General features: G+C 36.2%; 2 protein-coding genes across 3 annotated transcripts; both read right to left on the reverse strand.

Moving 5' to 3' along the window:
- Positions 1-2,255: 2,255 nt before the first annotated feature.
- LOC110791948 (pentatricopeptide repeat-containing protein At3g58590) lies at positions 2,256-24,768 on the reverse strand. Of its 2 annotated transcripts, none has more exons than XM_021996716.2 (8): positions 24,426-24,768; positions 20,767-23,505; positions 20,372-20,450; positions 15,522-15,783; positions 14,458-14,511; positions 14,288-14,348; positions 5,832-5,901; positions 2,256-3,141 (listed from the first exon to the last, which is right to left on the reverse strand). In XM_021996716.2, the coding sequence occupies exon 2, from the start codon at positions 23,493-23,495 to the stop codon at positions 21,147-21,149; it is 2,349 nt and encodes a 782-aa protein (XP_021852408.2). In that variant the 5' UTR covers positions 23,496-23,505; positions 24,426-24,768; the 3' UTR covers positions 2,256-3,141; positions 5,832-5,901; positions 14,288-14,348; positions 14,458-14,511; positions 15,522-15,783; positions 20,372-20,450; positions 20,767-21,146. The 2 variants fall into 2 exon arrangements, with proteins under 2 accessions (XP_021852408.2, XP_021852407.2); XM_021996715.2 differs by having other exon boundaries at positions 20,767-23,502; positions 24,426-24,766.
- Positions 13,872-20,878, reverse strand: LOC110791950 (pyruvate dehydrogenase E1 component subunit alpha-1, mitochondrial-like). Its single transcript, XM_021996722.1, has 10 exons — positions 20,801-20,878; positions 20,654-20,688; positions 20,372-20,450; positions 15,922-15,954; positions 15,538-15,783; positions 14,908-14,946; positions 14,680-14,733; positions 14,458-14,511; positions 14,288-14,365; positions 13,872-13,955 (listed from the first exon to the last, which is right to left on the reverse strand). The coding sequence occupies exons 1-10, from the start codon at positions 20,876-20,878 to the stop codon at positions 13,872-13,874; spliced, it is 780 nt and encodes a 259-aa protein (XP_021852414.1).
- Positions 24,769-72,089: the final 47,321 nt, after the last annotated feature.

Consider the following 72,089-nt stretch of genomic DNA (forward strand, 5'->3'; position numbering starts at 1 on the left):
GCGGCTTATTTATAGTGTTTGAGTAATAAATGTGCCCATAGGTCATTTATTATTATTTGGGTCTTGGGCCTTGTCGGTGGCTGACAAGCCATGGGAGTTGATGGTGGGTTTGATGTTGTTGTGTGGAGCCAGTGGGCTTTGGACTTAATGGCCCAATTGATGTCCAATTGGGAGCCCAAACAACCCTTATTCTTGTACAAGGGGATGATAGTACTCTTCCTCCACTCTAATGGCATCCTATTACTTCCCTTATTCTGTATTTGTTGTGTGTTTTTATGATATTGTGTGTTGGTGATACAAGGGGATTATAATGAGTATTTATACTACAGGAGATAGTCTTGCCCTTAGAGCCCAAGTATTATAACTTTGGAGGCCAAGGGTCTTCAAACCTTGGAGATCAAGTATCATAACCTTATAGGCCAAGGATCTTCAAGCCTTGGAGACCAAGTAAATAATTAAATAAGGAAAGATTACTTGTAGTAAATTTGTGACATATACCCAACATTCTCCACCTTGGCACAAATTCCATAAGTGTGTCTCGTCCTAGGAACCCTGGAGGGTATTAGGCAGATATGTCACGCGCTAAACCCGAATGATCTTCGGATTTGGGAGTAGAAAGTGACATGCATAAACACGTTTGATGTGGACGCCAACCCCAAATTGGAGCTTGGTATGATAAAGCAGGGATTAAGGACCCTGAACTACATAGAGATTTCTATGATTAATGACCTTCATAATGTCATGAGCACCTTTGGAGACTTTGAGAACTCCACCTTGAGCTGAAACTGTGCACAATGACTCAAGTTTCAACCATAAACTTGCCGTTGACGTTTCGTGAATAGCGGACCTTAATCCCTTTGATGTTGTTTGTTGGGCAAAATTTCACATTCCTTTTAGCCTCTTTTCTTTTTCACTAGTCCTCTAGAGTGATTCCCCGCACCCCCTTAAGTATTTCCACTATCATTCCCCACTCCATTATTCCTTCACTTTCTCATAACCCTTGAACTCCAAGTGTCGGTGTGTGGCAACAACGCGTCTCCTGTGAGACCAGTCACACCATCAACTTGATGGTGTGACGAGCGCGAAACCAATAGCGTACCTCCTCTAAAATTATATAAAAAAAAAGTAACATATCTAAACTATAGAAGTAACATACCTAAACTAAAAAAGTACCTCCTCTAAAATTATAAAAAAAAAAAAAAAAAAAAAAAAAAAAAAAAAAAAAGTAACATGTCTAAACTATAGAAGTAACATACCTAAACTAAAAATGTACCTCCCCTAAAACTATTCCGTATAAAAAAAAAGTAACATGTCTAAACTATAGAAGTAACATATCTAAACTAAAAAAGTACCTCATCTGAAATTATAAAAAAAAAGTAACATGTCTAAACTATAGAAGTAACATACCTAAACTAAAAAAAATATCTCTTCTAAAATTATTAAAAAAAAAGTAACATGTCTAAACTATAGAAGTAACATACCTAAATTAAAAAGGCATCTCCCCTAAAACTACTCCGTATAAAAAAAGTAACATGTATAAACTATAGAAATAACATACCTAAACTAAAAAAAGTACTTCCTCTAAAATTATATATAAAAAAAAGTAACATGTATAAACTATAGAAGTAACATACCTAAACTAAAAAAAGTACCTCCTCTAAAATTATAAAAAAAAGTAACATGTCTAAACTATAGAAGTAACATACCTAAATTTGCAAGTGTGAACTGGTCTCACCATCAGTTAATGGTGAGGAAAGTCTCATATAAGAATTTGGGGTGTGGCAATAGCCACCAGCCTCCAACCATTTGCGATCGTCTTACAGCACATCACCACCTCCGACCACCGAAATTCTTCCTCGACCACCCAAGACTATCTTTGACCGCCAAATTGAAAGCCTTCTTCATCCTTTTCTACCGTCCTTGTTTCTATTTGTCTTTGGCTGAAAATTAAATTTTGATCTTCTCTTCATAATTTTCTTTATTTATTTGCTCTGTTCATTTTCTTCTATTGTTACCGCTCATTCAGTAAATCCGATGTAAACCTTATGATTTGTTTTCCGTTAATTTATTCGATTACAATCCTCTATTTCCAAAAAAATTGACTACCATTTTTTTTTCCTTTTTGACCTTCATTACCAGATATAAATTTTTATTTCTAAGAAATGTACAAAATTTTCTCTTCGCTATTTTAATTTTCTGTTAATTATCATTATAAAGTTTCTTTTCTTGTCTACATAAACACCACAAATCAGTAATTCATCGTGAAGGAAAACTATTAGAACATTAAAAAAGAAGTTTGATTCCCTAATTTGAACCAAACAATTACAAAGGGAAATAACAGTTCATAGTGTTTCATGGACAAACCCAAACAAGGTGGAAGATTTATGGTCATTCCTTTCCTTTCTGAGTTCCATCAAGTTTCCCCTGTTCTTACCAAACACACCCTTGGTAGATATCCATAGACAAACTCCCCTCTTTCCTTGTAAAACCAATTAGGAGGGTAACACAATCTAATCTGAATTACTACATTAACAAAACATCGGCAAAAAGACAACGGAACCATTAGCATAGATAGAGGAGTTCCTTATCCCAGTACTAGGGCGAAGGTGGCGAATGGCATAACTGCTTCTTTCTCTTTTTACGGGTAGAATCCGCTATTTTTTTTTAATAAGCCCAGAGTGAGGGAGTTTTTTCCGGAGAAAGCTTCTCTTCTGCCTACCAAAGACAGAGGGTCAGGTGCTGTCTGATCTTCTTTGTGATATCTCTTCTTTTGGCTGCAGCTACAGCTAGTAGGAAGAGTCAAAGCTCTTAGTAATCTTAGTTTGCTTCCTTTCTTCCGTCCCTTGGGACCGCAATATCATGAATTAACATGGTTACAATACATTACCTAAGCCAACTAAATAGTAGAGTAACAAAGTAACCAAATTTAACTACTACGTTGACAAAACCTTGGCAAAATACCATGAGCAACATAATTACAATGCATATTACCTTAGGTAAGCAGAATTAGTATTTCCTTTACAAAAAAATTAAGGGGCATTTGCTAGGAACACTTCCTCATCCTTTCTCATCGACCACCTTTACCTTGATCTTGGAGGCAAGCTAATCCACGTACATAGGTTCAAGGTTCAACTTTCAAAGCTTCAAAACATGGACGTTAAAAAGTAATCATGAACAAACATATAATAGTGAAACTGTAGAACAAAAATTGTTTGTCTTAGCATGATAGTAAGGTTAGTCATTAAGATGTTTTTGTGTGGCTGGATATTGGATCAACTGAATGTTAATATTATTGTTAATATGTATGCTTATATAGCTACTTACACAAGTATCCATTTAATTATATTCCGTGTAAATTAACGTCTATTTACAACACATTAAGATCTGAGGGGTGAAATTAGAGTCTGTCAAGGCTTCTTATAATTAGTGTATATCTAGGCATCTTCAAACACAAAGCAACTTTAATTCATTGTTAGATAATTAGTGTTCGTCTAGGTTTTGTATGGTTTCAACTTTGAGTAAGACTATATATACATGCCCTTATTATCGTTCGTATATTTATATAAACAATCATATTATGTCCCTACCGTTCAGCCTCTACCTCCCTCTTCTCTACAAAAACTTATCTCTCTCCATTAATAACATATTTATCGTTTTTCTCCGCAATTCGAAAATAAAACCCAAACAATCAACAAATTTTACAAGGCATTAGTATCCATAACCTCTAAGTTACAAATTACAATAAGCAAATAAGACTAAACCATGTAAATATATAAATAAATAACATGATACTTCCTCCATTCTTTTTTAAATGACACAATTGTACTTTTGGCACTATTCATATAATATACTTTGACCATCAATTGTGATTTATACTTAACAAAAAATATAGTCATGTGGGATCTTGTTATAATCGTCTCATCCTATAGTTTTATAATATCAAACTTTTATAATTTTTAACCATTGATAATAAAAGGTATTAATGGTTGAAATATTGCATTGACAAACGTGACAAAAAAATTGTGTCATTTAATAAAGAATGGAGGAAGTATTAAACTAAAACACTAAATAACTACTTCCTCTGTTTCAAAAAAATTGCAACACTTTGACTAACACGTTTGCCAAGATACAACTTTGACCATAATTATCTCTAATTATCTTGTTCTAAATAAATATTTAGGTTTAATATTATGAAAGTATATAATGAGATCCATTCAACAACATTTTATTTGATAACATTTGCTTTTAATAGATTAGTAAAATACATGGTCAAATTTGGTATATGAATAGTGGCAAAACTAAAAGTGTTGCAATTTTTTTGAAACGGAGGAAGTATTAAAAAAATTAAATTGTAAAATCAAAATCAACTGCTAAAGAAAATGTATAATCACTCCGTTTTTTAAAAAGAAATGCACTTTCCTTAAATGGTCGTATTTTAAAAAGATATACACTTTCCTTTTTTGACATGTTTTGGTCCCCCTTCCAATTATATTAATATTTCTCTCTCTTGTGGTCCCACACTTACTCACATCATCTTTTTACTTTAATAAATAATTCACTTTCATCTTATTTTAATAAATTCAACTCAATCTCCTAAAACTATGTGCCGGTCAAAGTGTATCTCTTTTTAAAATACGGAGGGAGTAACACCTAATTTAAGTATAATTTACACAACACAATTTCTCTCCTCTTCTCTCCACTCTTGCTCCCTCTTCCTTTCTGCTTGTCTTTTATGGTTTAGTAAGTCTACTTATTATTATGTGTTTACTCTCCTTCCTTTCGCTTGTTTTCTTTTCCTCTCTCATACTCTCACTCATCAATTATGAATTATGCAATCATGGTTCTGCAGAAATTTTCAGAAAGTATGTTCTTAATTGGTTTCATGAAACAAACTAATGTTTATTCAGGCATTATAACTAGTTAACTGTCCACCTCTTCTTTTATCACTCATTTTTATGGGTGTGCGAAATTGAGAAAGTCTTTTAAAAGTGTTCTCAGCTAACTCTTCATGAATTACACCCTAAATATGATCTCTTAAAATTCTCTCTCCTTCCCCTCCCTCCTCTCTCTCCCCTCATCTCTTCCTCTCCCCATGTCACTATCACTTGTGTTATATGTCTCGATAAGATAGTCCACTTGCACCTCGTTCTCGCATATTATTTTAATTTACTTAAGTAACGGAAGCTCATAGCTAAATTGAGAGCTATATACTACCACAAAAATGGTGATATTAAGTATGTTCACATGTAACAATTTACACTATACCGAACAACTCATAGTTTTGGAAATCCGATAAGCGAATCACAAAACGAACACAAATCCTATAAACAAATCACAACCAACCTTGAACAAATTCTACAGTCTTTGAGGGGCTTGTGAGAACTTCCAATAAAATGTTGACGGTGTTGATTTATATCAGTAGATTGGCTTGTTGCCTTGTTGCACTCATCTTTTTTTTTTTCATTGCATGAATTTCATTATTCATATAAACTTTCTTTTAAATGTTCAGCCAAATATTAAAATCTTACGGAGTGCTACATTTCTTTTTACATGGAAATCACTTACTCATTCATTTTCAATGGACTCTCTATGAAAACCATATCAAGTAACTACAGAATTCCATCTACATGTTCAGTTGGGTACCAAAAATCACCCTAAAAAATCATTTAAAACTACATCAGCCATAGAAATGAGATCATGGCAATGTGAGTTTGATAGGGGGGGGGGGGGGGGGAATCGGAAAGGTTGGATAATCTGTTGAGTAAACTGTTTCTTAATCAAAAGCAATGATGAGAGACAGAGGAATGAGATCATGGAATTTAGGAACTCACTTTCTTAAAGCTGCACAAGCCTCAAACTCTTTCAATAGGATAGGCAGTGGAGTAGAAAGCAATAAGACAGCTGCATAAGAAAATACATCAGTGATAGAATAAGATAAAAGGAATAAGTTCATAACAGTGGTGCTATAGATGCTAGAGATAGTGTGATTAGTAAAACTAGTATTGTAAGTTACAAACAAAGATATATTTGAGAATGAAAAGGCCATATATGAACGAATAGCAATTGCTATTCAGGCATTATGTGTAGTTAACTGTCCACCTCTTCACATTATCTGAAAATAAAGAGATGTCTAACGTTCAAACTGTGTCTCCTTTTCAAACCTATTATCCCCAAGGAAACTACCATTTGATTACGATAAAGAAGTGGGGAATTCCCAGTCCCCCAAAACTCAATTATAGGTAGGCCTGTGCAAAATTTGGTCCGGACCGAAAAATTAGGCCGGACCGGACCGGACCGAACCGGACCGATTTTTTTCGGTCGGGTCTTCCGAAATGAAAAATCGGTCTTCCGTCCGGTCCGGTCCAAACCCGAAAAAAATACGGACCGGACCGAAGACCGATTTTTAAAATAATTTTTTTTTGAAAAAGATAATTACACTGCCTTGTTGCCTGTATAATGCGGATTTGTGGATTTGCGGTTATGAAAAAGATTTTAAGCGTTTAAAAAACTGCAAGCACTTCATCATAAGTTCATAACCCTAACTCTCCACGCTATTCATCTTCTTCTCTGCCTCTTTGCTTCTCTACCGGTTGGTATTTACAGATGCTTGTCAATTTGTTTATGAATTTCATCTCAATTCCTTAAAAGTGGTAAGCATTACTTAATTTTTCTCTATTCCTTCATGTTCCTTCAATTTCTTGCCTTTCTGTTTTTTTCTTAATGGTCTAGTTTGCTGTTTTGCTGTTTCGATTTCCTGCCTTCTACGTTGTAAATCAAATGTACTAACATATAAAGAGTACGAGTATTATTTATGGACGAAAGGAGGCCAAATCCTGTTGTTTATACTTCAGAATGGTGACTACTGCATGAATCCTGCAAGCTCCACCAGACTTGAACGGTTTTAATGGTAGTTTGTCACTTTCTTGTTTTAATGAATGTAATTATGTAAATAATTAATTGCCAATTGTGATAAGTTCTGGATTTTGACTCTTTGAATTATGAGTAATTGAGTACTCCGTATTCAGTTTGAGTTCTTTTACTTTGAGTTTGACTGAAAATAGTGACTTAGTGATATGATATCCGACTTGTTACTGCCTTATTGGCTTGTGAGTTTTGGCTTTTAGGATTTATGTAATTGTCTCTTCCCAATTTAATATGGCTTAAATTTTTATCTCAAATTCTGATATACTTTCCACACATGATCTCTAATTTCGTATATAATATTTGATCCAATGTCTTATCTTCTAGTTTTTTTTGTTTAATATGTAAACGAGCCGGAAGTCAATTGGAAGTGGAGTACTAAATTGAAATGTAAGAGATACAACATACAACAGGTGGAAAAATTAGAGACAATGTATAGGCAATCTATACACAATAGCAGACTAAACCATGAATGCATATGTATATTCTTGTTAGATTCATTTAATATTTTAATTACTATTTAAAATTTTCAACGTAACATCCCTTTGATATAAGTAGTAGGAATTAAATCTGTTGCCTTAGCCCTTAGGTACTCAATATAGTTTTCTAATATATTAATAATATTCTAATATTCCTTTATTTATATTCTTCTCTTACAGATGGCAGGTCCTACAAAAAGAAGTAAAAGATCATTTTTCGAGTCCGAAACTCAAGAATCAATTGCAGAAGTATGTAATGAACCCAATTAAATGAGGCCCAGAAAAGAGCAGCCACAACAGCAAACTGCTACAACACCAAAGCAGACAACAACACCAAACCGTTGCCACCACAAGAAGACAAGGAACATCAATTAATGCATTGTACTAGCAGTAGGCTTCACAGCATAAATAGAAGAGAAGAGGAGAGAGAAAAGCATGTTGAGAATTTGGTAAAGTTTAGGCTTTGGAGAGTGGTGACCTCAAGTCACTTAACCTAGAGATTGGTGGCCTCAAGTCACTACTTTTATCCCCTTTTGTGTTCTTCATCCATCAAGCTAATTAAATATATTTCTGTCATTAATTTTCTGCTCAAAATGCTCAAAATTATCAGTTCATCACACTTGGTATCAGAGCAGACGATTCTAGGAGGAGTTTCTGATTTTTCAAAGTTCATCAGAACTTCTGATTTTTTTATTTAAAAAAAAAAATCAAAAAAATGGAGTTTCAATTTCCAGAATTTAACGGAAAGAATTTTGAAGGTTGGATTCTGCAATTAGAGGATATCTTCCATTTTTCAGGTTGGATGAAGAGGCAAAGTTAAAGGCCGCCATAATATCACTTGATGGCGAAGCAAAGCGTGGTTTGAACGGGAACACCAACGTTGGCCGTTCTATAGGTGGTTGGAATTGAAGAATCGGGTGAGGCGCTGCTTTGGTTCTTCACCAGCGTTTTCGTTTTCATGGCAGACACAACCAACCACACCATTGTTAGATGACAAAGAGGAGCTCCAACACTCATCCTCGAGTCACGGTTACAGGGGACTGACTCAAATTGCTGGTAATGTTAGCCCACGCAGTGGAAGCGCGGTGGTGCCAAATATAGGAATCATTAATGGATCTACAGTCCTCTCACCACACCTCTCACCACAACCGGAGCAAGATTTTAAAGGAAAATTGGAGGAGGAAATTAAGAAGTTTAAAGAAGATGTAAAGAAGATAATTGGCAAAGAATTTTCTCCAAAATTGAAGCAGACTCAAGAGGAGCTTGATGAACAAGAAAATCAAGGGGCGAATTTCACGGAGCCAGAGATTTCGGAGGTTGAGCAAGAAAAAAGATCTGGTATGTTACCAAATATTGATGGTAGTATTCCTTGTGTTTTCAGTGTTGGTTGTAGAAATAGCATCTCCGACAACGATCACGGTGGACGATATTTTACGAGAGGTGGTGCTGGAGGAAGCGGATCGGGTGGAGGTCTAGGCTGGTTTGGAGATGGTAGATCGAGTGATGGTTCTGGAAATTTCGAAAGTGAAGAAGCCATTGGCGAATTAATTGAGACAGGCGGTGTTGGAGGTTACGGTTCCGGTAGAGCTCCTGGATTCTTCTTGGTTGAGGAAGGTAATTTTTGTGATGGAGTCGCCTCTTATGGTGGCTTGGACAGGGAAAGGGGTGAATTTATGAAGAGTGAATCAGGAGCTAGTGGTTCCGGTGGTGGGCCAGGCAGATTCGCTGGTGGGAATTGTGGTGCGGGAGCATATAACTTGCAGGAGATGTTTCAGAAAAACAAGGTGTATGTGAGAAGCTTCAACGAGTCACATGTTGGCTTGAAGAAGAAGGAATATTCCAGTAAAGGCATTCAAGTAAAAAGCATGAAAAGTAACATCACATATAGAGACAAAGGGCTGGACTTACAAGGAATTAAAAAAAGAGAGAAATAGCTAGGGCTTGGGCCCAAACATTTACAGCCCACCTGTTCTTCATTTGGTGAGGACAACCTTTTAGTTGGGCTTATTAACTGTAAGGCCACTACTTCAACCTCTGTTTTAAAACTCAAACTCTCTGCCCAATGCCCAATACCATTTTTCTGCCCTTGAACCACAGATAAAGTATCTTATTGCAAACACACGTTGCAGACCTCTCCACCCACGATTAAACCCAAACCCAAATCTCCTGTTCATTTTCCCCAACTCATTTTCCCCAACTCACAGCCTTCCAACTCCAAGTCAAAGACCCTAACCATATTTCCACCTTGTAACAACCTCACAGACCACCTCTTCTCAGCTGCACCACCAGGGGAAGTACAAGAACTCACTAGTGACGAACTTCACCGCCAATGGAAACCGGGCATCAGTTTTCAGAATGGCACACAGAGTCGCCATCGCCGGGAATCAAGTACTGATTACTATCCACCTTGAGGACAAGGTGGAAGTTTAGGGGGGCGGTATTGTAATGAACCCAATTAAATGAGGCCCAGAAAAGAGCAGCCACAACCGCAAACAGCTACAACAGACTGTTGCACCAAAGCAGACAACAACACCAAACCGTTGCCACCACAAGAAGACAAGGAACATCAATTAATGCATTGTACTAGCAGTAGGCTTCACAGCATAAATAGAAGAGAAGAGGAGAGAGAAAAGCATGTTGAGAATTTGGTAAAGCTTAGGCTTTGGAGAGTGGTGACCTCAAGTCACTGAACCTAGAGATTGGTGGCCTCAAGTCACTACTTTTATCCCCTTTTGTGTTCTTCATCCATCAAGCTAATTAAATATATTTCTGTCATTAATTTTCTGCTCAAAATTATCAGTTTATCACAAAGTACAAGATGATAATAGTAGTGAGTCTCAAGATGATGACCTTGTAGAGATAAAGGACCAAACAGTGAAAGCTTTGTTACCACCAAGACAAAAAATGGTGGGAAAAGAATACATTGAGGGCTCAAAAGGGAGGAGAGCTGAATATTGGGTGCATTTTTGAGAGTACATGGAGAAAGGTAAAAATAGAGCTGAGTGCAAGTATTGTGAAAATGTAACTTTTGCTTGTGATGTTCGTTCTAATGGCTCTAAAAATGTGAAATATCATTTGGAAAGATGTCCTGCTAATCCTACAAATAAGTCTAAAATGAAAGGTAGACAAACTGAATTGGTGTTTGACATTGACAGTGAAGGAGGAGAAGCAAAAGTTAAAAATTGGGTTTTGAATGTCAAAGATGTTAGAGATGCAATTTCTTACATGATCATAGTAGATGAATTACCTTTTCGTCATGTGGAGAAACCTGGATTCAGGCATCTTATGGCAACTTGTTGTCCTAAATTTCATATACCATCACGTTTTACTATTGCTCGTGATTGTTTGCAGCTTTATGGGAAAGAAAAGACAAATTTAAAGGAGTTTTTACGAATGAAATGTCAAAGAGTTTCTGTTACAACTGATACATGGACAAGTATTCAGAAAATCAATTACATGTGTCTCACTGCTCATTTTATTGATGATGAATGGAAGTTGCATAAAAAGATTTTGAATTTTTGTCCTATTTTTAGCCACAAAGGTAAGGCCATTGCTAAAGATGTAGAGGAATGTTTGGTTGATTGGGGTTTAGATGATAAACTATTCACTGTGACTGTGATAATGCAAGTTTTAATGATGTTGCATGTCTAGAATTGAAAAAAATGATGCAAAGAAAATCAACATGCATTGGTAACGGGGATTACTTGCATATGAGGTGTGTTGCGCATATCATTAACCTTATAGTGTGGGATGGGAATGTTGAGGAATGTTTGGTTGATTGGGGTTAATGATATGCGCAACACACCTCATATGCAAGTAATCCCCGTTACCAATGCATGTTGATTTTCTTTGCATCATTTTTTTCAATTCTAGACATGCAACATCATTAAAACTTGCATTATCACAGTCACAGTGAATAGTTTATCATCTAAACCCCAATCAAATCTTGAATCCAATCTTGAGTACATATTTATGAAGATGGTAGAAGTTCTTACTTGTACTCAAGATTGGATTCGCCCTAAGAAAGAGAACGATGAGAGGTTGAATGTGGAGGGAAAGTTGGAAGATTTAGAGCAACTTGAGAAGGGTATGTTCCTTCTTTACTAATACTCCCTCTGTATTTATTTAAGAGATACACTTGCCTTTTCCGGCCGTATTTATTTAAGAGATACACTTGCCATTTTTAGTAACTTATCAACCTCACCATCTAATTAAATAATAGAGTTTTTTGCCAAAAAGGACCTTTTATAAACGTTTTTTTGCGAGAAAGGACCTTTTATGACGAAATTGGTGAAATGGGACCTAAAACATAATTTTTTTTGTTGATTGGGACCTTCTACCGGTTTCTTGGAGTTGACCCAAGATTCCGGCAACGTCTTTGACACGTGGCAACCGGAGAAGGCCACGTGTCCATTTAATGATTAAAAAAAAGAAAAAAGTTTGCCCCAAAAAAAAAAAAAAAAAATTATCGATTTTTTTTTATAAATTTTTTTTTGCCCCAAATCGATTTTTTTTTTTGCCCCAAATCGAAATTGATTTTTTTGCCCCAAATCGATATTTTTTTTTTGCCCCAAATCGATATTTTTTTTGCCCCAAATCGATTTTTTTTTTTGCCCCAAATCGATTTTTTTTTTGCTCCAATTCTCCCTCCAAAATCCCAATTGCCTTAAAGTTCGTCACTAAAATTGTCTGCCACGAATTGTTATTCATAGTCACACGAATGAGGTTTGCTACTTTTTCCCCTCAAATTCCTCCTCAATTGTTCTAATTTTGCGTCGAAAAAGTTAGGGTTCTTCGCAAAATTGGGGCAAAAAAAAAAAAAATCGATTTGGGGCAAAAAAAAAATCGATAATTTTTTTTTTTTGGGCAAAATATATATATATATATATTTTTTTGGGCAATTTTATTTTTCTTTTTATTTTTTAATCATTAAATGGACACGTGGCACTCTCCGGTTGCCACGTGTCAAAGTCGTTGCCGGAATCTTGGGTCAACTCCAAAAAACCGGTAAAAGTTCCCAATCAACAAAAATTTTTATGTTTTAGGTCCCATTTCACCAATTTTGTCATAAAAGGTCCTTTCTCGCAAAATACCGTTTATAAAAGGCCCTTTTTGGCAAAAAATCCTAAATAATATATCTACACCCCACCCCACCCCTTACTCCCTAAAATGACATGGTCCCCACATATTTTTCTTATTAAAATATCTATTCAACTCCACTTGTTTTATTACTTTATTTCATTCAATTCTTTTTCTTAATACCCGTGCCCGGCCAAGTGTATCTCTTAAATAAATACGGAGGGAGTATATTTTTGTATAAATACTGACTCATTTTTTATTCTTAAATTGTTAGAATTTGAGAACTCTTCGTTAAACAGTGACAAATGATGAACATTTTAGTTATTTTTATTATAATTGAGGTAAGAAAATGTCAAGGTTTTATATTTGTAAAGTATAATTGACTATTATGTTTTATGTTTATGGATTGCGTAATTTTTTTATTATGATAATACTAATGCTACTTTTTTTTAATCATGCAGATTAATAATGTGGGATAATTTTATATTCAAAGAAGTTGGTTCATCCCTGGAGGCTTAATTCAATTAGTTTTAGCTTTCGTTTTACAATGATATGAGTTTTAGCGTGTATTACATATTTTTTATTTGGTTACATGTTTCACACTTTTGTACTTTTTGTACGTTTGATTGTTTGAATGGTTGATTACATTAGAGATTTTGAGAAGAACAATCATTTATGTAATAATAAATGGCTAAATGCCTTTTTATTTGCATTTGCATTTGCATATGCTGATATGCATAAACATATATGCTGATATGCATAAACATATAAACAACTAAACAAGCATAGTAGTAGGATGTAGGATCCTTAAATCCTACGAGCCATGCTCGCATCAGTGGTATGCATGCAAATTGAGTTCTAAATTTTTTTATGGTCCATACATATAAGACCTGTAGATATATCTACATTATATGTATATTGTATGGGTTTTTTTTTAAAAAAAAAGTTGTTTTTAAACCGGTCCAATCGGTCCGGTCCGGTCTTTGGGTCGCAAATATTATTTTTTCGGTCAACGGTCTGGTCCGGGTTTGGACCGATGAACAGGCCTAATTATAGGTGTTATGATAACAAAGCCTCTTTTTCCAAGCAAATAGGCAATATTTAATAATAAATAACTCTCATGACCATATATTCAAAGTTCACAGCTTGTTAAAAAAAACGTAATCACAAGGCACTGATGAAAGAAGTGATGATTCTTAAAGGTCTACAATACTTCAATACTAATTTGGGAGTTGGCAAAGCTCGGTTTACACCGTGACACTAACTTCCCAGGTCCAAATCTCGTATTTATCACCACAGGAACTCACAACTCAATTTTTGGATCACAACTAATAATGAAATTATCACTTGTCATTGTGAACCCATTCTAAGCATGCACTCCTATCTGAAAGCCTAAGATTCTGATAAACTGAAAAAACCAACCAAACCCATTTCTTCTTCTCTTGGGACTTGCACTTTGTCCATTTCCGTTGGAGCCTAAGATTCATTTGTTCTTTAGGTTGTGGGATGTAATGGACTAAATCAAAATGGCTTTTAAAACCTCTTCGCTTCCTTTCCATGAAGTAGAAGATGGTCGTCCCATTGTCGTCCCGTTATCGCTTTTGGGTCAATTGGAAACAACCTCTCTGCAATTGCAGGGGTAAGGCTGCGTACGTCGGACCCCCCCTTACCCCCGCTTCTTGCGGGAGCCTCTTTGAGGCAATGGGGTAATGATAATATTGGGACTTGCACTTATAGTGCCAAAACAATATGATAAAACATGAAAAATAAATAAAAGTTGGTTCATGGAAATGAGTGTTGACACTTACCTCTACCCCATAACCTTTCACGTAGATATTTGTAAAAAGATCAGAATTATCAGGGACTCTCCTGGAATCACAAATTAGCTACAAGTTAGAAAACAATGGATGTTGAGAAAAAAAAACAAATAGAAAGATTAGATAACGAACACGTAAAATACAACATAGAAATAAATTACCTTAGCCTTTGCAATAGCTTCATCTACTTCTTTCCTGACCTCCTTTTCAACATCCTGCATCAAGGCATGAAAAGAGAACAGATTAGATAACAAAATTTTAACTCACAAAATGTAATCTTGAAAGAACTTGACGTGGCCAGGTAATAGTCAGGCGTCGTACTCATAACAATTTCACACAAACACTATACTACAAGACAAAATTAGCTTTAGGTAATTTTTTACAGAAATATCATGGACCAATAGCAGCTTTTTAACTCTCTCAATTAGATCACGTTCCTGTGAAGAAATGAATAATGTTGTATAAAATCTTAAACTGAATAACTAGTTCCTGGAAAACTGTCATGTCATGTCAGTGATGCCACTATTTGCAATGGTAAAACTGCAGGGTTCTGTTTAAGAACCTAGACCTAAAACAGCTGATAGACAACAAATTTGCTCCTATTTATATACATCAACACCACTTTCAAGGAAAACAGAACGCCCAGCACCCTGAACAAATTCAAACCATCAATATTAAACTTTCACCAGTTTGCAGAATGCAGACTCTATCATCTTGAAAACTGCACGAGGAGATTAAACTACCAGGAAGAACTCTTTAAATGTCCAACATAGAGATTATTTTAGTTTTTTAAGACAAAATAAGACCATGCAAGCATGAAAATGGCTGAGTTCGAGAAAAAAGAAGAAAGAAAGCAGATTTCTGTTCTACTGGTTCATCTGTATAAAGGAATGTATATTATTGATACGAAAAAGAATTTACCTAATAACCACTAAGCTCAGTATGCCCATTTATTGTTACGAAAAGCTTCGCAAGGTAAGGGACTACTAACTACTAAGAGCCTCCTTTTAAGCTGTCAGAAGTAGCTTTTCTTATAGGGATAGATTTTGGGGCCAATATAACAAGCAAACACCACCATGCTGGATTATGGGGCCAATATGACAAGCAAACACCAAGAGCAGACTCCGTGTAAGCTCAAAGACAACATAAACATCTCTGAAATCTCTTCGTAGACACAAACAGGTAAAAAAGAGATATCAAGGAAAGAAGAGATGAAAAAGGTTACCTTCAATGGGAATCACAGGTGCTGCTGGTGCACTTTGATCAACATCAAAGAATGACTCGGTGAAGTTCCTTCTCACATTGTCCTTTCCGGTCAAATGTCTTGTGTCTAAGACGATCACCCCATTCATATAAGAAGCTTGTGTATCGGCCGTTAATATCTCTGCTACGATCACCCCATTCATATAAGAAGCTTGTGTATCGGCCGTTAATATCTCTGCTTTGTAATCTTCACAATCTAAGGAGAGCATAAGATCCTTAATTCCCTGGAACATAAATTGCATTACCTCATATTGCATTATTGTCAGTTACAACCTTGAGAATCAACTCTCTCTTCCAAGAAAAAAAAAACAACAAATTATAATATATTGGATCCATAATCAAGACACAACAGAACTATTAACCGTATGCTGAACACGGAAAACTCTGGAAAATAACTGCAAAAACAACAGAGCACAAAAAAGTAAAAAACGATTTTGGCTCAATACATAAGTGCTTATTTGACGTTATACTTTCCTCTGATGTTATACTTTAGTGACTTAATACCAAATGATTGAACTAAAGTACAACTTTCCTTTAAATTATACTGAGCATGATAAACATGATAACCCGAAATGGGGATTGGATAAGTAGCAACCAACAAATAAGCACTTCATCTTAAACTTTAGCAGTCAACATTTCTTTCTCAATATAGCAAAAAGCAGCATCACAAACTGTTCCACAACCAAAATAAACCCCCATAGAGAAATTAACACAAACTCCTAAACCAATTGATCGAACCCACAACCCCCCACCCCGCTAAACGGATGGTGTATTTGTTCGGACACTTCAGAGTCACTTAAACATCAACCCATCATTTCAGTGCTTTCTTAGGGTATATCACTCACTAATCCAGAGCTAGACTCCTACTAATCCAGATTCGAGCTCGGTTCTCATGGCTCGAACCAGACATCCTCATCTATGGCGAGGGTATTAAAGAATCAGATTTCTCAGAAGTATGCAGAACAAGGTTTTCAGGATCGGGATCCCACTTTGGATCGGTGAGGGGGTGTAGGATCGGATCGGTAGAATCGGATCGTAGGATCGTAAGATCCTACGTATTTGATTAGATGAGCAATTTAAATGATATAGCATGACTATATACACTTATTTCAAGTAAAATAAATGCTAAAATACATCATTTTTTGCAAGTAAGAGTTATTTTACGAAGTTTAGTAAGGAGTAACTAAATTTTCTTTACTTCATATGCTACTAAGTAATTAGTGTGATCTACGAAGTATTATTCTTTTAAACATTTTGTTTTAAAATAATCTCAACAAATTTATCTTGGTTCGGTGACTTTTATGTAAATAATGCAATACAAATAAATAAATAAATGGAAAAGGTCTCTTAGTGTCCTAAGGTAACATGGGCATGCTATTTTCCTATAAGACAAAACAAACATTACTGCTGGTCTATTGCAACTTTTATTTTTACTTAAGTTTAGTTTTGATAAGTATCCATACAGCCGTATAGATTTATAGCTAGCTCTAATTTACTTTTTCAGTTTTTGAAATAGAGATAAAGAGTAGTACTTCTTCACCATACCCGATAAGCTTAATACTTGAGATAAAGCTAAGTGCTTCTATTTAAAAAGGAAAGCATTGTTCCGCTCCATGCCTCCACATCTCCTTCCAACTTACCCTTCTTTCTCTCTCATCTCACTCATTCGTTCTTCTTCACTATACGAGCATACTACTGTTCTTCTTCACCATATTGACAATTCAATATGAAGCAATGCTATGACGAACATATCAAGAAAATATATGGAAGAATGAACGCCGACCACCACCAGGGATGATATTACCGACTACGGAGATCGGGTAATTTATGTCACAAATAATGTGACCCGCAAGGCCGCAACATCCAATTTTCTCTCACTCGGAAATTAGGGTTTGTACAAAAATTGGGGGTTTTTGATTTACAGTATAATTTGAAGCGATTTTGTGTAATTATTGATGGAATTTGGTCGAATTAACATATTAAGTAAGGTAAGATATTAATTTGAACAAATATTGATTTAATTTGAGATTATTATTCAGATCTTTTTAACTTTGAAAGCTGGTTGAAGTTTAAAGCACGGATCGTTAGAATCGGGCATAGGATCGCGATCCTACCGATCCCATCCGATCCCACCGATTCTAAGCGATCCCACTCCGATCCCACTACAATTTCGATCCTGACCACGATCCGAATCATTTTGAAAATTCCGGATCGTAGGATCGTGCGATCCTACGATCCGGATCGCAATTCTAACAACCTTGATGCAGAACACTTACTCTACCATACACATAATAACATCACACCAAAATGATTACTTCAATCAAAGCAAGCAAACAACAGATGCCCCAAGATCGTTTTTTACGAACGTGCCTGCCCGACATCGTGGGTGTTCATGCTGCCATGCTGGCCTGACTCAGTGACTCCTGAGCCATGACTTGGGGTCCTGTTAATCCCTTATACTACAAACGGGGGTGGGTTAAATATGAGCCGATCCACAAACTGACCACTCAATTCGAGCAAAAATGGGACAGTATTCAGTAGGAAAGAAGTGACGAAATAAGCGTAGTGGTTGGGTCAGCCAGGCCCAGTTGGCAATTTATTCTGCAGTAGGCCAAAATACTTTTCTGTTCCTGTCATCTCGAGTTTTTTTTTTTTTTTTGGAAAATTGATCTACAAAAACAAAACCGTGCATCACCCCAATCCAGGCACCCATCAAACTTGGCGAAAACCCTAATCATCTCTGATCAGCAGCCATGGGTGAGTCTCTCTCTCTCATCCATTTTTCTAAAACCTCCCTTATTTCCCATACATTCTTCTAATTAATAATCTACATTTTCCATAGATTTATCTGATATATCACAAAATTTCTGCAAATGGGGGAAATGGTGGATAAACAGGGGCGTACAATTACGTATCAGAGCTATGAAGGAAGAATCAATTTGTTGTCATGACTCATGAGATTCTCTCTCATGGTCAGATGTTGGGCTTTGGGAATATCGTCAGCTCCCTTCCATTGTTCGACTCACTCACCCAACTTGCCGTGACAAGGCTTGCTGCAGGTTTTTTTTCTTCTTCTTTTGGGGTTGTATCATTTCCCCTATGATAAATTGTTACTTTGTTTTGTTGATTTTTATGATTTGACGTGTTAAACATTAGCGTTTCATGGTCATATATTTTGGGTGCAATTTTATGACCGTATTTTAATTTTTCTTGATTATTACATTCTCGGTTCATTAAAACTAAATGAATGGGGTTCCAGATACCATTTTCAAACCCCCAATTGTGTTGCTGATCTCCGGTGGCATTACCCAAACAAAAGCAATCCCATATAAAATTTACATGGAGAAGCAAGTCAATTTCAGGTCTCAAAGCATCAATTAATTAAAATGACATTCAAACTAAATTCCCTTACTCAACAAACAAAAATTCTTATTACAGCGCCACACCATAATACAGTCAACAGGTAAATGTGTAAACACAAAAAATTGCACAAATTCTCTGAAACAGCACCATAATTCTTCAAAATTTTCAGAAATTAAACATACCCAGAAAAAATTAAGCTGAAAAAGACAGAAATTAAACAAAATATTAATTATTATGTAGCTTCTATTTTTGCAGAAATGAACTTGAATTTGAGGAAAAGATACAAAAGAGAAGCTAAAACCTCCACCCACAATGACGCTTTTTATACACATCTCAAGGCTTGTTAATCATATCAGAAATGCAAAGACATACGCCACATAACGCCATAAGCAAGCCCAACCCTATGCCTATAACCCTTATGGAGACTTTTGATACAAGATCAAGGAAGCTCCATCTTTATAATAATGCTTAATTCAACCATAAGATATGTTTTAGTAACCATGAAATCATCATACTGGGTAGATTATCAAAGAGTTTTATGGAATACAAACATTCCTACAGCTTGTTTCACGAAAGCTACAAAAGAACGGCCAAATGCTATAGCCATGTTGACTGATTCTCAAATATAAAAGCAGCATTCCAGTGTTCCCAGAAATGAATCATACATTCAAGTTCAAATGAAGGCTAAAAAAATTCAAATATGGGGTTCAGGTGAAATGAATTAAGCATGAAACCTCAATGTTCGTCTAACCCTCATCCAGAAAAATGAGGGTTACTGACTATGTACCTGGAGTCACTTAGGTAAGCACTAAGCTCCTAATTCCTAAAAGTTTCTACAGTAGTACAAATAGAAAGTCACAAAAGATGCATCCTTTACAAGGGCGTTCAACGCGAAATGTCAAGCAACACTCAACAACAAACCATCCCACCATACTGAAATCTCGGGAGTCAGCAACAATGATTCTTATTTATAGCATGACTAATCAATGATCCAATTCACCTTCATCTACTGCCCATAACACAAGCTTCCTATAAAGTAAAACAAATAAACGCAAATTACCTTTCCCAAATCCCCATATTAATCCTAATTCTGCCTTTATTTTACTAATCACATGTGCACCATCATCCATCCACCATAGTTTCGTTGATCGGATATAATTATTACATTAACAAATACACGATTAACCAGCATAATAAACCACAATTTTTTGTTTAAAAACCTAACGAACGACATACAAACCCCACAAATTTCTCACAATATTAGACCATTTTAATCAATTCCCGTATAAATGGGATTAAAATAACTGATAATTTCACATTGAGCAACCACATCAAACTCAATTTCACATTAAAAAATCAACCAAAAAGTCAAGAAATTTCCAGAAACATGCAAAGAATTGACAAACCCAGAAAAAAGAAACAAAATGCATTGGAAAAAGAAAAACACACCTTGGATTTCGAAAGGGTATCGCCATGATCGTACAGCTCTTTGACTGGTTTAAACTTGAGATGTTTCTTCTTCATCACACTGAAAAAGAAGAGCAAACAAAAAATAAAAAATAAGAAAGACTGACCTAAAGCTCAAAAAGCCTAGCACCAAACAAAGGAAAATCCCCGATTCCACCATTGTTAACCAAATAAAAAAGAAACAAAAAAAAAACAGAAAAATTGAAATAAATCGTGATTTCTCGAACCTAAACTAAACCCTCCACCCGCATTCCCTAATCTCACCATCTTAGTGCAAAAGTACCACCAACAAGACCCCACTAAAATTCAAATCATAAAAACCCTAAAGATGCAACAGAAATTAACCCTAGAAATGAAAGAGGAGACAGAAAATTTACATCTTGGAGAGATTGTTAGGGCACCGCTGGTAACCTTAGCAATACAAGGTCGGAGACGGAGCTCAGCCTTGAGATCCTTGAGCTGATTGGGCTTGGTGCTTTGCTGTGCCATCGCCAAAAGTCCGAGCGATGAGAGAGTAAGTGATGAATGATAAATGAGAGAGAAGAAAGTGACAGAAATAGAAGAAAAACGAAAGACATAGAAGAGAAGAAAGAGGAGGAAAGAAGGAAGAAGATCCTCTTCAGGGAACGAAGATGGATGAAGAGAGAGGAGAGACAAATGAAGACAGAGGCAAAGAAAGAAAGAAAGGGAAAAAAAGGGGAAGTTACTGCCCACGCTGGATCCCACAACCCCAAGCAGACCTAAGGATTTACTGTTCTTAAGCACGGTAAATCGTTAAGTCCCTGCTCTTTAAAGGGTATAGATTAGTAATCCTTCTTCTCTTACAGCCCTCTAGAAAACTACGCCATATGAGAGCATTTGGTGGGAATGGCATGCTAGAGATCACTTGCTCTGCTTCCTTTAGATTCCCATGTCTGGCCAACAGGTCCACCACACCATGATAATGATCCATCTTTGGTTCAAGACCATACAACCTTTGCATTCGTGAAAAGAGTTCCATCCCTTCCTGAACTAAGCCTCCGTGTCTGCATGCTGAAAGCATAGCCACAAATGATACAGCATCCGGCTTAATTCCCAGGTGCTCCATTTCCTTAAACCTTTCCAGGGCCTGAAAAACAAAGCCATGATGCCCAAGAGCAGAAATTAAAGTTGTCCATGTAATAAGGTTCTTATCTTCTGTAGCATTAAAGATCTTCACCGAATCTTCAACACATCCACATTTTGAGTACAGGTCAATTAAGATGTTGCAGACAAATGTGTCACAACGTTCAAAATTGGATTTGATTAGGAGACCATGGATTGAACAACCAAAAGCGAGGCAGCGCAGACTGGTGCAACTACTCAGGACACTCACAAATGTATAATTGTCAGGATAAATTTGAACTTCCAACATGTGCTTAAAAACTTCAAATGCTTCAGTATGATAACCGTTATGAGAACAAGTGGACGCTAGAATGTTCCAAGAAATAGTATCAGGTTCATTCAGATTAGAAAGGATCTCTAGAGATTTATCAGACTCCCCATTTCTACTATAAGCAGCAGCTATGACATTGGAGGAAGCCACTGAAATTAATGTGTCTGCAGAGTTGGCAATCAGCAATGCGTCAAATATTAGTCCACTTCTGGCGTATGAGGTAATCAGCGATCTAAACACATACTCATACTGAAGGTAGCCCATTCTGATAATTAAACAATGGAGCTGCTTCAGCTCAAGGACGGATGATGCTTTCAACACTGCAGAAAATGTGAACTCATTAGGACAATAACCCAGCTGCAGCATCTCTTGGAATAAAGCTACAGAACTGCTCTGACTTTTAGAAGTGACAGCTGCAATCAAGCTGTTCCATGAAACCACATTTCTATCACATATTTCATCAAAACAGCGTTGAGCAGAAACTAACATATTGCACTTCCCATAGAAGTCAACCAAAGCACTACCCACAAAAACATCAATTTCCATCGAGTTTTTTGTAACCTTTGAATGAATATACTCTCCAAACAGTTGTATTTTCAGATTGGCAGAACAATTAATAACACCGACATACGTGGTTTTGTTAGGCAAAATACCTTCACTAAGCATGTGTAAGAGAAGCTCTAATCCCCTGCCTGGCCTCTCACTTCTTGCCAGCGGCCCAATCAAGATATTATAAGTCACAACATCACGAAATGGCATCTCCTCAAACATTCTTTCAGCCAAAGAAAAGTCCATACATTTCGCACACATATTGAGAAGGGAATTTGAAGTTGAAACTTCATGAGTTAAACCATTTTTAATAACAAGACAATGCACTTGTTGTCCTAATTCTTGCGCGTTCTTCCCCACAAATCCAGACAACAAAACTACTAAAGTACCATCAGAAAGCTTATAATTTGCCCTCATTAACTCGGAAAATAGAACCATAGATTCTTCAATAAACCCGTGATATCCTAACAAAGATATAACTGAATTCCAAGTGACCAGACTCTTATGAGGCATATCTTCAAAAACTCGAACGGCCTCATCAACACACCCATGTCTGCCAAACATACCAATTAAAGCAGTTCCAGCATGAGGTTCAGCAAAAAGCAATCCATTCTTCAACATTAACCCATGAATAACATATCCCCTCCTCAAATCCAAAGCGGGGCAAGAAAGAAGACCACCAAATGTGAATTGGGTCGGTCTAAAACCACAAACCCACATATCGGAAAAAATTCCCCAAGCATCTTCCACCTCCTCATTGCGACTATACGCACTCATTAAGCCATTGTAGGAGACCAAGTTCTTTTGAGGTATTTCTTCAAATACCTTGTGCGCACTCTGTAACTCATGAAAAGAAGCGTACAACGAGATAACGTTGTTAGCAAAGTAGGTTGGTTGCCTTGCATATGGACCCAGGATGATGGTAAGAGCATGGAAGGACTGTACTGCTTTGAGGGATTGAGCTTTAGTGCATTTATGCAAGAAATAGTGAAGCTGTCCATCTTGGTATCCATTAAAAGGTTGTTGGAGTGTACTGAAAAGTTTATTAAGCCTTAAAATATAGGTGGAAAAACAGGGCAATTTCAGGAGCACAAAGCACAAAGATTTTGGGAGGTTTGCGCTTCTTATGTAGGAGGTGTTCATGTACAGCCTGCTAAGGGGAAAAAAATGTAAGTCGAGAAGCCCAAAGTTCAAAGGGTAAAGGCATCTCCAAACTCAACTTAACCCCAAAAAAAAGAAGTGGTACGTTACACATATCAGCAGACAAGAGTTTTAAGAAAACGTGCTAAACACATTAAGAACACCATTAACAATATGAATCCTCGATTTTAATAGTATCATCTGGTGCTCCTCGACCACCCACAAAACACAACGAGTCAACATTGCAATGATATATATCCTCAATTGTCCAACAGAGGTATTATGAATAAGAGAAAAGTAGGTCAATGACACATTATGCAATCAAATTAAGAAACAATCCATCAGCAACGACATATATCATGTTTTCATAAGACCGAAACAATATAAAGTTATCGACAATAGATTACCTGAAGATAAATACCTAACTAAATTTTCAAATTGAATTTAAGAAAAGTAGGTTAATAACATTGACACATTATATGTAGTCGAATTGAGAACCAGGCCATCAACAATGACATAAATCCATGTTTAATAAGACAGACACCGGTATAATTTCATAGAACAACATATCACTCTAAAATACAATTAATAAGGACAAATTATGCAGTTGAATTAAGAACCAAGCCATCAGAAAAAGACATAAATCACACATTAATACGATCGACAACAGTATAATTTAATAGAAGAGATTACTCTTCAAATTGAGAACACCAAAAACAAACCCAGCATAATACATTTAACAATTTGAAACCAATATCAGAAAAAGCGAAACATATAAAAAAAAAGTGTAATACGAATTTCAACACCAAAACAAAGATAACAAAAAAACCCAACAGGATATATTTAACAATTTAGAAAATTATATCTTTGAATCAATAAAGATACAATTGAAATTATCAGAAAAATCGATACAAAATACTGGTAGATAATTACCTAGAATAGCAGCAGCAGAGATGGAGAGATGGTTGGCAGAGGCGGCGCCGACTAGATGTACAACTACACTACAAGATGCTGATTTTGTTAATGTGGGAGGAGGGAGATCATGACTGGACTATGTCAGCGTGAGAAATTTCATTTTAGGGGGTAAAGTGCTGTTTAATGGGGGAAAATTTTTCACCCTTTCCCCATTGTTATACTCCTCAGCGCGTAAAATACCGTCCAAATTTCACCTAAAAGAAATCCCGTCCAAATTTTTCAACCTATTCTTAAAAAAAAAATGAAGAAGAATTCAATTCGAGTTTTCTGGAAGGAGGTAATTGTTCTTGAAACTCTATTTTATTTCTAATGCCTTACCACTATGATATATTTCTTAAAAAAACAAGAATTCAATTCGATTCATGTGTATGTCTATACTATCATTTGTGTTATGCTTTATGATATAATGTATTCTCGATTATTTTTATTTAGATTTTATCAGATTTTCGGTTTTTCCTCTAAATCTGGTTTAATGCGTTTGATTTGTAAGGGCGGAGAAAACAATGTGCCTGTTAGTATGTGCAGCATTTAATTATTTTAATAATTATTGTATGGTATATAATAATATTTAATATAATGTGTATGTATGTTTAATACTCAATAATATTTACAGTATATTGTTATAAATTAAAGTACCGATGATTTAATTAACGGTTTTTTCATGAAATGCCCCTGAGGTTTGCAATAATGCACCAAATACCCCTGCGCGTTTCAAAATTCATAAAATACCCCTATAATTCTGTACTGTTCATTAAATGCACCTGGATTTAACGGACGTTAGCTTGCCGTTAGTTGTGTTTTACCAATTTGCCCTTAATTCTTATTTGGTGCGATTTAAGCAACAAATGTGACAGAAATTTCAAAAAAAAAACCCCAACTTATCCTCTTTCTCTCTCCTCTCCCCTGTTCTTCAACCTCGTCACCGGCAATAGAACCACCGGAATGTCCACTTTGCTTACAATCCTACGACGGCGACTCTGCAATTCCACGCGTACTCGGGTACGGACATTCTAGCAACTTATGTCTTTCTCTCTCCTCGTGTCAATTGGCAATCCATCCTCTTGATCTAAGCAAGCATAATTGTTTCTGTCAAATGGATTACCATTCCCCTCTATTCAATTTCAAGTAAATTAGAAACCCATAATCATTTTGCTCAATTAAACTGAGGTGGATTCGATCAGATTCTTTGCATCTATGGAGTAGATACGGAGTACAGAGGTGGTCGTCGCTTGTGAGGGTTGAGGCGATGGTTACGACTTACGAAGGTGGTGTTCGTGAAGGCAGTTGGGGCGGTGAGTCAGTGACCAGTGGTCGGAGGAGAGAGAAAATGAAATTTGAGGATTGATAATTGATTTTGGTTGAGATGAAAGAGTGAATCGAGCTCCAATGGCAGCCAAGAAAGAGAAAGGAAAGGGTTGGTTTGTGTGGAGGAGAGAGAAAAAAAAGTAAGCAATGAATGAATTTCAAATACCAACATTTCAATATGGATTTCAAATTCCACATACTGGGCTTATTTTTTCAAGGTCTTGGATTTGGCCACGAATATGGTCCGAGGAGCTTTATGCTGCTTGGAAGGACTGGATGGTGCAGTTTCGACGGAGGATGGATTGGGTACTACTACTGGTAGGATTAGAATTGGTTCAACTTTTATGGATATGAGTGTTGTTAGTTGGATGAATGTTGATAAAAGAAACGAAATAAGTTCCCTCCTGAGACTGTAAACGTTATGTTGGAGCTGTCACTGGCTAGTGATTATTCATCAGTACACGAAGTTTTGCTCAAATGCTTGGCCTTTGATCCAAGTACTAGACCACTTGTAATGGATGTCTGGAAGTGTATCAAAGGATTGAAATTGTACCATTCTATTAATCATGTCGTTAGCGTTAACAGTCAATCCATGACGGAGAATGCTGGCCAATGCTTGGTTTTGGGAGAGTTGTGCAATATGTCAAATGATGTAAGAAATGAATCAAGACTCTCTAAAAAAGCAGTTTTTATTAGGAACTTTTACGTATGATAAATTTGGGGTGGAAGAGGATTCGACTTTTATTAGAACTCATGGCTATTTAGGAAATGGAGGGCTAAACATGCAGCAAGGCAAGTGAACACTAGCGTTACTTATAAGCAGCAAGAACATAACGGCTATATTGTAATAAATCTAGCCGTTGGATTCAAATTTTGCTGTTTAAAAGAAGTTCGTGTATTTGGTGCAAAAAACTTTATAAATAGGTGTATACTATGCAAAAACTTTATATGTAGGTGTATTTAATGAATTATAAACATGACTTAACGGAGGACTAACGGAAAATCATAATAGGGGTATTTGGTGAACAGTAGGGAAAAAATAGGGGTATTCTATGAATTTTGAAACGCGCAGGGGTATTTGGTGCATTATTGCAAACCTCAGGGGCATTTCATGAAAAAACCGTTTAATTAAATTTGTATTAATTATTAAAGTATGTTAAATTATCTTAAAGTTGTATTAATTAATTATGTATTCTACAGTGCAACGGTTAGTATAGACCTTAATGGTGAACCAGAGGCCGAAGACGGTACTGTTGTGAATTTTACTACGTCACACCCCCTACAGAAGGAATGCGTTTTGATTCCGGATTTGAATTTAGTGAATTTTGTCACCGTTATGCTTATAATGAAGGTTTTGAGATGTTTGTGAGTAGTAATGAGTTAAAGAAAGAGTATAAGGATAAGGGTGTTAGTAAAGTAGGTATTGGAGAACTTGAGGCTAGGCCGCATATGATGGAACAAATAAGATTAAAATGTAAGAAGGGAGGTGCTAAAAAAGTGAGGGGTCTAATGTTACCGGTTGCAAAATGTTTGTTTATGGTTCATTGAAAATTGGAGAGTTTATAGTAGTTAAGTGTTATTTGAAGCATAATCACCCTCTTAGCCCTGAATGTAGTCGAATGATGGTTAACTACAGGAGCATTGATGGAGCTACCTTTGATAGGATAATGATAAATGAAAGGGGGGTGTGAGTATCAGTAGAAACTTTGGCACTCAACTGATTGAAAAAGGTGGTTTTGATAATATTACGTTCAACAAAAGGGATGTTAGGAACGCCATAACTGAAGGAAATAATGCCCTTGGTCCAAGTATGCATTCAATGTTAAGTCTAATAAATGCGGTTCAGTATTAATTAACAAGTTAATAATTCAGTGAGATCAAGTGAGTTGAATGCCTAGCTAGAGGCCGCTTCAGTTCAAGTGGAATTAATGATATTAATCCACAGCTTACTCTTGACTGAACCCGTAGGGTCACACAAATAGTACGTAAACGGATCAAGTATTTAATGGCATTAAATACTCCATCTATGGATATTCGGAATCGACGGATCTTGGTTTCAGTGGGAGCTGAGATCGTCACAGGCAAGAAATGAATACTCCGGAAACGATGATATTGCCGGAAACGAAAATATGGATCGTATCGGAAATATAAATATTATCCAAGTCGTAGATGTTGCCGGAAACGGAAACATGGTACGTATCGGAAAATACTATCGGAAATGGAAATATTGCCAGAATCGGAAATATTGCCGGAAACGGAAATATTGTCAGAATCGGAATATTATCGGAATCGGAAAATAATTCCGGAAACGGAAATATTAAATATTTGTTCGAAACGGAAATTGATTCCGGAATCGGAAATATTAAATATTGTTCGTATCGGAAATGAATTCCGGAATCGGGAATTTAATCGGAAGCGTATCGTACGAATTAGCATCGGACGAGGCCCGCTAGACGAAGGCCCAGCACGAAGCCAGGCCGTCGCCCAGCGAGCCAACGCACACCAGCGCACGCCAAGCCTCGACCAGGCCCAGCGCAAGGCCAGGCCCAGCCAAGGCCTTGGGCGCGCGCGCGCGGAGCGCAGCAATGGGCCGAGCGTTGTGCTCCTAGCGTGGGCCGCAAGGCTTGCGCGGGTGTACGGTGCTCGTACATTGCGTGTGCAGGAATCCTGAAGTAATCAGAATTCGAAGTGTGATTAAATCCTAAAACTATTAGATAATGATTATTTAATTAGAGTCCTAGTAGGGTTATAATTAAATAAATTAGTATCCTAATAGGATTCCAAAACCCTTTCCATAACTCTATAAATACGTGCCTAGGGTCACATATTTTAAGAGATTAATTCAAGTATTCAAAGTGAGTTTTGAGAGAAAAATTCAGCCACATTCCTTGCTCAAAAGTGCCGAAAATTCTAGTACCTTAAGGGCGATTCTAGTTGGTCAATCTTAAGGCGGATCCGGACGTGCTGTGGACTATCTACGGAGGGACGACACTTGGAGTCCTAAAGACTTGTTCTTGTTCGGTTCGGGCGCAGCTAGGGAAGGCACGCAACAAAGAGTATGCATCTAAACTATGCTATATGATTATGTGTAAATAATATGTATTCCTGGCTAAATGGTTTTTCCGCATGATTTATGAATTGTCATATGTATCATAACCTAACAGTGGTATCACGAGCCTCTTATTATTTTCATAATCTAAATTGCATTAACATGGTTAAATATTACAAATTTGCAAGAATTAAAAGGGGTGATTAATTTTCGTAATTGTTAATTAATTGCAAATTGCGTTTATTTAATTATACGTACGCAGTTTTTCGGCAGTTTCTTCATTACTCATCCAAATCGAGTGATTTTTGTGTCAATTCCGCATGTAAAAGGCATTCTAAAATTTTGACAAAATAGTAATTTTCGGCCGAACCCAGAATTCTCAAATTCGAAGCCTAACTATGACTTTTCGAAGGTTTTAGTTTTTCGAATGCAAAATTTCGTAAATTTAAGATGTTAAATTAAATATTTGCGATTCTTGTTGATAAATCTTGAATTTTTGATTGACCTACTGTATATGTTTAACAAGTTTGAATGCCTAGCCTTGTTAATTATGCAATCTAATTTGTAATTATGATTAATTTGTTGAAAATTAGAATAATTTAGAATTAATTTGATTTTCATAATTAATTATAATTTAATTAGAAACCTATGATTAAAAACCACCATAAAAATTGTAAATTTATGATAAATTTTAAATTTTTTTTGACCTAGGCTTGAATCCATAATAATCGGAAATCAATTGAATAATAAATTTTCGATTTTTCGCCCTAAAATTATGAAATTAATATTATTTATTAATTTGTCATTAATTTTAAATATAAATTTTAAATTTTTTATGCGATTCGTTCATATAACTTGCACGCACAAAGCAATGGACGCTTCGTGTTACCCTTAAGGGGTGTTGTATAGTGCGGGCATGCGACGACGAGCAAGGGAGCTCGTCGCCCGTGCGGCACGAATGCAATGAGCAGGGGCATGGTGCACGAGCACAAGGCAGTAGCCCTGCCTTGTGTCGTGGGCCACGAGCTATGGACGAATGGGCATGGGCGAAGGCAAGGCACGACAGTCGCGTGTGGGCAGCAAGCGAGCTGCGCCACAACGCGCACTGCCTCGCGCAAGAGCGCGCAGCCTCGCGCGCAGCGAGCGCAAGCTCGCGTGCCACGAGCGCTGCGCCCAGCGTCGATCGCGCGCAGCGAGCAATTACTCGCGCACAGCGAGCGATGGCTCGCGTGCATCGAGCGCTGGCGCGCGCGCAGCGAGCACCACTTGTGCGATGGCTTGCGATGGAAGATGCAGCAGCTATGCAACGAGCGCATGGGCTGCGCGCACATGGCCAGCGATGGCTGTGTGCGTGTGGCCCATGGGCGTGCGATGCGTAGGGTGTTTGCGTTGCGATTAGATCGTTTTGAATGTTTAATTTGAAAATTTTCAGTTTACGTAATTTTAATTAATTTTAAAATTAATAATTTAAATTATTTTCTTGGATTTTAATTTTGAATATTGTAATTATAATAAATTTTATTTATTCTAATTATTTTACTAAAATTAAAATCATGAATTAATTTAAATACGACTGAAATTAAATTAAACTTTTTGGATTCAATTATAAATTCATATGAGCTTTAAATTTTAATTAAATTTGTATGTTTCCGGTTAGACTAGAAATACATTTTTATGTTTAAAATTAGTAAAGCAAATAAATTTATTGGTTTAAGTGGGAGCGCTTTTTAGTCATAAACTCTTGATTAGGTCTACGAATCCTTAAGGTTAAAACAACTTGATTAGAATTAATAAGGACTGAATAATTGGTAGATTATTGGTGCCCTTGATTAATTGCTGCAAATGTTTACGTGATGCATAATGTGTTTTACTAACCAGCTATGTGGGCCATTCATGATAATGAATGGGTGAATGGTATATATTGTATATGTACTGTTTTGCAGGTTATGAAGTGACTAGTATGGCCCAAATAGGATAGAAAATATGGTCTGCGCACCATTAATTTGAATGTAATTGGTCTAAAGTACCAAAGTTGTTTTTCAATTCAAATATGGTCTGCGTACCATCAAATAGTTGTAATTAGTTTTAATTATAGCTTATCCTATTTGAAGAAAATGGTGCCTCCCACGGAGATTTTCAAGACGGACTTTGAAGTCAAAGCTTCAAGATGAAGTCGGGCCATACTAGATCACCTTTATCTTATGCATGCTTTAAGTTATTTATTGCTTTAAATATGTCTTAATTATGCATAAGATTATGGCTTGATTATGTTGCATGATTAAGGATTTTAGTTCACTTAAAATCTAACCAACATAGTAAGAGCCTTAAGTTCCAAACTTAAAAATTGAGTTAAAAGGTGCCATGCCAAAATATACACTTGCTTGGATATCCTTTACATAAATCTAGTAATAGTTTTCGCTCAACGAGGTGTTACTTATTGGTCCTAAAGGGGCAAGGTACACAAATAATTGTGAGTACATGTTAGTTTTGGTGAAACTCAACGATATAAGTAAGGAGTCCTTTTATGTCGTGGCAAAATCGATAGGTTTACCTAATAAGTTCTTAGACGTACCTATCAACCAAGAATAGTTTCTAGACTATTAGCAAAAGGCTTTTGCTTACCTAAAATGTTTTAGAATTGAGTCGACAAACTGTGCTTAATTCTTCAATGGTTTTAGGGTCTTGGAATCATTTTATTCACACCTGCCGGAACAATAAATTCGAATAAAATGCTAATAACTTGTTGAAATTGCATGATTGCTTTAATTTTCAAGTTATTACTCATGATAAATGTTTAGACTTTGCATGCTTCAATGTATGTTTTAATTATTGTTTATAATTAAAAATCTTGCACTGCAATAAATCCTTTTAGAAAGGTAACAGTAAATTTCCTCGATTGGTAGTGAATTCAAGAACGATTCACGGAAATGAGAGAAAATGAGCAATTTAAAATGTACGTTTCTTTTCGCGACTTTTATGGTTGTTTTCGAATATCAAAATCGAATGGCAAACCAATTGGTGCTTGTGAATTCAAAATACAATGTAGTTTTGAGATCATAAAGCATTGAGTTTAAACGCTCAGCTTTACCAATGGTTAACAACCTAAAATCTTTTTTCCATTTAATTCTCGAATGAGTCTAGTCCCTAGACATTCGAATAGATCGATGCTTAGAGAACTTTAGAAGCTTCTGGTAAGATCATCTAGTTGAAACAGAATATTCAACATAAATAAAATGGTAAGAACCTTCTTGGAGTGACATTGGACATGTCTAACAAAGTATAAAAGTCAACACTAAAGAAATCAATTCTTAAGACTATAAGAAAGGGTACAAGAAATAGGAAAACAAGGAACAAATGAAAGGAATTTACGATTCCGTTTCTACCTATAAGTTTATGTTTAAAGAGAAGTGACCTAGCAATCAAACTTCCTTGGTATCATATACCGCTTGAGGTTCTTACTTCGGTAATAACTCAAACAATGGAAGCTAGGCTACACCAATGACCTACAAGTGGGAAATGAAGCATGGCAATGCTACATTAGTTGTAAGGTCATCTAGTTTGTTTTAAGTCCTTTCAAAGGCTGGAACTTAATGGTTATTTTGTTCCATAATCAGCATACCTAAATTTCTGCTTCAAACACAGAAAGACTCACATTCAGAAGAACGAAAACAATGCTTGTTTGTTTGTTTATTTGAATGAAATGGTCAATTACAGGTTGAGTCAATATGCTTGATTAAAACAAACAACTCTTTAAAGAACTTTACTAGGTTCAAATCAACCCCTTGATTTGAGTTCCACTAATCTTTGGCATTGTTGCTTAGACCATATCAACAAGTTAACATTCAAAAGCTCTATTTTGTGGACTTTTGGAAGTTCATTGATTTCTAGATCAATTTAAGACGACTAGTCTTACTTGTTGAAAGTAACAAAAGATATGAACTATTGTTAGAACGCCTAGACAATAGAGTTCAAAGCTAGAGAAATATTTTATGACTTTATTATATCACCTGGATTTGAGTGAATATAGGTTTATTTACTCAATATGATATAAGTTTGAATCTGTTTGGCTAGTTCAAAGATTCAGAAGTATAAAATCCACTTGGCAAGAAATCATAAAGATCTAGGATAGATCATGTTGATGATTACTTGAGACCAAATATGATCATCAATGATTGTGTGTTGTAATTTTACAATCTAGGTCCATAAGATATGGCATATCTTAGTTGGAATAATCGAAGTCAATTAGTACTTGATTCGATCAATGATGGATCATAAAGACTTTTCCTATAATTTCTAAAACAAAATGCTCAACTACCACCAAACTAAACCAAATTCGTCAAAGCTATTGAAAAGTAATTTCAGAATAACTTTTCATAAAATATATCTAGAGAGTTGCAAAACTCAGTGGGAGCTTAGTGTTTGTCATTCGACAAACTAAGGCTCAAGTATAGATATATGTTTCAAGGGTATTGTTTCTACCACGAATTTTTGAGAACATAATGTTTGTTTGCTCGAAATGATGTCCTTTTGGAGATTCGTTTCCAAAATGACAAGTGGGAGAAAATAGACCTCGAAAGTCTTCGAGGCGAACAACAAACATAAACGGACATTCCGGAGGCTTTTCGAAGTGCTTCAGAAAACCCGAACTTATTCTTTAAGGACTTTAGAAGTGGCTTTAAAGAATAGACTTCTCTTAGAAGACTTTACAAGTGCTTCAAGGAGAACAGAATATTCAAAGGACTTTCAAGTGGCTATTGATATTCTGTTGTTTGATGTTCTATACCCAAGTAGGCATAGAGTTCAAATCACTGAAACTATGAGATTCTTCTATAGTGAAGAAACATGGAGTTCAGGTCACTGAAACTATGCAATTCTTCTATTAGATAGTGAAGAAACCTACAACTTACAGTCAAACTATTATCATGTAGATTAATGAGTTTGTGACCTGTAAGAAAGCTATGACGAAACCCAGATTCCCTAAAATGGTTAGAGGCCATATATAGACTCAAATGTTTTAAATGGTTAGAGGCCATAAAACATACTCAATGTTTTGATGACAAAATTGAAATTTTGTTGATTTGCAAGAATAGTTTCACACCTATTGGTTGCAAGGATAAAAACCATCAAACCTGAAATTGTGTTCACACACTAAGCTAGATTAGTTGCTAAAGGTTACAAGCAAATTCACGGCGTGGATTGTGTTGAAACCTCGTGCATAATCATAATTCTCAAGTCTATAAATCAAGCAATGATTGCATATTGGTACATACGGCAATTGGATGACAAAACAAATTCCTCAATAAAATGTTGGAATAAACTATGTACAGGGTATGTCATAGGATTTGTGGATTCAAATAAATGCTTGAAAAGGAATGCTAGCTTATGAAATCTAAGTACAGATTTAAGCAAGCAATTGAGAATTGGAACTGTATTTTAGTGAAACTAATAAGTATTTTAGTTTCATAAAACGTACATAATTCTTATAGATATATAAGAAGTTTAGTGGGAGTACGTAAAACTTAATTGGTCCTGTGTGTATCACACACATATCTCTCTATTGTGAAATAACATTCAAATGCTAATGACTTAGATTTGAAATTATTCATCAATGGTGGACCATGGCGAAACTTAGTACATACTGGGTATTAAGATCTATTTACAAAGATCTTATAATATTGTTTTGGATTAAGTAATGGCATTTACTAAATCAAACACGAAAGTCTCCATTGGAGACATTTGACCCATATGAATAAATCTAAGTAAAGAATGTTTGAACTATGTATAAGCATTTACTAAAGTTAAACATCAAAGGATCTAAGTAAGATTCTTAACCTATATTATATGTCAAAGAATTTAGCTGGATTTAGTATCTACTGAAACTAGATGAGCTAAAGTTACATGAATAGAATTCAATTGAGAATTATTCTGCAAAAGAATTTATCATGAATGATATAATATGAGGATCGCCAAAAACGTATCGTATGACTTTAGGCATGACGAACATATACCAATCTCTATTGATCTAAGTGAAGATCAACTAGATTGAGATCAAGAATACTTATGGTACTTGAAAAGGTACATAGGAATAGTTCTTGATTCAAGAAAATAAAGATATGCTAAATATTGATGCTACACGCAGAAACACTGGCAAAAGGATCAAGCAAGATCCCTTTGGAGTTAACCATTGGCAAGGACGAGCTATAGAGCATCGTGTTTTGAAATGGCAACATGGATTGGAGACCATGAGTTGTTGCGTGGGAAATTAAATATTAATTTCTATGTTCTAAGATACAGATGGAAAGTCTTCCACATATCTGTGAACTGCTTGGATAAGTAAATCCAAACAAAGCATCACTAGCAACCTATACAGTTGAAGTAAAAGTAATTATTGCCTAAGAAACAATAAAACAGGGTTGTTTAAAGTTCTTCACTGAACTTGGGTAGATCACCTATCTGCTGGCTTGATGGTTCTTCATTGAAAAATGCGTAGAACCACTCTTGAAGCAAGAAAAACGTCTGCTAACTTGATGGTTCTTCATTGCAAAATGAGTAAAACCACCATCGAAGTAAGAAAGATTAGATCACATAATAAACAAACTCGAAAAGATCTTATCATCATATCTCGAAGAACATTCGATGAAAAGGATATTAAGATTGGCAAAGCATGATAACTAAACCTATGCAACAAGTGAGAAGCAACACTCACGTTGTAGCACTGGAAATCAAGCATAGCTTTGAATTCCATGAATTGTTTTAGAAGATGGGTTTGAGGCCCATGGTTATAAAACATTGGGGTTGAACATTTATCATATATGAAATGTATTTTCATATTCCATTTAATCTTGGTTTAGTATAAATGATGAGTCCCTTCAAATTTGACGATATATTCAAGATAGACTGTCAGGACCAGTCCTGTGACTAAGAAATGTCTATCAAGTGAACTTGAATGTCAAAGGTTGAAAATGGTCCCTAGTCGGAGTTTTCTATAAAATTGGACGCATAGAAAACGTTAGACGATTAGAATGCAAGATGACTAGTAGTTCTGTTTCTTGAACTATGTGGACATGGCAATGTCATAATCATTTGCATAGATACTTACTTTGGGAAGACTAGTATCGGACAAGACCTATGAAACTTTACTGTAAGAGATGAAAATCTGTCATAAGTAAATTTCATTAAATTATTACACACTAAATCCTCAATACCTGAGTGATTTGAGATTACTTGTTTGAGAACTGGTTGCTTTGACGTTGACCAACCGTCGCACCGTAAAAGGAGGCTATAAAGGCAACGCTCAGGTAATCACCTATCAAACGAAGTCTAATCTCAAGATCGCAAGATTGGGATTGTCCTCCCATAAATCGGGATGAGATGCTTAAAAAGTTGTACAAGGCCACTCGGAGAGCTAGAAACTGTGAAATGCATGGCCGTGCTCGGATGAATCATAGGCTATGATTATCTGTTTATTTGATCAGTTGAACTCTGAAACCGAGGAACACCTCTGGACATAATAAGGATGACAACTCTTACCTTATGTTCAAGAGCAAGCATCGAGCGACAAAGGAATTAGGAAATGCACACTTGTCCCTAAGGACAAGTGGGAGACTGAAGGAAATAATGCCCTTGGTCCAAGTATGCATTCAATGTTAAGTCTAATAAATGCGGTTCAGTATTAATTAACAAGTTAATAATTCAGTGAGATCAAGTGAGCTGAATGCCTAGCTAGAGGCCGCTTCAGTTCAAGTGGAATTAATGATATTAATCCACAGCTTACTCTTGACTGAACCCGTAGGGTCACACAAATAGTACGTAAACGGATCAAGTATTTAATGGCATTAAATACTCCATCTATGGATATTCGGAATCGACAGATCTTGGTTTCAGTGGGAGCTGAGATCGTCACAGGCAAGAAATGAATACTCCGGAAACGATGATATTGCCGGAAACGGAAATATGGATCGTATCGGAAATATAAATATTATCCAAGTCGTAGATGTTTCCGGAAACGGAAACATGGTACGTATCGGAAAATACTATCGGAAATGGAAATATTTCCAGAATCGGAAATATTGCCGGAAACGGAAATATTGTCAGAATCGGAAATATTATCGGAATCGGAAAATAATTCCGGAAACGGAAATATTAAATATTTGTTCGAAACGGAAATTGATTCCGGAATCGGAAATATTAAATATTGTTCGTATCGGAAATGAATTCCGGAATCGGGAATTTAATCGGAAGCGTATCGTACGAATTAGCATCGGACGAGGCCCGCTAGACGAAGGCCCAGCACGAAGCCAGGCCGTCGCCCAGCGAGCCAACGCACACCAGCGCACGCCAAGCCTCGACCAGGCCCAGCGCAAGGCCAGGCCCAGCCAAGGCCTTGGGCGCGCGCGCGCGGAGCGCAGCAATGGGCCGAGCGCTATGCGCCTAGCGTGGGCCGCAAGGCTTGCGCGGGTGTACGGTGCTCGTGCATTGCGTGTGCAGGAATCCTGAAGTAATCAGAATTCGAAGTGTGATTAAATCCTAAAACTATTAGATAATGATTATTTAATTAGAGTCCAAGTAGGGTTATAATTAAATAAATTAGTATCCTAATAGGATTCCAAAACCCTTTCCATAACTCTATAAATACGTGCCTAGGGTCACATATTTTAAGAGATTAATTCAAGTATTCAAAGTGAGTTTTGAGAGAAAAATTCAGCCACATTCCTTGCTCAAAAGTGCCGAAAATTCTAGTACCTTAAGGGCGATTCTAGTTGGTCAATCTTAAGGCGGATCCGGACGTGCTGTGGACTATCTACGGAGGGACGACACTTGGAGTCCTAAAGACTTGTTCTTGTTCGGTTCGGGCGCAGCTAGGGAAGGCACGCAACAAAGAGTATGCATCTAAACTATGCTATATGATTATGTGTAAATAATATGTATTCCTGGCTAAATGGTTTTTCCGCATGATTTATGAATTGTCATATGTATCATAACCTAACAATAACTGTTGAACGTCGTAAAATAATGTTTGAGGAAGGAGATGCTGCCAGTCTTGAAAAGTATTTCAAATCACAACGAGAATTGAATAGCGATTTTTATAGTTCTATGCAACAAGATGAAGAAGGTATTTTATAGAACGCATTATGTCCGACGCGCGTAGCAGAGGAACTTGCAAATAGTTCGGGGATGTGATTAATTTCGACACCACCTTTTCTAGCAATAGGTACGTAAATATATTTCGTATTTTTATATATTACGCAAGCATACTGTTTTTGTTAATTAGGTCTATTCTTATTTTTTTGTAATATATTAGGATGTGATAATGGTTATTGTGTTGGTTGCGTTGTTGTTAGTTATTAGGGTTATATATGCGTGTTTTAATTTTATAATATTTATGCATGTTGCATGTTGGTTTGCATGCTGATTATCACTAACGTTAATTAAATATGTGTGATTTTTAGTGTCATGTCCTAGATAATTGGTTACGTGTTAGTGTTTGCATGATGATTATATGCAATATTAATTGAATTTTTCAATCAAGCAAGTATCGTATGCCATTTACCCATTTTGTTGGCGTCAACCACCATGGGAAATCGATTGTATTCGCTGCCGCTTTAATCTCACATGAAGACACTGAAACTTTTGTTTGGGTGTTTGAGGAATGGTTGAATTGCATGGGAAAGCCTTCGAAGGGCATTTTAACCGATCAAGACAAGGCAATTGGTAAGGCAATAAGCCTAGTATTCCCAGGTGTTCCACACCGGCTTGTTTGTGGCACATGCTACAGAATGCCTCTCGGAACCTAGGCAAGCTTAATGATTGAAAAAGCATTGATACACTTATTAGAACGGTCGTTCATGATATGCTCGATCCCGAGGAGTTTGATGAGGCATGGTGTCTTGTGATGGACACATATAATCAACGTAAGGGCTGGATGCTGGATGCGTACGATAACCGGCGACAATGGGCACCAGCCTACAATAGAGGCAAATTTTGGGCCTGAATGTCATCTACACAGCGAAGTGAAGGTATGAATCGTTACTTCAAAACTCAAGTAGACCTAGAATGTGGATTACTGCAGTTCATTAGAAACTACTCCCTCCGTCCCGGAATACTCGACCCGGTTTGACCAGCATAGAGTTTAAGGGACTTCAATTGACTTATTTAATTTAATAGGTAGTAGTTGATAGTGGGGTATTATTTTAATGTAGTTAGTGGGAGGTGGGTTAAGAAGTGGTGTTGGGGGAGAGTAGGGGTTGAATTTTTAATTATTTTTTGTATGGAGTAGGGGGTAGGTGGGTTAATAGGGGTGGAGTGAGAAATAATATAATATTGTTAGAATATTTCCATTTTTAGAAACATGTCAAGTATTAAGGGACGGCCCGATAAGGAAAACAGGTCAAGTATTCCGGGACGGAGGGAGTATGAGTTTTGTATGAATATAAAGGCAGAGGAAGAAAGGGAGGGTAATTTTGATTATATAGATATGCCTCCTCAACTTGATGTTGACAAGAGTGTGTTAGCTGAGTACGTTTTCCATAAGGTTCATACCAACGAGATGTTTGATGATATTGTGTGTGAACGTAAAGGTATAACCCACACAAATGTTACCAAAATCGACGCACTAGGATCACTTTTGTTGTATAGAGCTGACGAGAAACTGACCTCCCCTCATTGGAGGAAACGGTTCAAAAGCTACACTGTTAAAGTAGATAAGGTTAAAGGAGATCTAAGTTGTTCATATCAGTTGTTCGAATTTAGAGGTTATCTATGTAGGCATATACTCAAAGTCATGGATATGGAGGATTTTCAATTTATACCAGAGAAATATATACTAGATAGATGGAGGAAGCAAGTTAGGTCTTATGAGAGCGTGAGGGTTCCATACTATGATCCGGAGGAATCAAGACGGCTAGCAAAAGCTAAAGAGCTATCTTTAAGGCACAATTACTTGAAAGAATTGGCCATGCATAATGATGTTGCATAGAAGTTGTATACGGAAGCTACTGATATTTTTAGGCTCAAAATGGAGGATGCAGTTGGTATACGAAAAACGGGTGACCAAGGTGATACGTCTATTATTTGGTGGGATCCCGAAGCACGTAATGTGTTTGGTCGTCGTAGGTTAAGGCCAAGAGAGTACAATGAGCATGCTCTAAAAAGGACAGTTCAACCCGTTCAAGATGATGTGATTAAAACCCCGGTTGATAAGAGGCATGTTGGTAGGCCAAAGAAAGGACCTTGTTCAATTTACGACAAATCTAAGAAGAAACAAGCACGTACGCACGCCGAGATTGCAGCCAGTGAGGTACTTTTATGTTGTTTAATAAGTATTTTATTAGGTTATTATTTGAACCATTATAATTTAATCAGGCACGCTCATTGTAGGAACTTATTAGGTCCATGTATGGGCATATTCCTAGCTATCGGGCCAGGCAAGAACATGCAAACAACGTCAACGATGAACTTGTACATCCTTACTACAATGGACCTGTGTTAGAAGACATTCCTGAAAGTTCTCAAATTAATTTATCTGAAGATATATCTCAGACTATCTATTACGATACATATGAATGACGTACACGACTCGGAGGTCGGTTGACAATGTAGCTGTTGTTATGTTGAATTCTTTTGGTTATTTTTTTTAGTATGTTATAGTTAAAAAAACAAAACTCTAGTCAGTGATTCGGAATTTATGTTGTTACGTAGATGTGTTGGATGTTTTTGTGCTTAATTGTTGTTGCCTGTGGGAAAATATTGATTGTTGTTGGCTTTTACATGAAACCCATTTAATGGCCAGTGTCCTTTTTCATATTCAAGTTTTTCCATTTTGCACTGATTTAATATGGAACGCATTCTTTGTATCATTAGTGTTGAAGAAAAAAAAAAAGGGACACTGCGGGGGGGGGGGGGGGGGGTGTTATCGAACTGCTGACCATATAGTAAAAAGGGTCGACGAATTAGGGGGGAGAAGTTATTGAAATTAAAGATTCATGCCATGCCACCGTTAGGTGTCGAACCTCTGATCAAAGGTGAAGCAATGCTCTATATTCATGTTGTGACCATTGTGGCAAGAGGCCGAAGCCATTGTTATTTATGCTCATCAAATGTACTTATGTGTTTATCAATCCAGCGCATACAGTGTATATTAACTGGAGTTCTTAATACAAACAACAATAAATAAATGCGGGCAGTTTATGTCATACATAAATTAATCGTAACAAAAGTAATCGCTTTAGAATTTTAATTCATTTATGTCGTTCATACCTTTGTTAAAATAAATGTCAAAATCAGTTTCAAATAAAACAGCAATTGTTAAGAAAATTGCAACTAGGTGCAATGCTATTCAAAAAATGACAACTATGCTCGATGTAATTGATAGAAATCTGAAGTAATTCGCGTAATTTTATTAATCGGGTGCGCATATAGAATCTTGTAAGACAAATAAAATTACGCCCGAGTATGTAGTTCCTCACTTGCTTAGCATTTGTTTTGTATAGCTGTGTTGGTGAAAAAATGAACTCGTATTAGTACAAGTAAAAACTAATTTGGAATACAAATGAAGTGTAACCTGTTACCTGTAACATATCCACCACACTTTCCACGACCGACAACAAATGAACCATACACAAAAGCCCCCTGTCGAAAACTGTTTTTTCCACCGGCTTGTTTACTAATTTTATAACATATGTCGATATATCCCATTCGTTGTTGTGGAATCCCAAAGGTTCTTGCACGGTAGAAAAAAATTTCAGCAAAATATGTATTATAGTCGCGGACACACTACACACTGTGTGTGGTTTCTTGCCCGTGTCATAAACGCATATACTGCCATCGTCAGCATCTGCTGAGGTTTTCCTGTTTACCCTCACCGTGTACCATCGGCCAGACGTGTATATGGGAATCCAACATATTTGTATTTGAATTATTTTTTGGTGTATGCGTGTACTTAATATTTAATTAGGGAGAAATGTAGTGCAGACTGCAGACACCTCCTACAACGGTTCTTTTTTCAAATTCGTATATAAGGGGAACATGCCATCATCTTCCTGGGCACTTCTCACTATAAAAAAATTAAAATTTTTATTAAGGTTATTGAAATGCAATGTTGTTAGAAGGGAGAAGCCCAAATTCGAGTTCATCAAGAAATACATCCATTACAAGTGCATATAATATCTCACGCTATCATGGTTTAAAAGCAAAACTACAAACTTGCAAAGATACTAAAAATGTTAGAGAGAAGTTTTACTCGTGTCCCTTGTGGAAGGTATGTCGTGTACTTATCTCTGAATTGGAATTGCATGTTTTTATCTAACATATCGAATAATATTACAGGATGATAACTGCGGATTCTTTAGTTGGAAAAACGAGATCAAGAATAACACCATAAACAGCATTCAAGAAGAAAATAATTCGTTAAGGGAACAACTAATGCGCATGACACTTGAGAAAGACAATTTGAGTATGAAAAACAATATGTTAAAGGAACGACTGACCACGGCATAGGGGGTTAAACAGGAATTGATGAAGCAACTTTTCGAATCTAAAGCTAATGAGAAGATGGCCTACAAATTCTGCTTCATATTATTGTTTTTTTTGTTAGTTATCACTTCCAAATTTAAATGAATGGTATTAATAAAGGTTGTGAATCATATCCAAGTTAAAATGAATGTGTAACACCGTATTTCTTATTGTACCTCGAATTAGTCGACCAATAAATAAAAATGAATATTTTCCGTTAGCTAAGCTAGTTGTTTTTTTTCCATTACTGTTGTTATGCTTACTAAACTAAATAATGAAATTGTAGACTTGATAAAACAACGTATGACATATTATTAATTTACACAAATGAATTAAAACTTAGATAAATTATGAAAATTTAATACATATCTTAATTAAGGCATGGCTTTTTTCCACTTTTTATCCTTCCCGAAAAGCATGCACTACGTTGCTTTTTTGGACATCCAATTTACTAAACGGGAACAGATTACCATGGAACACCCAACTAATAATTAAGCATACCTAAGGTAACATTAATACCTAAGGGAGGTGGCGGCTGGCTGGGCGCCGCCGCACCGAGAACCGCGCCTAGAGGCGACGGTGATGTTGGCGGTTGTATGCGACAGCGCGCGGAGAAAGAGGTAGGGATGCGCGAACAGGGGAGGCACGAAGGGGAGGAGAGGGGAAGGGAGAGGGTGGTGACTGGGCTCAGGGTGCTCGGTGAATGCGGTGGTGGTGGTGAGTGGTTTGCAGCGGCGGAGCCGACGAGAGAAGGAGGAGGAGGGAGTGCGAACAGGGGAAGCAGGGGAGATCGAGGGTGGGGTGTTTCTCGGTTGGTGTTGGGCGGTGGGGGAGCCGACTGGGTGGTGCGGGTGGAGGGACTTGGGTTGCGGTATGGTGGCGGCGTGGTGCGGTAGTGGCGAAGAAGGAGGAAGGCAGGGGAGGGGGCAGGGAGTTCACGACGAAGGAGGAGAAGAAATAAGGGAGGTGTTGCGGTGGTTCTGGCAGTGGCAGCGGCGGTTTTCCGGGAAATATAGGGGTGGAGGTTGGTTGACAATTGGTGATGGTGGCCGGGGATGGTGGTGTTCACGGTGATTTTGGTGGTGTTTGTTGTGGTGGTCGAATGAGAGAAGCAGGGAGGTGAGATTTTCAGTTTTGTAATTTGATTTTGGTATTGAAATTCATCAAAAAATGAATGGAATTTGTAATTTAGGTAAGGATTCTAGAAGGGGAAGGCCTTGGGGCTCAAGGAAATGAATGTGGACTGATTTGAGGGAAGGAGAGGAAGGATGGAATTCCTCCATTCTTTTCTACGTGGAGAGCAAAGGAAGAAGACAAATTGGAATTTTGGCTCCTTAGGGGCAATTTAGTAATTTCACAATATCAGGCAAAAATTCAGAAATTGTTGTAATATTCAGAAATTTATAAAAATAGAAATGTTTAATTAAAATCAAGTTTTAAAAAAATTCTTTAAAAAAATATCGTTTAACGAAAAATAAATTTAGTTTCCGAATAAAATAAGAACGTTTCGAAATTATTAGAAATCCGAAAATAATTAAGATTTAAAAAGGTCGTTAAGCTTGTAAATTAATTTGTTAAATCTAAAAGATAAATCGTGAAATCGATATTAAAATTCAAGTGAATTAAAATTTCGTTAATTAATTTAAAGTTCGAAATTATGATTTAAAACGATTTTTAGCTAAATAAAAATAATTAAGCATAATTAATCGAGTTTTAAAAATTCGGGGTATCACATTCTTACCCCCTTAGAAAAAGTTTCGTCCTCGAAACTTGAAAATTAGATTTATAAAATGTTTGTTGAAAATTGAAAACGCTCGAATAAAAGTATGATGTTTTATTTTAAAACCAAGATCTCACAATTTTATTTCAATCCCGACAATGTCTAGCCTTCATTCCGCCATCATCTTTTAGGACTCCGCTTCATCAACTCGAGACCTAGAATCGAAAAGTAAATAATACAAAAGGGGCAAAATTATATATTGATCCTTAATCGTCAGTAAGGTCAATTACATTCCGCCATCGTCTTTCGTAGCTCCACCTTACTTCATAAAATAGGATCGAGGAGCAAAGAACATAAAAGGGGCAAACTTGTTAGCATAGACTAGGCTCCCATTTTACTCTGTGAGATCCTGTCTGAAAATATTTTCTTCCAAAAATAGTAGCATTTAATGCAAAATTATAATTCTGAAAATATATGTATATATAATGAAAATAAATATTTATCTATCCATTGCAATACTCAAATGATTGTAAAAGTTATTTATTATCATAATCTCGTACTCTGAGCTCAGGAGAACTTCCATCGAAAACGGCTTCGATTAGATTACCAATACTATCATGTCAGCATAAACATAATCCATAAAGCATATCATAAAGACATAGTTCATAAATTGAAAATTTCACATTCAACATAAGCATAACATTCATATCATAATCATTTGATCTAACACACAACAAGTTTACATAAAACATCGTGATTCGTACATTACATTATTCTTAGGCGACTATTTGAAGATATTGCGTTTTCGTTTTGCTCTTTAGCTTCTTTGCTGCAGGAATCTTGTCGTTGACTTTCTTTATTTGATACGTTTTGATTTCGATCTCCGATCTTTTCTTCTACGTCAAATAACTTCGTTGACTACGTTCGTTGCAGGGGTTCGAGTCCAATCACGTGGCTAGAAATATATCATTAGACAGACGACTTCGTTACTTATCCTTAAAATTTTAAGTCAGTAAATCTCGTATTTTGCAGATAACGCTAAGTCATCAAGTGTGCCTTTATTAGAACAATATGGCTCCTAGAAAACTCAGTTCAGACTACCTGGTTCTATAGACATGTCATTTTGTCGATTTTCTATTCCCAATTCCATTGCATTCCTCAATCATTCATAATTCTTTTCGATAACATCCATTGATATCATCAACCTAATAGATAGACTTACTCTCTATAACTTATTTTGGTAAGGTCCTCAAAGCTTTATATGCAAACTCAATTTCACCATAAATTTTTCCACATAACATTTTTACGTTCCCTTAGTTCAACTTTCCTTATGGAGATTATCAAACATCCTTTTTCATAAATACAAAAATAATCCCTATCAAAGATGCGGAAAGCTAAGGTAAACCAAGAATACCATCAACCTAACTGACAGACTAATTCCTGATAACTTCTTTTAATATAATCTTTAGAACTTCATGCGTAAATTCAATTTCATCTTTCCACCATAATCACATTCTTGCATAACTTTTAAAAGTTCTATCTTAGCTTCCTTAACATATCTGAATACACACTTAGGTACCTACAATCACAAAACATTCATTATGAAGGGTGCGGGAAAGTAACTCATAAATCAATCATAACTTGAACGCTTTAAACCTTGAATAACCTTAATTTAATTGGTGATTCGCCACTTATAAAAATACAAACTCATGCTCTTTCGGTACTCTATCATTTAACCTTATTGACATACTAATTCTTGATAGCTTATTATGGTAAAATCCTGAAGATCCTATTCATGTGTCAACTCAAATGGGTCCTTTATCATAACTCATGTTGGGTTCATAACTTTTCTGTATAACTTCTTAGCTTCCTTAATAGAGACATATCAATCATTCCTTAGATAGTAGACTTCTGTACTTATGAACGCTAAAATATTCATCATGAATAACACGGTAAGGTAACCCTATAATCAACAACTTGAACATTTAAGCTTCGAATAATTTTAACTTATTTAGTGATCACGCGCTCATGAAATACATCCTTATACTCATGTGGTACTCTAACATTTATACCATCCTTAAAGATTTCATAACCATAAAAATTCCTTAAGACAATTCACATCCACAAAATCTTTGAGTTCACACCGTGCTTAACTTAGCTTCTTCTAAGAAAATCGTAAATCTTAAACTTTGCCTAGTCTGTCTAGGGTAGGAAACTCATAACATGACATTTGACGATAAACATGAAATCAAGGGAAGTTCGACTCTAAAGCGAGAGAGAGCTAAATTAAAATAATGTTAGCGTCATCTTTGTCTTTTATCATGTAATCTATTACGTACGTTGATGGGCGTGATGGATTTAGCATTGTTGATGTTTCGTTCATGATTGGTCGATGTTGATGTTCCGGTATTCGTTGGAGGTGGTTTAGAACAATCTTTAACTAAATGATATTTATCTCGACATCGATAACAAGCATTCGTTTTAGCACGATATTCGCTTCCATTCGTTAGAGCATGTCGAAAGTTTCGAGTAGTTGATCCATATTATTGATCTAGTCTTTTAAATTCCATCGAATTGGCTTGCGATCATAGATTGGTGGATTCGAAGGTGAAAACTTCTTAAATAGTGACGGTTTTCCGTTCGTATTAGTAACTTTCGTTTGCCGAGAATCTTTGACTAATTCAGTTGACAATGTACGTGCAGTTCCTTAATCGTTCCATCATCTCCTTGGGGTCTTCTATAGGTTGGTCGTCATAGAAATCAACATAGGAAACATCATTGTGGGAGACGTCATCGTGAATGTTGCGCTTTGATGTGAGCTTCGTTCGTGGCATCGTTGGTAAGTTCGATAATCGATATTTTGCATAACATATTCAATCAAGAAAACATCAATAACATAAGAAATGAATCCCTTTTATCCCGTGCGTTCCTACGCTCACACTCATTTCATTTTAACTTGACTTGATTTTAACATATTCTTTTTAACTTATTCCTTAAAACTCTTTGCTTAAATCCTATTGAATTCTACTATGCGCAAAACCCGTAAGGTTTAGCACTTATGGTCCAGAACCCTTGGCTCTGAATACCAAACTGTAATGCCCCAACCTCTAATTCAATTATTAAAGCATAATTAGCAGCGGAATTAACCTAACTTGGTCGGGACATTACCTGCCGTAATTCCCTTTTGGAAATTACAAGGCAACATCATACATAAGCCATAAAAACCTCCAATTTAATATAATAATCCTTTATATTCCCAAAATACAAATACATAAACTACTAAAAGTCTTTAATTAAACTATCAAAACATTAAGCATAAACTAGGTGAATATTAATAAAGTGAAATTCCTCGCCACTACTCGTGTCCAACGTTCCCCGCAGTACCTAAAACGGAAAACAAAACGGTGAGCCGAAGACTCAGTAACGACTACCCTAGCAACGTAAAATTCATTTCAACTCATTTTATTTAATAACACAGGGAGAATAGAATAAGTAAAACATTTAATAAAACATCATACTTAATTCATTCATAAACTTTTAATGAAAACGTCATTCATAAACATTTAATTAACATGCTAGTTGTCGGCAAGTACGAACCGTGAAGGAATTCTCCACTGGGCCTGGGCCCATAAGAGCCTGGGCTCATCGTAACATGGGGCCTGGGCCATGAGCCTGGGCTCATAAACCATGGGATCCTGGGCTCGTAATCCATGGGTGGACAAGTTGCCGTGGTGCATGCATGACCGATAGATAGGAAGATGGTAGTTTATATACCGCCAGACAAACCAGGTCTTTCACTTTCATTTATCATGTTGTATGTAATTTTACCAAGCCTTGGCTTGTATTCAGTTCAAATAACATAACTCATTTAACTCATAAAACATCATTTTGATCCTGGGATCAATAAAATATCAATTCTTTCATAGCATTGCATAAACATCATTTTATGAGAAAACTCAATCAAATCATATTATAAGAAACAATTCAATCAAATCATATTTCATCCCACAATCCATAAAACACATCAAAACATTTAATTCATAAATTTAATCATAACGTCATAATTTCATAATACATTTATAAGGGGATTGCGGGTACTAGCAATAGCCGTTACCTCAACCGTTGTTCTATACTTCCTGTTTGATGGATCGTTCTTCCTGAGCTCCAAGTCCGATTTCTTTCAGAATATTAAATTTATTGAATTAGTATTAAACGATAAATAATCTAAAATTAATATTTTATAAATAATAAATTTTATATAAGTAATGAATTTATAATTAACGAATTTTAATAAAAAGTATAATTTCGAAATTAAATGAAAATATTATTATTAATCGAATTTTAAATCGAAAATTATGTATATTTTATAAATCGATTTTTATGTAAATAATATTTAAATTTCATTTTGATAAATAAAACTAGAATTTTATTCTTATAAAATCGATAATAAAACCTGAAAATAATAAATAATTTATTAGTAATTAATTGGATCGTAAAAACAATTTATTAAAACGTAAATATTATGAAAATTCTGAATATTTAGATTTTTCTTACCCAAAGCCCAAATGATTATGATTTTGGCCCAACTCAATTTACGGTTTTAAGAAAACAAACCAAAGTTTCAAATGAAACTGGTTTGGGTTTTCTGGAAAGGGCACGAACAGGGAGGAGGGAGAGGAGATGGACGAGGAGGGAAGAGGAGGGAGGAAGGGAGGTGGCGGCTGGCTGGGCGGCGCCACACCGAGAACCGCGCCTAGAGGCAACGGTGATGTTGGTGGTTGTTTGCGGCAGCGCGCAGAGAAAGAGGTAGGGATGCGCGAACAGGGGAGGCACGAAGGGGAGGAGAGGGGAAGGGAAAGGGTGGCGACTGGGCTCAGGGTGCTTGGTGAATGCGGTGGTGGTGGTGAGTGGTTTGCAGGGCGGAGCCGACGAGAGAAGGAGGAGGAGGGAGTGCGAACAGGGGAAGCAGGGGAGATCGAGGGTGGGGTGTTTCTCGGTTGGTGTAGGGCGATGGGGGAGCCGACTGGGTGGTGCGGGTGGAGGAACTTGGGTTGCGGTGTGGTGGTGGCGTGGTGCGGTAGAGGCGAAGAAGGAGGAAGGCAGGGGAGGGGGCAGGGAGTTCACGACGAAGGAGGAGAAGAAATAAGGGAGGTGTTGCGGTGGTTCTGGCAGTGGCAGCGGCGGTTTTCCGGGAAATATAGGGGTGGAGGTTGGTTGAAAATTGGTGATGGTGGCCGGGGATGGTGGTGTTCACGGTGATTTTGATGGTGTTTGTTGTGGTGGTCGAATGAGAGAAGCAGGGAGGTGAGATTTTCAGTTTTGTAATTTGATTTTGGTATTGAAATTCATCAGAAATTGAATGGAATTTGTAATTTAGGTAAGGATTCTAGAAGGGGAAGTCCTTGGGGCTCAAGGAAATGAATGTAGACTGATTTGAGGGAAGGAGAGGAAGGATGGAATTCCTCCATTCTTTTCTACGTGGAGAGCAAAGGAAGAAGAAAATTGGAATTTTGGCTCCTTAGGGGCATTTTAGTAATTTCACAATATCAGGCAAAAATTCAGAAATTGTTGTAGTATTCAGAAATTTATAAAAATAGAAATGTTTAATTAAAATCAAGTTTTAAAATAATTCTATATAAAAATATCGTTTAACGAAAAATAAATTTAGTTTCCGAATAAAATAAGAACGTTTCGAAATTATTAGAAATCCGAAAATAATTAAGATTTAAAAAGGTCGTTAAGCTTGTAAATTAATTTGTTAAATCTAAAAGATAAATCGTGTAATCAATATTAAAATTCAAGTGAAATAAAATTTCGTTAATTAAAATAAAGTTCGAAATTAGGATTTAAAACGATTTTTAGCTAAATAAAAATAATTAAGCATAATTAATCGAGTTTTAAAAATTCGGGGTATTACAAATTATGACTGATTTTTCTACATAAAAATCCTAGTTTTGAATCCTTTAAAACTTTTTTTATATAAATTTGTGAACCTATGCACATATTTATAGGGTCATGGAAAAGGATTTAGAATCCTATTAGAATACCAATTAGTTTAATTAGAATCCCTTTAGAACTCTATTAAATTAATTCTATCTACTAGGATTAGGATTTAATCATAGGACGAATTCTAATAGATTTAGGATTCGTATCGCACACAACCGCACACGAGCACGAGCACGAGCACCGCGCAAGCCTCGCGGCCACGCGAGCTGCACAACTCGCAGCCTAGTTGCTCGCAGCCCACATTGCTCGCGCGCGCCATGCCTTGCTGGGCCTGGCCTTGCGCTGGGCCTGGCGAGGCTTTGGCAGCGTGTGTTGGGCGCTTTGGCTTGCTGGGCGCGGGCCTGGCTTCGTGCTGGGCCTTCGTCTAGCAAGTCTCGTCCGATGCTAATTCGTACGATGCGCTTCTAATTAAATTCCCGGTTCCGGAATTTATTTCCGATACGAACAATATTTAACATTTCCGATTCCGGAATTAATTTTCGTTTCAAACAAATATTTAATATTTCCGTTTCCGGAATTATTTTCCGATTCCGATAATATTTCCGATTCTGACAATATTTCCGTTTCCGGCAATATTTTCGATTTCGGCAATATTTCCATTTCCGATAATATTTTCTGATACGTACCATGTTTCCGTTTTCGGCAACATCTACGACTTGGATAATATTTATATTTCCGATACGATCCATATTTCCGTTTTCGGCAATATCATCATTTCCGGAGTATTCATTTTTTGCCTTTGACGATCTCAGCTCCTACTGAAACCAAGATCCGTAGATTCCGAATATCCATAGATGGAGTATTTAATGCCATTAAATACTTGATCCGTTTACGTATTATTTGTGTGACGCTACGGGTTCAGTCAAGAGTAAGCCGTGGATTAATATCATTAATTCCACTTGAACTGAAGCGGCCTCTAGCTAGGCATTCAGCTCACTTGATCTCACTGAATTATTAACTTGTTAATTAATACTGAACCGCATTTATTAGACTTAACATTAAATGCATACTTGGACCAAGGGCATTATTTCCTTCAGGCTCCCACTTGTCCTTAGGGACAAGTGTGCATTTCCTAATTCCTTTGTCGCTCGATGCTTGCTCTTGAACATAAGGTAAGAGTTGTCATCCTTATTATGTCGAGAGGTGTTTCTCGGTTTCAGAGTTCAACTGATCAAATAGACAGATAATCATAGCCTATGATTCATCTGAGCACGGCCATGCATTTTAAAGTTTCTAGCTCTCCGAGTGGCCTTGTACAACTTTTCAGCATCTCATCCCGGTTTATGGGAGGACAATCCCAATCTTGCAATCTTGAGATTAGACTTCGTTTGATAGGTGATTACCAGAGCGTTGCCTTTATAGCCTCCTTTTACGGTGCGACGGTTGACAACGTCAAAGTAACCAGTTCTCAAACAAGTAATCTCAAATCACTCAGGTATTGAGGATTAGTGTCTAATAATTTGAATGAAATTTCCTTATGACAGATTTTCATCTCTTACAGTAAAGTTTCATAGGTCTGTCCGATACTAGTCTTCCCAAAGTAAGTATCTATGCAAATGATTACGACATTGTCATGTCCACATAGTTCAAGAAACAGAACTACTACTCATCTTGCATTCTAGTCGTCTAACGTTTTCTATGCGTCCATCTTTATAGAAAACTCCGACCAGGGACCATTTTCAACTTTTGACATTCAAGTTCACTTGATAGACATTTCTTAGTCACAGGACTGGTCTTGACAGTCTATCTTGAATATATCGTCAATTTGAAGGGACTCATCATTTAATAAACCAAAAATTAAATGGAAAAATGAATTCTATTCATTTATGTGAATGATTAACCAATAATGTTTTACAAAGAATTAAACTCTAAAACTTTAAAACATTAAATAAGGACATCAAAGCCATTCTCCAATATGCTTGATTCCCATAGCTGCAGTGTGCGAGTTGTGCTTCGCCTGCGGCAGAGGTTTAGTCAATGGATCTGATATGTTGTCATCAGTTCCAATCTTGCTTATCTCGACTTCTTTTCTTTCAACGAACTCTCGTAGAAGGTGAAATCTACGATGTACATGCTTGACTCTTTGGTGGTGTCTAGGCTCCTTTGCCTGTGCAATAGCTCCGTTATTATCACAATACAGGGCTATTGGTCCTTTAATGGAGGGGACTACACCAAGTTCTCCTATGAACTTCCTTAGCCATATAGCTTCCTTTGCTGCTTCATGTGCAGCAATGTACTCCGCTTCAGTTGTAGAATCCGCAATGGTGCTTTGCTTAGCACTTTTCCAGCTTACTGCACCTCCGTTGAGGCAGAAGACAAACCCAGACTGTGATCTGAAATCATCTTTGTCGGTTTGGAAACTTGCGTCCGTATAGCCTTTAACAATTAATTCATCATCTCCACCATAGACCAGGAAGTCATCTTTGTGCCTTTTCAGGTACTTCAGAATATTCTTGGCAGCAGTCCAATGTGCCTCTCATGGGTCTGACTTGTATCTGCTTGTAGCACTGAGTGCATACGCAACATCCGGGCGTGTACATATCATAGCATACATTATTGAACCAATCAATGACGCGTATAGAATCCCATTCATTCGTCTACGCTCATCAAGTGTTTTTGGGCACTGAGTCTTGCTTAGAGTCATTCCATGAGACATGGGTAGGTAGCCTCGCTTGGAGTCTTCCATCTTGAACCTTTCAAGCACCTTATTGATATGAATACTCTAACTAAGTCCAATCATCTTTTTAGATCTATCTCTGTAAATCTTGATGCCCAGTATGTACTGTGCTTCTCCTAGATCCTTCATCGAAAAACATTTCCCAAGCCAAATCTTGACAGAGTATAACATAGGAATGTCATTTCCAATAAGTAATATGTCGTCGACATATAATACTAGAAAAGCAATTTTGCTCCCAGTGACCTTCTTGTATACACAAGATTCGTCTGCGTTCTTGATGAAACCAAAGTCGTTGACTGCTTCATCAAAACGTATATTCCAGCTCCTTCATGCTTGCTTCAATCCGTAGATTTATTTCTTAAGCTTGCATACCTTTTTAGCATTCTTTGGATCCTCAAAACCCTCAGGCCGTGTCATAAACACAGTTTCTGTTAAAACGTTGTTTAAGAAAGCGATTTTGACATCCATCTGCCATATTTCGTAATCGTAATATGCAGCGATTGCTAACATTATCCGAATAGACTTTAGCATTGCAACTGGTGAATAGGTTTCATCGTAATCCACACCTTGGACTAGCCTGTAACCTTTTGCAACCAATCTAGCTTTGAAAACTTCAAGTTTCCCATCCTTGTCCTTTTTCAGTTTGAAAATCCATTTGCTTCCTATGGCTTGGTAGCCATCTGGCAAATCGACCAAATCCCAAACTTTGTTTTCATACATGGAGTCTAATTTAGATTGCATGGCTTCTTGCCACTGCTTGGAGCTAGGGCTCGTCATAGCTTGCTTGTAAGTCGCAGGTTCATCACTTTCAAGTAATAGAACGTCATAGCTCTCGTTCGTCAAAATACCTACGTATCTTTCCGGTTGAGATCTATATCTTTGCGATATACGCGGGGTTACATTTCTAGATGGTCCTTGATCCTCACCAGATACTTCTAAAGATCTCTGAATTTCATCCTGAATGTCATCTTGAGCATTCTATAGAGTTTGTTGTTCGACTCGAATTTCTTCGAGGTCTACTTTTCTCCCACTTGTCATTTTGGAAATGTGATCTCTTTCCATAAAGATACCATCTCGAGCAACAGACACCTTGTTCTCAGATGTATTGTAGAAGTAATACCCCTTTGTTGCCTTTGGGTAGCCCACAAGGATACATTTGTCAGATTTTGGATGAAGTTTGTCTGAAATTAATCGTTTGACGTATACTTCACATCCCCAAATCTTAAGGAAAGACACATTTGGAGGCTTTCCAAACCATAACCCATATGGAGTATTTTCAACAGCTTTAGACGGAGCTCTATTTATAGTGAGTGCAGCTGTATTTAGTGCATGTCCCCAAAATTCTATTGGAAATTCGGTCTGACCCATCATTGATCTAACCATGTCTAGCAAGGTTCTGTTCCTCCGTTCCGACACACCGTTCCATTGTGGTGTTCCAGGAGGAGTCAATTCTGATAGAATTCGACATTCTTTCAGATGGTCATCAAATTCATAGCTCATATATTCACCGCCTCTATCAGACCGCAGTGCCTTAATCTTCTTGCCTAATTGATTCTCTACTTCACTCTGAAATTCCTTGAATTTGTCAAAGGATTCAGACTTATGCTTCATTAGGTAGACATAACCATATCTACTGAAGTCATTAGTGAAAGTGATAAAGTAGCTGAAACCACCTCTAGCATTTGTACTCATTGGTCCACATACATCTGTATGGATTAAACCCAATAGTTCAGTTGCTCTTTCTCCAACTTTAGAGAAAGGTTGCTTTGTCATTTTGCCAAGTAAACATGATTCGCACTTACCATAATCCTCTAAGACAAATGGTTCTAGAATTCCTTCCTTTTGAAGTCTTTCTATGCGTATCAAGTTAATATGGCCTAATCGACAATGCCACAAATAGGTGAGATCTGAATCATCCTTTTTGGCCTTTTTGGTATTTATGTTATAAACTTGTTTGTCGTGATCTAGTAAATAAAGTCCATTGACTAATCTAGCAGATCCATAAAACATCTCTTTAAAATAAAACGAGCAACTATTGTCTTTTATTAAAAAGGAAAATCCCTTAGCATCTAAGCAAGAAACAGAAATGATGTTTTTAGTAAGACTTGGAACATGGAAACACTCTTCCAGTTCCAAAACTAGCCCAGAGGGCAACGACAAATAATAAGTTCCTACAGCTAATACAGCAATCTGTGCTCCATTTCCCACTCGTAGGTCGACTTCACCCTTGCTTAACCTTCTACTTCTTCTTAGTCCCTGTGAATTGGAACATAAGTGTGAGCCATAACCTGTATCTAATACCCAAGAAGTTGAATTAGCAAGTATACAGTCTATAACGAAAATACCTGAAGATGGAACGACTATTTCGTTCTTCTGATCTTCCTTTAGCTTCAAGCAATCTCTCTTCCAATGCCCCTTCTTCTTGCAGTAGAAGCATTCAGATTCAAAAGTGGGTTGGCTCACCTTCTTCTTTTCAGATTTTGTGTCGCCTGGTTGCTTAGTCTGGCTGGCCTTGTTGCCACCTTTCTTAGCATTCCTCTTCTTTTCAGATTTCTTAAACTTGCCCCCACGCACCATAAGCACATCTTGCTTATCACTTTTGAGCGTCTTTTCAGCGGTTTTCAGCATACCGTGAAGCTCAGTGAGCGTTTTGTCCAGACTATTCATATTGAAGTTCAGCTTGAACTGATCATACCCGCTATGAAGAGAATGGAGGATGGTGTCTATAGCTATTTCCTCAGAAAATTGCTGATCCAGCCGACTCATATTCTCAATGAGTCCAATCATTTTGAGAACATGTGGACATACGGGCTCGCCTTTCTTAAGCGTGGTATCAAGAATTTGCCTATGAGTCTCGAATCTTTCGACTCGAGCCAGATCTTGGAACATGTTCTTTAACTCACTGATGATTGTGAAAGCATCTGAGTTTCTGTAGATCTGCACTCATGGTTGCAAGCATTAGACATTTCACATCCTTGTTGGCATCAATCCAACAATTGAGGGCTGCCTGAGTGACCCCGTCGCCCGCGGCTTCGGGCATCGCCTCTTCCAGGACATACTCCTTTTCTTCCTGCATAAGAACTATTTGCAAGTTCCTTTGCCAGTCAAGGAAGTTTTTCCCGTTCAACTTCTCCTTTTCGAGAATTTATCGGATGTTGAATGAATTGTTGTTTGCCATAGTTAAAACTAAAATTGAAAAAGAATAAACAAATAAATAATCATTCACAGTTTCTCTTAATAAACTTAAATTCTAGCGTGCATGCATAATTTAATGTTCATTAAGCATTTTATTCAAGTTATGTGTTCCGGCAGGAGTGAATAAAATGATTCCAAGACCCTAAAAACCATTGAAGAATTAAGCACATTATGTATTTAGACTCAATTCTAAAATATTTTAGGTAAGAAAAAGCCTTTTGCTAATAGTCTAGAAACCACTCTTGGTTAATAGGTACGTCTAAGAACTTATTAGGTAAACCTATCAATTTTGCCACGACATAAAAGGACTCCTTACTTATATCGTTGAGTTTCACCAAAACTAACATGTACTCACAATTGTTTGTGTACCTTACCCCTTTAGTATCAATAAGTAACACCTCGCTATGGAGGAAAACTATTACTAAGAATCGATGTAAAGGATATCCAAGTAAGTGTTATTTTGGCATGACACCTTTTAACTCAATTTTTAAAGTTTGGAACTTAAGGCTCTTACTATGTTGGTTAGATTTTAAGTGAACTAAAATCCTTAATCATGCAACATAAGCAAGCCATCATCTCATGCATAATTAAGACATATTTAAAGCAATAAATAACTTAAAACATGCATAAGATAAATGTGATCTAGTATGGCCTGACTTCATCTTGAAGCTTCAACTTCAAAGTCCGTCTTGAAAATGGATTGGAAACTCCGTCTTGAATTTCACCATGGGAGGCGCCATTTTCTTCAAATAGGATAAGCTATAATTAAACTAATTACAACTATTTGATGGTACGCAGACCATATTTGAATTGAAAAACAAACTTTGGTGCATTAGACCAATTACATTCAAATTAATGGTACGCAGACCATATTTTCTATCCTATTTGGGCCATACTAGTCACTTCATAACCTGCAAAACAGTACATATACAATATATACCATTCACCCATTCATTATCATGAATGGCCCACATAGCTGGTTAGTAAAACACGTTATGCATCACATAAATATTTGCAGCAATTAATCAAGGGCACCAATAATCTACCAATTATTCAGTCCTTATTAATTCGAATCAAGTTGATTTAACCTTAAAGGATTTGTAGACCTAATCAAGAGTTTATGACTAAAAATTCTCCCACTTAAACCAATAAATTAATATGCTTTACTAATTTTAAACATAAAAATGTATTTCTAGTCTAACCGGAAACATACAAATTTAATTAAAATTTAAAGCTCATATAAATTTATAGTTGAATCCAATTAATTTATTTTCAGTTGAATTAAAAGAATTTAAATTAATTCAAGGTTTTAATTTTAGTAAAATAATTAGTATAAATTAAAATTTAAAATAATTATAATATTCACTAGAGGAAAAACCCTTATAGGTGGCTTTAAGAAGTGCAACCTTTAAGAAATAAAAAATTTAAAAAAAAATAAAAAATTTATGAAATATTTTCCCTCCTAAACGGGAAGCGCAGCTTTTGCCCTAACATTGTGCTCCCCTTCCTTCTTTTCTCTCTCACAGTACACTAATCCTTACACGTACGACTTCACGTAATTCTCCTCCAGAATTCATCACCGGCCAGCGTCACCACCGGCTAGCTTCACCACCGGACAGCATCAACACCGGCTTCTCAGTCACTCTTCGTCGGCCGTTCTTCGCAGTCAGTCTAGCTGCGTCCTCCTCAGCGTCATCTTCACCGGCGACGGGGTTCTCCTCTTCAATTTCCTGGGCCTTGCTCAATTTGTTGTTTTTGGGTCAATTTGCAATGACTTTATTTTGTTAATTTGATGTGGGTGTGTTTGATTTATGTCTGGTGTTAATTTGGCCTTTAGAAAATTCAGCAGTCATTTGATTGATTGCTTAAATTCTTCGATTTGATTTTGTATTTTGGGTGTCATTTTTATGTTTCCTATTGATCAAGTGGTTGTGAATTTTGCTTTGTGTTGAGCTTGTTGAGTTGTTTGCAGGTGTTTAATTGTGCTATCTGCTTCTGTTCTTTGGATTGCCTCTTTATGCGTAATATTGCGTGTATCGTACTTCCCCTCGAAAGGTCAATATTTCAACATCGGTAGGTGCGTTGTTTATCCAGTTGATAGCTGTGTTATATTTCAATGAGCTTTGATACATGATTTTGGAATGGATACAATCTTGTTTTAGTCATTGCAATTAAAAGGATTTGTCATGATGATGGTTAATGTGATGGATAATGGATTGAGATAGATGTAGTAAATCTTGTTAGGTCAGTGGTTACAATAAAGTTGTAGCCATTCTAAAACTCTCTTCTCGAATTACTACGTGTGTTTGAAGTGTTCTTTTTTCGCTTACGGAAATTGTTTTGTTATTTAGGTGACACCCTACACAAGAAGGTTATCTTGCTCGTAATTGCACATCTTGATTCGATTTTTCTGTTATGGTTTGCAATGGTTTTCTAATGCATGATGAGTTGACAAGATTTCCTCATTAAATTATGAGATGTATGCCCTTCGTGAAATCAATCTGAAATAGACCTTCAAGAAGCATCGGAATCTAAATTATCATTGACTACTTTTGTTGCTTTATGCCATTATACAATCCATCTATAATTCCTGCATCTTGTTGATTACAAGTTCTTCACTGCGTCCTCCTCTGCGTCATCTTCACCAGCGACGAGGTTCTCCTCTTCAATTTTCTGGGCTTTGCTCAATTTGTTGTTTTTGGGTCAATTTGCAATGACTTTATTTTGTTAATTTGATGTGGGTGTGTTAGATTTATGTCTAGTGTTACTTGGGGCTTTAGAAAATTCAGCAGTTATTTGATTGATTGCTGAAATTCTTCGATTTGATTTTGTATTTTGGGTGTCATTTTTATGTTTCCTGTTGATCAAGTGTTTGTGAATTTTGCTTTGTGTTGAGCTTGTTGAGTTGTTTGCAGGTATTTAAAAGGCTGGGACACTTCTTTCAGCAAGCTTGCTGCCATAGATACTGCAGAATTTGTGGGTACTTATCATAGAGAAAGTATGAATTCATTTTCTTCTATGCAAAGCGAAAGCTGGAGTGCTCTTATGCAGTCTGCTGTTGCTGAGGCTTCTAGCAGTGACGCTGATATACAGGAAGAGTTGACTGGTTTAAGTTTTCAGAACACAGACTCATCCATCGGAAAACAACCATCAAATCTGATAGCTTCTTCATCATTTGTTGGCACCATGGAAAGTTCTGTATTCTCTTGTTTTGAAGGTCCTAGTTCATATTAATTATTTTCTTGAAATATTTATTACATAACAACCTGAGCATCCTTCTCGGTGGCCTGAATGTCATCAGCTAATAAATGGAACTGTTCCAGCTGGACACCCAGTAAATAATTGGATTGGTAGGAATGATAAAATTTTTGAAGGTAATGCACCATTGTATATAATTCTCTAGAATAAAAAACCACTTACTGCTGATGTAACAAAGACTTTCTGCAAGAATGCAGATCTTTCTCAGGGAAGTAGGAATTCTGCTCTTTCAACGTCAGGCATGATCAGAATTGATTATGAGTTCGTTCAGCAGGCAGTTGACAGTCATAATTACATGCATGTGTACGATGATACTGATCAGAAAGATTACAAAAGCATGGGGCATGACCACCAGTCAAGTAGTAACCCCATGGTTGTTGATGCACTTTATAAAAGAGCAGCTGAAATGTATGGAAATCAAAACCGCTATCTAGCAGAAAATTCATGTGACAGCTACAATTCTAAAGTATCACAAGCAGATCATGGATGCTTGAATGCGGAAGACTCTGAATCTTCTGCAAGGAGCAGCCACAAATCACAAAACCAGGTTGGATTGCATTGTTTGTCGAGTAGAACATCTTGTTATTGTGGTGGAAAAGTTTATAATAATAGACGATTTGTAGGATTTACTAGCTTTAAATGCTATATGCAGGCCATGTGCGTATCCTTGCCTGGAGCTAACAGTCAGCAAGAGTGTTTTACCCACTTAAAGTCCAGCGATGCATTTCCTACACATAATGATTTTACGATGAAGGTAATCCAATGCTTGATAATTGATGAGGGCCCTCATACCTTAAGTGCATGTTATGGCTGAATTATAGTTCCTCATGGGCATGAAAAACATTTCAGGGGAAGCCAAAGTTGCCAGCTGAAGCATTTTCAAAAGGCAGTCCAGCATCTGACATGTCTGCTTCTTTTGAGAGGTCAGTTATTGACACTCCCCACTGAAAATACAAGATCATTATTGAAGTTTGACTGAAGCTGAATTTTTCCTCGCTCTCATTATCCTTTTAAATACTGTTACATATGAGCATTGCAGTTCTTTTTGCTACTCGCTTTTCTTTTACTTGCAAAGCCTTATTAATGTGGTGTCGGTTTTCTGTGTGTACACTTGTCTATTTCAGCTACCCCATTTTCCTTCGAATAAATTATAATTGGCCAAATGTGTGCAGTCAAAATACATCTGGGCATAACAAGGCAAGCCAAACCAGGGATCATAAAAGTACAGTGCACACTCTAGAAACTATAACCAGAAACTGTAAATCTTCTTTGAGCGAGTTCATAATATCAACGGAATAAGTGATCATGACAGCGGAAATAGAAATTGTAGAGATCAGATATAGTAAAAATCTAAGTGTCGTTGTCTATCAGACTATTACAAGTCTTGCCTTTGGACGATCATTCTTTATTAGTACTTTAAGACTTCGTCTTATTTCTTCTTCAAGCGTAGATTTGTATTCTTATCTTCAAGGGTTCTAGTCCATGATTTGCAGGTCATCGTTGCTACACTCTTTAGTTTGTTATGGGCTTTCTGTTTTCTTGCTGCTAGCTACTGTAGCCTAGATGTTGCTAGTGCAGTTCCTGGAGTGAAGATGTTGTCTTCTTCTCTGGTAGCAGTTGTTGTTGTGAGAAGTTTGCTTTTGGCTGCACTTTGCTGGGCTGGATGACCTGCTCTTCTTTGTTGTTGTTGTGTTATATGAGGCCTTTAGGTTAATCTGGAGGGTCGGGGCAGGAAAACCGAGGATCGTGTTTATCCAATATAAATATGTCAGATTTCAGATCAGGCCCCTATAACATTTTTTTTAATAGTTTGTTTTCTTGTGCATGCTCATGTGTATTATAAATTGCATTAGTTAAGTTGTTGAACCTAGTTACTCAACTCCTTCGGCAAAATGTCATTCTACTACAACTTTATTTGTTTTTTGTTTTGCTGGGGTAGCTTAATCACCATATACTGTCTAGCGTCTTCTTACTTCTTACTCTAGTATAGAGTTTCTTTTGTAAAGAAGGTAATTTATAGCGGTTAAGAATTACTTTTACATTCAGGTTTGCCTTATGAAGTTTAAGATAGAGAATTATTGTCCTAAGGCTGCAGACCTATAGTGTTTAAAAAGTTTGTTTATTCCAATTTCCCATGATTTCCCATATGATGGTTTTCTTGAGTCTATTTGTGTCCCATTCGCTGATTTCCTCCTACTATTTGCTATAACTTGTGTTACCTTCTTTGTGATGGTTCTTAGGTTCACCTTGCTGATGGGATTCAGGTTTTCTAAAATCTTACAATTTCTGGTCTCCAAGAAGGGGGTGATATCACTGGATCCATGGAGAGTATTAGAGTAGTAGTTCTGGTGCATCTAATGTGGGACACCAGCCTGTCCAGAAATTTGACATGATTGTAGTTGTTGTAGATTCATCAGATCTAAGGTGATTAATTTTTCATTTTCTTTTATTTTAAATACATTTTTGTATATATTAGTAGTAATCAGATTCTAGGTAATTATTTTTTCACTTTCATTATTTTAGTAATTTTTTTTATACTAGTAGTAATTACAGGATCCTTGTGTTCTGGTTTCTTGTAACAGCTCTGGCACACTTTATTATTGGACAGGAAGAACATACACACTGCCGGTTTAAAGTATTCAAACAAATTAGTTCACCCGGTGAGCTCTTCTGCTTCCTCTCTTTTACTTTCATTCACACATTAAGGGAAACGTGTATGCTGTTTGTTCTTTTATCGGTTAATGCAGTAGCTAAAGTCTATTCAATAAAGAAGTTTTATGTTGGTGTATATATAGCTATAATCAATATCTATTCATTATGTCCTTAGCTGAGCTCGTTTGTGTTTGTTGCTTTGCCTGCTGCGATGTGATTCTGCCTACTGCTATTCTGCTATACCTGCTTTGTTTATGATATGCTTCTTCTGTTTGACATGATGTGCATACTTTTGACTTGATCTTCTGTTTCTGATCTTCTTTTGTTCTACTTCTTCTATTATGATCCTGTGTTTTTGTTCTGATATGCTTATGTTTTGCTTCTTCGTGCAACCAGGTGGTAATTTATGGTCAGAGTTGACCACAATTGACTTTCTGATTTTTTTTTTGTTTAGCTTGTATGCTGGATTTTGTTTGGTTTGAAGGATTGTAGGTGTTAACCCATGTTATACAAGATATGAGCTATAATGATGAACGAACCCTTAATGTCCAAAACTAGACCAAACTAGGTGAGATGGAGTCGTAATATCATAAAAATAAGAATATAAAACATGAATAGGTTTTAAGTTCATTATTTAGATTCATTTTTCCAAAGTTATGAGCGAAATAACCTATTTTAGACAAGATATGACCTATATAGATCGAATGAGCCCTAAATATGCATAACTAGACAAAAGTAGTTGAGATTGCGTCTTACAATCATAAAAATAAGAATATAACGTGAATAGGTTTAAAAGTTCATCTTTTAGGTTCATTTTTTCAAAGTTAGGAACGCAATAACCTATTTTAGACAAAATATGACCTATAATGATTGAATGAGCCATAAATGTAGATAACTAGACCACAATAGGTGTGATAGAGTCTTACAAACATAAAAATAAGTATATTAAACATGTAAATGGTTTAAATTACTTATTTAAGTTCATTAGTGGAAAGTTGGGAGCGAAGTAAACCATTTTGGTCAAAATATGACCTACATGAACAAACTAGCCTTAAATGTTCATAACTTGACAAAAGTAGGTGACAATGAGTCTTAGAAACATTAAATAAGTCCAATGAACATGTAAAGGGTTTAAAATACTTATTTCCGGTTCATTAATTGAAAGTTGGGAGCGAAATAAGCCATTTTTGTCAAAATGTGACCTATAATGATCAAACAAGCCTTGAATGTGCATAACTTGACCAAAGAAGGTAATAATAAGTCTTAGAATCATAAAAATAAATATATTAAACATGTAAATGACACAAAATATTTATTTAGATTCATTAGTTGAAAGTTAGGAGCGAAATAAGTCAAAATGTAACCTATAATGATCAAACGAGCCTTAAATGTACATACCATGAGCAAAGCAGGTGAATGAGTCTTTTAAACATAACACTAAGTATATTAAACATGTAAATGGTTTGAAATACTTATTTAAGTTCATTAGTTGAAAGTTGGGACCGAAATAAGTCATTTTACTCAAAATGTGACCTATAATGATCAAACGAGCCTTAAATGTGCATAACTTGACCAAATTAGGTGATAATGAGTTTTTGAAACATAAACTAAGTGTACTAAACATGTAAAAGGTTTAAAATACTTATTTAAGTTCATTAGTTGAAATTTATGAGCGAAATTAGCCATTTTAGTCAAAATATGAAGTATATTGAAATGTGCATAACTTCACCAAAGTGGGTGATAATGAGTCTCTGAAACATAAAGCTAAGTGTATTAAACACATACATGGTTTAAAATTAGTTTAGAATGTGGATATAAGTTCGTTTGTTGGTAGTTGGGATCGAAAATGCCATTTTTGGCCATAAATGACCTATATCGACCCAAATGACCAACAGGCGTGCATAACGAACTTGAAATGAGTCATATAATCATATAACTAATCATATGAATCATGAAAACGTTTAGAATATGGAAATAGGTTCGTTTGTTGGTAACTGGGATCGAAAATGCCATTTTTGGCCATAAATGACCTATGTCGACCCAAATGACCCTTAGGCGTGCATAACGAACTTGAAATGAGTCTTATAATAATATAACTAATCATATAAATCATGAAATAGGTTTAAAATGCGGATATAAGTTCGTTTGTTGGTAGTTGGGATCGAAAATGCCATTTTTGGCCATAAATGACCTATATCGACCCAAATGACCCATATGCGTGCATAACGAACTTGAAATGAGTCTTATAAACATATAACTAATCATATGAATCATGAAAAATATTTAGAAGGTGGAAAGAGGTTCGTTTGTTGGCAGTTGGGATCGAAAATTTCATTTTTGGCCATAAATGACCTATAACGAACCAAATGACCCATAGCCGTGCATAGAACTTAAAATAAGTCTTATAAACATATAACTAAACTTATGAATCATGAAAAAGGTTTAAAATGTGGATATAGGTTCGTTTGTTAGTAGTTGGGATCGAAAATGCCATTTTTGGCCATATATTACCTATATCGACCCAAATGACCCATAAGCGTGCATAACGAACTTGAAATGAGTCTTATAAACATATAACTAATCATATGAATCATGAAAAAGATTTAGAAAGTGTATTTAGGTTCATTTGTTGATATTTGGGATCGAAAATGCAATTTTTGGCCAAATATGATCTATATCGAGCTAAGTGAGTCTTAGATGTGCATAAAGAATTTGAAATGAATCTGAGTACACTCAGAAAGTTGTTTTCGCGACCAATATAATTTCTGTTTTCACATATGAAAATTAATTTAATTTATTGGTTTGCATGTACGTTGTTCTTTTAAAGGTTTTCACAACTCCAAGGGAGGGGCCTTTACCAAAGAGGAGTTGCATGAAGTTCGAGACAAGTGGGCTACTTACTTCAACGATTGTGAACTACCCTTAATGTAATAAATAGAGCAGGCTTGTAGTTGTCCGTGACTCTTACATCAATTTTGTTATTTATCGATTTAATTAATTACATTTGAATTAATTCGGTAATATTATTGGAAATTTGAAATTTATATCATTTTTGAGGAATGTCAAGATGATGTTTGGTGAAACAGTATTCTATAAATTATAATGCACAATTTTATATTGCAAAGTATCAGGAATTATATTGCAGTTTTTTTTTCAAAAAAAAAAAAAAAAAACTCAAAAGTTGCCCTTGTTTGCAACAAGAGCAACTTATGTGAAGCTTATAAGTTGCCCTTGTTTCAAACAAGAGCAACTTATGTGAAGCTTATAAGTTGCCCTTGTTGCATGTGAAGCTTATAAGTTGCCCTTGCATGCAACAAGGGCAACTTATAAGTTTCACATAAGTTGCTCTTATAAGATTATAATTTGCCCTTGTTAAGGGCAACTTTTGATAATTCCACAAAAGTGACCCCCCCATATGTTGCCCTTATAATTGGCAACTTATAAGCCTATTTTGAGGGCAACTTATGATGTTTTTTCCTCTAGTGATTCAAAATTAAATTCCGAGAAAACAATTTAAATTATTAATTTTAAAATTAATCAAAATTATTTCCGAACTGAAAATCCAAAATTAAAATCAAAACGTATCAATCGTCGCAAGACGAGGCACTTGGGCTTGCATCCAAGCCCCATCGATCTACGAGGCCCCATGCCCCGTGCCATTGATCGTTGCACATGGCTTGCACAGCCACACCGTACACACAGCCATATGCCAACGCACACACGCAGCCATGCTGGCTACGCTGCGCGCAGCCTCGTGCTGTGTCGTGGCTGCCTAGCTCTCGGTGGGCCTGGTGCGTCGTGGCGCAGCACATCGCTGCCCACACGCATCTTGCTCGTCGCATGTGCTTGCCCATTTCCCTCGCCCAGCATGCATGCCTTGGCTTCGAGCCTTGCATGCCGCCTAGCTTGTTGCTCGCTGCATTCGTACAACACGGGCGACGAGCTCCCTTGCTCGTCGTCGCGTGCCCGCACTATACAACACCCCTTAAGGGTAACACGTAGCGTCCATTGCTTTGTGCGTGCAAGTTTTATGGGCGATTTTCAAAAAAAAAAATTAAATTTTTAATTCAAAATTAATGACAAATTAATAAATCATATTAATTCATAATTTTAGGGCGAAAAATCGAAAATTTATTAATCAATTAATTTCCGATTAACATGGATCCAAATCTAGGTCATAAAAATTTAAAATTTATCATAAATTAACAATTTTTATGGTGGTTTTTAATCATGGGTACCTAATTAAATTATTAATTAATTATGAAAATCAAATCAATTCTAAATTATTCGAATTTCAACAAATTAATCATAATTACAAGTTAGGTTGTATAATTAACAAGTCTAGGCATTCAAATTTGTTAAACATATACAGTAAGTCATTAAAAAATTCAAGATTTATCAACAAGAATCGCAAATATTCAATTTAACATCTTAAATTTACAAACTTTTGCGTTCGAAAAACTAAAACCTCCGAAAAGTCATAGTTAGGCTTCGAATTTGGGAATTTTGGGTTCGGCCGAAAAAGGGAATTTTTGTCAAAATTCTAGAATGCCTTTTACATGCGGAATTGACACAAAAATCACTCGATTTCGTTAAGTAACGAAGAAACTGCCGAAAAACTGCGTACATATAATTAAATAAACGCAATTCGCAATTAATTAACAATTACGAAAATTAATCACCCCTTTTTAATTCTTTGCAAATTTGTAAAATTTAACCATGTTAAGCAATTTATAGATTATGCAAATAATAATAGGCTCGTGATACCACTATTAAGTTATGATACATATGAACAACATAAATCATGCGGAAAAACCTAGATACCAGGATACATATTAATTGCACATAATCATATAGCATAATTTAGATGCATACACTTTGTAGCGTGCCCTCCCTAGCTGCGCCAGAACAAGAACAAGTCTTTAGGACTCCAAGTGTCGTCCCTCCGTAGATAGTCCACAGCACGTCCGGATCCGCCTTAAGATTGACCAACTAGAATCGCCCTTAAGGTACTATTATTTTCGGCTAAATAGGGCAAGAATTATGACTGATTTTTCTGCTTAAAAATCCTAGTTTTGAATACTTTGAAACTTTTTTTTTATATAAATTTGTGAACCTAGGCACATATTTATAGGGTCATGGAAAAGGATTTAGAATCCTATTAGAATACCAATTAGTTTAATTAGAATCCCTTTAGAACTCTATTAAATTAATTCTATCTACTAGGATTAGGATTTAATCATAGAACGAATTCTAATAGATTTAGGATTCGTATCGCACATAACCGCACACGAGCACGAGCACCGCAAAGCCCGCGCAAGCCTCGCGGCCCACGCGAGCTGCACAGCTCGCAGCCCAGTTGCTCGCAGCCCACATTGCTCGCGCGCGCCATGCCTTGCTGGGCCTGGCCTTACGCTGGGCCTGGCGAGGCTTTGGCAGCGTGTGTTGGGCGCTTTGGCTTGCTGGGCGCGGGCCTGGCTTCGTGCTGGGCCTTCGTCTAGCAAGTCTCGTCCGATGCTAATTCGTACGATGCGCTTCCGATTAAATTCCCGGTTCCGGAATTTATTTCCGATACAAACAATATTTAACATTTCCGATTCCGGAATTAATTTCCGTTTCGAACAAATATTTAATATTTCCGTTTCCGGAATTATTTTCCGATTCCGATAATATTTCCGATTCTGACAATATTTCCGTTTCCGGCAATATTTCCGATTCCGGCAATATTTCCATTTCCGATAATATTTTCCGATACGTACCATGTTTCCGTTTCCGGCAACATCTACGACTTGGATAATATTTATATTTCCGATACGATCCATATTTCCGTTTCCGGCAATATCATCATTTCCGGAGTATTCATTTCTTTCCTTTGACGATCTCAGCTCCCACTGAAACCAAGATCCGTCGATTCCGAATATCCATAGATGGAGTATTTAATGCCATTAAATACTTGATCCGTTTACGTACTATTTGTGTGACCCTACGGGTTCAGTCAAGAGTAAGATGTGGATTAGTATCATTAATTCCACTTGAACTGAAGCGGCCTCTAGCTAGGCATTCAGCTCACTTGATCTCACTGAATTATTAACTTGTTAATTAATACTGAACCGCATTTATTAGACTTAACATTAAATACATACTTGGACCAAGGGCATTATTTCCTTCACAAAGGGGCCATTATATTTGAGGATGATTATGAAGGGGGAACCTCAAATGTTACTAATTGGGGTCATAATAATAATGTTGTCATTACGTCTAGTATTGCATGTAATTCAACTACTACAACCATGCCAAGTCTAACCAATTGTTATGTTGAAGATGAAGCGTTCCTAGGTCTAGGATGGGATCAAATCCTATCGATTTTGGACGACTAATAGACTCGTTACGGTTTAAGTCTTTCTCAATATTTCTGTTATAGCGTACTGAATCTTGATGAAACAAAATCGTTTGTCGAAACTTCATTTAGTTAATGTAACTTTATTTTTCAACATTATTCTAAATTTTACAATGAGCTTGATTTACTGATTTATAGCTTTAAAATATGAGTCCTTTTTTTTTAATTAATCAATATATTATAATGAGGTAGTGTAGGAAATTGTACAAAAGATTCTTGCTGCAATTTTGAAAAAAAAAAAAAACAGGTAATGATTACTACAATCCCTTTTGCGTTTACCAATGCGAACAAACTAGCGTGTGAAATTTGTAGCATTGAATTTGTTGAATATTATAGGATTTAATTTAACATACCAGATATTTATATTCACATATCTCACACTATTTAACATAAACCACCACGAATATAATTAAACATAAGAACAATATAAATATTAATTGGGAGTGGAAGCCAAAAGGTCAACAATTGCATCTCATCAAAAGCATGCTAGTACCCTAGTCTAGCTAGCCTAGAGCCTATCAATTTCTGGAAAAAAAAATACCCAATGCAAATAAAAGACCCACACGAAATACACAATCAAAGTGTATTAAGCATCACTCCAATTCTCTCATCCTCTATCTCTCCTTTCTCATCAACAACACTTAGCTCAATTATGGAAAAGGTGGATCGTGAAAACCAAAACAACAACCACGATCTTGAAGGCAAACCCCTACAAATGAACATGGTATGATAATTCATCTCAAATTTTATGTTTTTAACTTATTTCTCAAGACTTTTCATTGAATTTCTTCATAATTTCAATTTGGGTGGCTAATATTTTTTAAGTAATCTGGGAATTTAATCGACCAAGTATCATGATGCATATGTTATAAACGGATAATCAACTTTTACTACATTTAAATTAATGTTGGATATAGTATAATATTAAAATTTTGAGATTATTTGTTCGTTAAGTGATAAAAATGAAAATTGGACATTATTTAGGTGATAAACTGTGGTGGATTATAGTAATCCTAATTTAATGAGTGATGAATGGTTTACAATTGTGATGGAATTCGTACATTTTTTGTGAGTAATTAGAAACCGTGAATAAAATTAAGTGGGTGTTATCAAATAATTATCAAACGATTTTTTTTCATCAAGATTCAGTACGCTATAACAGAAATATTGAGAAAGACTTAAACCTAACGAGTCTATTAGTCGTCCAAAATCGATAGGATTTGATCCCATCCTAGACCTAGGAACGCTTCATCTTCAACATAACAATTGGTCAGACTTGGCATGGTTGTAGTAGTTGAATTTGCAATACTAGACGTAATGACAACATTATTATTATGACCCAATTAGTAACATTTGAGGTTCCCCCTTCATAATCATCCTCAAATATAACGGCCCCTTTGTTCTTCTTTTTTCTTTTCCTTCACCCTTCTTGTGAAAGAGCTTGTAAATGTAGTATGCTTCTTGTTGTACGTTTTTTTCCCGGCAAGTGTATCGTCTTCCAATCTATATTCGTACATTATCCAGTTTGTTCGTAACCCTCTCGGTGCCCTTCCTTCATGAAAGACCAAATTTTTAACTTTACCTACTACACGGGCATTAGGTGAATCGTTACTTTTGATCATCCTATCATTCCCCGATGTCTTCCAATAACCATATTGATTTCCCCTGTTCCTTTTATCTCCTTTTGGGTATTTTTTTTCCGGCGGGCAGAAAAAAACCACAATAAATCGTTACTTTTTTGTAAAGACATTTCGGGAAGTTCCCATGGAGCATATTTATAAACATCAACTTCAGAAATAAAAGGATTTCCTAATGTTTTACCCATAACCTTTCCTTTAAGGTAATACGATACCAATTCCTCGTTTGTAGGTGCGAAGCGGAATCCCGGTTGATTTAGCAAATCTTCCGACAAGCTTGATTGTTCCAGCTCCTTGTAAAATAAATATTTTTATTAGCGTTGGTTAAGTATTTTATGACCACTCGTCGAGTATGACTAATATGCTACACATAAATGTTTGAATACTTGAGAATAAAATGTACCAAATTTACGTTTTATGTTAAGATCTACTTCTAGCAAAAAAATTCTAAATAAAAATGTACAAAAAGGGAATATTATTGTTTAGAATTAAAGATTATACCTTTGAATTGGATTGATCGTGTACCCCCGTTGAGTTTTCTCCAAGAAAGTCCATGTCTCCCTTTTGTTCGATGGTTTTAATTTTGATGAGCTTTGGCTTTTATAGCTTTAGAAATGAAGTAGTACTTAGAAGCAATGAATTTATTGGTTATATATAGTATTAAGGTGCAAGATTTAGTTGGTTGCCTTGTCTCAAATAGTGAGACAATAGTTGTAGGTTTAGGCTCTTAGGGTAGGTCTATTATTATGCTTTATAGATTTACAAATTATTAATTTTGTAGGCATTTAATCTGGTATTGAGTTCGTATAGTTTTTTGAGAAATATAATATCCCTGGTATTAATTAATGTTACCTAAGGTATGCTTAATTATTAGTTGGGTGTTCCATGGTAATCTGTTCCCGTTTAGTAAATTGGATGTCCAAAAAAGCAACGTAGTGCATGCTTTACGGGAAGGATAAAAAGTGGAAAAAAGCCATGCCTTAGGATATGTATTAAATTTTCATAATTTATCTAAGTTTTAATTCATTTTTGTAAATTAATAATATGTCATACGTTGTTTTATCAAGTCTACAATTTCATTTATTAATTTTAGTAAGCATAACAACAGTAATGGAAAAAAAACAATTAGCTTAGCTAACGGAAAATATTCATTTTTATTTATTGGTCGACTAAATTCGAGGTACAATATGAAATACGGTGTTACACATGCATTTTAACTTGGGTACGATTCACAACCTTTATTAATACCATTCATTTAAATTTGCAAGCGATAACTAACAAAAAAAGCAATAGTATGAAGCAGAATTTGTAGGCCATCTTCTCATTAGCTTTAGATTCGAAAAGTTTCTTCATCAATTCCTGTTTAACCCCCTCTGTCGTGGTCAGTCGTTCCTTCAACATATTTTTTTTCATACTCAAATTGTCTTTCTCAAGTGTCATGCGCATTAGTTGTTCCCTTAATGAAGAATTTTCTTCTTGAATGTTGTTTATGGTGTTATTCTTGATCTCGTTTTCCCAACTAAAGAATCCGCAGTTATCATCCTGTAATATTATTCGATATGTTAAATAAAAACATGCAATTCTAATTCAGAGATAAGTACACGACATACCTTCCACAAGGGACACGAGTAAAACTTCTCTCCAACATTTTTAGTATGTTTGCAAGTTTGCAGTTTTGCTTTTAAACCATGATAGCATGAGATATTATATGCACTTGTAATGGATGTATTTCTTGATGAACTCGAATTTGGGCTTCTCCCTTTTAACAACATTGCATTTCAATAACCTTAATAAAAAATTTAATTTTTTTATAGTGAGAAGTGCCCAGGAAGATGATGGCATGTTCCCCTTATATACGAATTTGAAAAAAGAACCGTTGTAGGAGGTGTCTGCAGTCTGCACTACATTTCTCCCTAATTAAATATTAAGTACACGCATACACCAAAAAATAATTCAAATACAAATATGTTGGATTCCCATATACACGGCTGGCCGATGGTACACGGTGAGGGTAAACAGGAAAACCTCAGCAGATGCTGACGATGGCCGTATATGCGTTTATGACACGGGCAAGAAACCACACACCGTGTGTAGTGTGTCCGCTACTATAATACATATTTTGATGAAATTATTATCTACCGTGCAAGAACCTTTGGGATTCCACAACAACGAATGGGATATATCGACATATGTTATAAAATTAGTAAACAAGCCGGT

This window comes from Spinacia oleracea, chromosome 1 (genome assembly GCF_020520425.1).
Source record: "Spinacia oleracea cultivar Varoflay chromosome 1, BTI_SOV_V1, whole genome shotgun sequence".
NCBI lineage: Eukaryota > Viridiplantae > Streptophyta > Magnoliopsida > Caryophyllales > Amaranthaceae > Spinacia > Spinacia oleracea.

Coding starts and splice junctions, on each gene's coding strand:
- LOC110791950 (XM_021996722.1), bottom strand. CDS start 20,878: ATGGCACAGCAAAGCACCAAGCCCAATCAGCTCAAGGATCTCAAGGCT. Junction 20,451..20,653: donor GGTACTTTTGCACTAAGATG/GTGAGATTAGGG, acceptor CTTCTTTTTCAG/TGTGATGAAGAAGAAACATC. Junction 14,512..14,679: donor TATTGGTCCATGATATTTCT/GTAAAAAATTAC, acceptor GCCTTGATGCAG/GATGTTGAAAAGGAGGTCAG.
- LOC110791948 (XM_021996716.2), bottom strand. CDS start 23,495: ATGAACACCTCCTACATAAGAAGCGCAAACCTCCCAAAATCTTTGTGC.